This window comes from Takifugu rubripes, unplaced genomic scaffold (assembly GCF_901000725.2).
Source record: "Takifugu rubripes unplaced genomic scaffold, fTakRub1.2, whole genome shotgun sequence".
Lineage (NCBI taxonomy): Eukaryota > Metazoa > Chordata > Actinopteri > Tetraodontiformes > Tetraodontidae > Takifugu > Takifugu rubripes.
In genome coordinates, this window is record NW_021821667.1 from 1 (window position 1) to 72,089 (window position 72,089).

At 43.5% G+C, this 72,089-nt stretch overlaps 5 long non-coding RNA genes and 1 pseudogene across 5 annotated transcripts; 4 read left to right on the forward strand and 2 right to left on the reverse strand.

Annotated features, from left to right (window-relative positions):
• Nucleotides 1–4,628: 4,628 nt before the first annotated feature.
• On the forward strand, nt 4,629–8,141 carry LOC115248760 (uncharacterized). Its single transcript, XR_003887501.1, has 3 exons — nt 4,629–4,650; nt 7,310–7,477; nt 8,081–8,141. It is a non-coding gene; the product is annotated as an uncharacterized lncRNA (long non-coding RNA).
• Nucleotides 8,142–12,634: 4,493 nt separating this feature from the next.
• LOC115248762 (uncharacterized) lies at nt 12,635–13,284 on the forward strand. The gene is made up of 3 exons (XR_003887504.1): nt 12,635–12,691; nt 12,802–12,975; nt 13,243–13,284. It is a non-coding gene; the product is annotated as an uncharacterized lncRNA (long non-coding RNA).
• Nucleotides 13,285–19,027: 5,743 nt separating this feature from the next.
• Nucleotides 19,028–22,474, reverse strand: LOC115248759 (acetylcholine receptor subunit delta-like; annotated as a pseudogene).
• Nucleotides 22,475–24,597: 2,123 nt separating this feature from the next.
• On the forward strand, nt 24,598–27,090 carry LOC115248761 (uncharacterized). Its single transcript, XR_003887503.1, has 3 exons — nt 24,598–24,621; nt 26,003–26,104; nt 27,028–27,090. It is a non-coding gene; the product is annotated as an uncharacterized lncRNA (long non-coding RNA).
• A 25,110-nt stretch (nt 27,091–52,200) lies between these two features.
• Nucleotides 52,201–52,962, reverse strand: LOC115248758 (uncharacterized). Its single transcript, XR_003887500.1, has 3 exons — nt 52,569–52,962; nt 52,391–52,483; nt 52,201–52,306 (listed from the first exon to the last, which is right to left on the reverse strand). It is a non-coding gene; the product is annotated as an uncharacterized lncRNA (long non-coding RNA).
• Nucleotides 52,963–62,144: 9,182 nt separating this feature from the next.
• LOC115248755 (uncharacterized) lies at nt 62,145–63,460 on the forward strand. Its single transcript, XR_003887498.1, has 3 exons — nt 62,145–62,190; nt 63,118–63,294; nt 63,405–63,460. It is a non-coding gene; the product is annotated as an uncharacterized lncRNA (long non-coding RNA).
• Nucleotides 63,461–72,089: the final 8,629 nt, after the last annotated feature.

The window sequence follows — 72,089 nt, forward strand, 5'->3', positions numbered from 1 at the left end:
GTTTTGAAGACGATCCCAGCTGCTCGGGGCAAAAACCTCTCCACCATAGAGCTAATACTGCCTGCACACACTCTGACAATGAGAGCGCCACTGCCACCTACTGTAGTGGATGTGCAATTACACTTTATTCTAGTACGGCAAAAAAAACATGTTCCCCAGGGACACACGCCCCCCGGCATCGCACGCCGAATCCAGCGACCATAGTCAAGTGCATTCCGGGGGCCAGAGCGGCCGACGTAGAAGCCAATCTAAAGCTCCTGGCGAGAAGTAAACGTAAATTTGGTAAAGTTATTATTCACGTCGGAGCCAGCGACACCCGGCTTCGTCAGTCGGAGGTCACCAAAATTACCGTATTTTTTGGACTATAAGCCGCACCTGTATACAAGCTGCACCGGGTTATGAGCCGCAGATATTTATGTTGAAAAATTAGATATTTACTGCATGTACAGAACGATTTTGAACTGTAAATGTACATGTAAGTACCTGAACAGCTTCTTTCCTAACAGTGCCTTTTAACACGGCAGCAACTTTGTTGATTAAAACGGAACAGAACCAAGAGAAAATAACCGGTATTTCTCTTCATTTCTCCTGTGTTTGAAATCACAAGTCACTTTCATCCTCTTGGCTGAAACCCATGAAGTCGTCTTCTTCAGTGTCGGAGTTGAACAACCCCAGAAGCGCTTCGTCACATCTGTCTCCATCAGTCTCGCTCTCCGTATCATCCTCCGCTGAAGTTGGCTCTGAAGGTGCGCCGCACTCTTCGCGTAGCAGTCCAGCCTTTCGGAACCCGTTGGTGATCGTGGATTCTTTCACAGCACTCTACGCTGTTAGGATCCACTGACAGACATCAGAAAAGGACGCTTTTCGCATGCGGCCGGTTTTTGGGAATGATTTCTCACCACTTGTCATCCAAGTCTCCCACTCAACCCGGAGTGCAGCTTTAAATGCCCGATTCACACAGATGTCAAGTGGCTGCAAATACTTTGTTGTACCTCCAGGAATCACAGCTGGAATAGAGTTTGTTTTGGTGATCGCTGCTTCCACAGAATCTGTGATGTGGGCCCTCATGCTATCCAAAACAAGCAGTGCTTTTTTCCGGTGAAAAACTCCTCCTGCGCGCTTGCTGTAGCACTCCGTTAACCATTCCTTCATCAGGCCTTCCATCATCCCCCCTTTGGTGTTAACTTTGACCACTATGCCACTAAAAATCCCCAGTGGTGGAAGTTGTTGTCCGGATGCCGTGCATGCCCGAACGCAGGTGAAGTGCGTTCTCTCGTGGCCTGTTGTTTTCAACAACACGGATGATGCGCCTGTCTTGTTAACAGTCCTGGTCAGAGGCAGAGCAAACGTCAAAGGTGCTTCGTCCATATTTATTATGTCGTCTGGTCCGATGGAGTGTTCTTGGATCTCTGTTTCAACGAATTTGTGGAAGTTTTTAATTTTTTCCTGATAGTCAGGGGGGAGTTCCTGACAGAGAGTGGTCCGTGTCCTGATGGACAGGTTTTTACGTTTCATAAATCTGAAACACCATTATGGCCCCGCTTTGAAATCTTCAATATTCATTTCGCGGGCGATTGTTTTGGCTTTAAGTCAGATCTGTAGAGTGGATACACCTCGGCCACCTGCTCGCTGTGTGTTTTTTCGACTTTCGGCATTGCATTAGCTCCTCCCGCTGCTGCCTCCAACGTCTCACCATACATCCATTAACGCTAAGCTTGCGTGCAGCAGCGCGGTTTCCTTCCTGGCTAGCTAGATCAATGGCCTTCAACTTAAAACCTGCATCATACGAACTTCTTCGTGTGGGTTCCATGATGAAGGGGCGAGGATTTGAAAACAATTAACAGTTGGTAATTTGTCGTCCGTGTTTTATCTGCTAAAGAAAAAGTAGCGTTTTCTTCTTTGCATTGATTTTTCTTAGTTTTGATTCTAGTTCCGATTAGAGCGCCCCTAGCGGTGGAAGAAAAATCCATAAATAAGCCGCACCATAGAATAAGCCGCAGTGTTTAAAGTTTAGGAAAAAAGTAGCGGCTTATAGTCCGGAAAATACGGTAACTTGGAGTCGGTGTGCAACTACGCAAAAACGATGTGGGACTCCGGAGCATTCTCTGGTCCCCTCCCCAATCTGGCCAGCGATGAGATGTTTAGCCGCATGTCGTCGCTCCGTCGCTGGCTGTCACGGTGGTGCCCCGAAAACCAGGTGGCCTTTGTAGACAGTTGGAGCACTTTTTGGGGAAAACCTGGTCTGATTAGGAGAGACGGTGTCCATCCCACTATCATAGAGCGCCATAAAACAGCTATTCTGCAAGCTCCGAAACCAGACTACAAAGCAAATGATGTCCTTTTTAGGACTAATTATTGTTGCAACTGGGGGCCAAATTATGCTGAAATTACAGCACCGTTGCAAAGATTGATGTATGGAAACTTAAAAATGACTTCTCCACTAAATTGGACTGAAAATGCAGAAACGGCCTTCTGTGACATGAAGCAAGCCTTGGTGTGGAGCACAGCTTTAGCTTTGCCAGATTACAGCAAACTTTGGTTCAGATGGTTGATGGCACAGGACATTTGATGACCTCAGTCTGAGCTCCACAGTGGAGCTAAAATGAAGCCAATAGCATATTTCTCCTCTAAACTTGACTCTGTAGCACAGGGGTCACCAACCTTTCTGAGACAGAGAGCTACTTCCTGGGTACTGAATCATGTGAAGGGCTACCAGTTTGATACACACTTCTGAAATAGCCAATTTGCTCAATTTACCTTTAACTAAATGTCATTATTAATAGTTAATGATATTCATCTCTGCAAAGACACTGATCATGTTAATGATTTCTCACAATCAATATCAACAATGATTTAACACGATCGGGAACAGATCAATATCAATATGCAACACTTTATTTCTATATTTTGTTTTTCAAAAATGTTCAAACCATTTTAAAATGATCACTTCTCCAACAGTCCTGGGAAATCACAATGTCCCATTTTTTCCAGCCACTGACATTTTTAACAAATCATGAATTACTTTGCACCACGTTTGTACAAATAATAAATCACGTAAAATACAAAAATAAACTTTCAGATTTTAAAATAAATCTGATTACGTTTTGAACTTCACACTTCAGTCTGCAGATTTTTTCACATGAACATTTTAACATAAACAATTGTTCCATTTTACAAACACATGTAACAAATTCTGAAGGAGACACCAAATCTGGTGTCCGTTTCTTTGTCCGTTGGGGGGAAGCCTGGCGTTGCTGCGGTTACCAGTGTGTTGTCCTCTGGTGGGGAACTTGACAGTGCAGCTCTGAGTGAGTCTGGCAGATGTGCATCAGGGAGGCGTCTTCTGTGTTGGTTCTTGATGAAGTTCCTGTCAGAAAAGGCTGATTCACAAAGAGAGGTCGAACCAAAAAGGCTTGCAACCTTCACAGCTGCTGTACATACACCACTGTACTTTTCTGTGTCAACAAGGCACCAAAAGTTTGGTGCAGCCTGAGAGGCTTTGAGCTGCAGCTCATTTCACAATGTTCCAATTTCAATTAGCATCTGTGCAGCATCCAGGCTGAAGGTTGCACTGAACTGCTGAGCAATGCATGATATGTCCACGTTCATGAAAGGGTTAGAAATGAATGACACACATGGCTCAAGCTGATCCAGGTCCCAAAACCTGTTCTCAAACTCTTGCCCAAGTCTTTTTATGAGCTGAGAGCACTTTTCTGCGCTTTAGTCCAAAGCCTCACATGCAGGAGCGTTGTCTCTCAGCACCATCTGCACAGAGGGGAAGTGCAGCACCTTTTGTCTGTAAATGCACAGAGAAAATGTTCATCTTGGCTTTAGATGCATTTACAGCACTGATCCTATCAGCAAGTCTCACCTTTGCCTTGCAGCTCCCAGTTCAAACTGTTCCGTTTCCCAGTAATGTCCGTTAAAAATGCAAGGTCCAGTGTCCAGCCAGTGTCCTCCAGCAGGGCGGCGTCTTCCCCTCTGGACTGCATGAACTCTTTTATTTCACTCAAAAGGGACAAAAAAGGAAGCAAAATCCGTCCCCTGCTGAGCCATCGGATTTCTGTGTGTAGGAGCAGGTCACCATATTCAGTTGGCAGCTCCACTGGGGAACCATTTGAAAATATCCTGTTGAAATTATTCTAAATTATTCTGATTAAAAATCAAATTGGCACGCTGATTCCAAAATTACAGTCATTCCCCCCCAGCCCGTCAAGTTTTGAAAGCTTCTCCTCCAGATCAGCAAATTTCCCCTAATGAGCTGGAGTCAGACTGGCCAGCTGATGACAACTGGATCAGCTCCGTTGGTGCCGTCACCATTAAGAGGTGTGTGCAGCCCCCAAAAGGTCAGTACTGTCAATATCCTATAGGGGACACTTTGAACCAGAGGGGATCCTATAGATCAAAAAGTTGACCCAGTTTGATTCCGCACCCAAAAACGAACATCTGTCAGACGAACTCCAGTTGTTTCCCAGTATTTCAGTTAAATCGTGGACCAAATTGTTCTGAAGAGAGGCGCTTGTGCTGGATATGACGCGATCCAACCACAAACACGGGACGTGTAGAGGAAGAAGAAGCGAAAGTGAAAGTTCTCAACTTCGGGCTCCATCTGGACTGACCGAGCCCTGATGGAAAACCTCTAATATTCAGGTAGCATTTGGTTCTTTCACTGCTGTCGTCTCGAATCAATGTTCCGCTGCGAGATGCGGCTTAATAAACTGCGTGTTCGCAATGAGCGTGCGCGTGTTTCGGACGCACATTGCGGCTGGTCGACGGGAATGTTGTGACGGATGATCAAACTTTGTAGCGTGTTTCCTCTAACTGCGTTTTCCGCTAACCCTGAGCCAACATTTTAGAGGTTGAGGAAGCACATTTTAATACTCACAATAAGTCGACAATATTATTTGCAGTTAGTGGAAAAATCCACGGAAAGAGGGACACAAACGCGGAAGTTTTAGCCTCCTCTCTTTGTCCCTCCACCAGGGGACAATCAATCCTTTATTTAAAAAAGGAGAGTATGGAAAGAGGGAGAGATCAAGGCATTCCATTTTATTGTTTTAACAACTGGTTCTTTGTGGAACATGAATTTGTTATTATGGATTTATGAAATGTGTTCTGTTTTGAATGAAGCAGTCAAGAAAACGAAACAAAACCTAAACCCATGGTGTTTTGATATTTTTGGTCCTGTACATGTGGTCAGATAAGATTAGTCTGAGCAGAATTGGGTGTTTTTTGCCCTTTGCTGTGTGTCATCTATTCTATTCAGCATGTTGGGTTGCTTGACTTCTGTTGGGTCGTGGCAACTTGATCATCACTTCTGAGATATTGACTCACCTTTTTCCTGAGGCTGGCTCCAATGCTGCCAACACACCTGGCCATGGATATGGTGGGACTTCTGTGATGAGTGGGGTCAGAGGTGGTGGACAAGCTCTGCTCCAAAACAAGCTTGCTAGATATGTTTGGGATCTCCTCCGCCACAACCACCAGCTGCAACTAGTAGCTGTGCACGCCATGCAGAGTTTTGACCTCTAGGTCAGGCTACAAATGTTTTTTCCAGCACCATCATGTGTTGGTGAGAAACATGATGCGCCTGATCAAAAAAAGCTGCTTGTAATCTGACAGACGAGCCATGATGAGATGTCAAGGTGCGTTGTTGAAAATGAAGATCCTCTTCTTGGAATCCTGTCTGAGATGACAGAAGATGATGCTGCATTTGACCCACTTTGATGATGGGATGACGTATTTCTGTTTAGTTTTGAATGCATTCTCATCTTATTTGTTGAATTTAATGTTAAGAACTGACATCTTGAAAGAATTTAGGTTTTCTTGTAAACCATAACCAGATAAAAAATGATTTAATTTGTATTTGTGTGCGTCCGTCTAATGCCACCGCACCTTCTGAAACACCCAGGAGAAACATTTTTTCCACAACTATTTTATGTTTAACATGGTGTAAACTTTTAAGATGTCCCAAAACTTTTTTCCAATATATATGTGGCCTGTATGATGTACAGCAGGGGTGGGGAACCCTTTTCATATCGAGGGCCATTTCAATTTTTATAAAGTCCTCCGAGGGCCATACTATTATGAACACATACCTAGGGATGTAAAAAAAAAGACAAAAAAAAAAAGTCTATAACCACTGTGTACTAAGTCTCATGATTGCTGTATTTGAGTTTGAATTATTTATTTAGCACACATGCATATAAAATCACCAAATAAATAGAATAAAATGACAAGTAAAATATGTTTTCATGATCATACAAAACAATAAAAAGAGGTGCAGAGTTGAGGCAAGAGACCCGTAAGGGCCTGTTCGAGGCCTCTACTCACAAAAACTGCAATACAACAAGATAATCAAGAAAATAAATGAAAAGAAAGAAAGATAAAGACAATAATAATAACAACTAGAAAGCACTCGGAGAGCGCAGACCTCCGCCAAGCGCAACAATTCCTGGCATATTATGATTTCCACCATAAATATTAGTCCCACATATACTTTGACTACATATTTAGATTCCTTGACCATAAAAACATACCGTTAGCCACTGGAATCATAACAATATATGTCTTAGTTCAGTAGTTATTCACGAAAAAAATTCAATTGAAACAATTTTACTTTGTCCGGCGCGAGCGCCTCAGCGGCGGCTACGAGGCGCGTTAACGAACTCTCCTTCGTCGTGAGGTTTCAGCTTCATGGCTATTAATTCACTCGCCACAAAACTTGCACGCGTAATATTCTCTGTCGGTACATGGTCGTGTGAAAGCTGCTTGTTGAGCCTCCAAACTCCAGCGAAGAGCATTAATTTTATCCAAACTCATCTGTCCTTTCAACTCGTCGAGTTTAGCGTTTTTCGCTAAGCATTTTTCGTCCGTGTCAATCAGTCCAGCCCACTACGTACATCACATGCTGTGTTCACTGACCCTGACCTTGACTCGGACATAACATAACCGTCTGATTTATCTCAGAAAACGGGAAAATATTTCATCTTGTTACGAAAGAAATTTCAGGATACGAAAGGCAAAAATACGCTACCGCTGCTACTCGCAGCTCGCGGAGTTTAGCGAATGGTCCCACTGTATAAGTGCACACATAAAATATAAAAATCTTATTGCGTTGCGGGCCGGTAGAAATGGTCTCGGAGGCCGTATACGGCCCGGAGGCCGGAGGTTCCCCACCCCTGATGTACAGGGTTACATCATATAATAGATTTTGATGTGAATGAGCCGACAATACGTCATTGGACAGACCTCTGCTTGTCTTCATGCTGAGAATCATGTTCTTTAATCTTCTTTTCTGTGTCAGCAGACTGTTCCTGCTTAACCGTTTAGACTCACATTTAAAAATGAGCGAATGTGTGATGGAAGAGGAAGAGAGAGCAGAGTCCACAGTGTCCAGCTGTGTGTCCATGAAGAGCGACAGGTCCAAAAGGAAGCCTGAAAACTTCGGCATTGGACCTCGAGGCTCACCTTTAAAGTAAGGTTTTCTGAACCACATAACTCTGCCTTAGAACATTTCACAACCATACAAAACATCATTTTGTGGGTATTAGCCTCCACTATCGTGAAAAATGAAATTCATCAGGTCCTTAAAATGAAACAGTGCACAGTCCTTTCACCATGTTGGCCTGTGGAAAACCAGTGTTGTGGGCCCAATGGACCAGCGTCCCCGTCGTTGCCGGACCACCGTTGGCCACCAGTTGGGTTTTGGGATCAAAGTGGGGGCGTTTCCTGTATCCGGTTCTCCTCACGGATCCATGACTACAACATGTTGCTGCAAGTGCAGAGACGTTTGCTCTGGAAAGAACTTTAGAGCACATTCAGTGCTGCAGGATGAGGGGCTGGAAAAGGTGCCAGTTCTTTTCTCACTGCAGGGAACAGTTAAAAAAAGCAGCTTAAACTCTGAAAACATGAAAATTATACAGAGACATCACTGATTTATTGATTCAGTTGTTATTCAGAATGGATTAGAAATGTTCCTGTTTGATAAAAATGCAGTGAATTGGGATTATTGAACTCCAACCTCTACAGATTATTTACCTTCATCACAGTCTCATCACTATTTCTGATGTTTCCTCAGGATGGACGAGGACAGAGCAGAGTCCACAGTGCCCAGCTGTGTGTCCCTGAAGAGTGACCGGTCCAAAGCTGAAATAATAAACTTCAGAAGTTCAGATAAAATGTAAGAAAACTAAAGCGTGATGATGTGTTTGTGTGGCACCCTTTAAACTTTGGTATCAGACCTCAAGGCTCACCTTCAAAGTAAGGTTTTCTGAACCACATAACTCTGCCTTAGAACATTTCACAACCATACAAAACATCATTTTGTGGGTATTAGCCTCCACCATCGTGAAAAATGAAATTCATCAGGTCCTTAAAATGAAACGGTGCACCAACATGTCAGGTGTTCGCTCCCATTAACTCCCATGTTAATTTTAGTGTGGTAAATCTTTTAAAACTGAAAATTGCTTCTGTTTTTAACTGGTCATTTCTCCTACATGGGTTAACATCATCTCACAAAAAATCCGAGGCATATATTTTAAAGTTTCCCAACAATATCCATCATTGCAGAGTGCTCCAGCTCTCCATTTAGATACGGATGGGTAAGACATGGCAGGTCTGTGCAGCTTGTTCTGCCACACTGTTCCACCACATGTCATGGAAATTCATTAAAAAGTCTATTTATAAGGCGCCTGGTTCTAATAAACCCATAGACAACAATATCAGTCATTTCTAAATGGTTGAAATAAGCTTTTGAATACGCGTGACCTCTGTGCTATTTAATGATCACTTTCAGAGACCAGACTACTGTATTTGGAGCATAAATGGAGAACTTTTGTTCTATTCTATGAGTTTATATTCCTGATTTGGCACTTTTATTTTTAACATAAATTCACAATGAAGAAAAGCCACTAAACACTTAGATCAAATACACTTTTCTCCAACTAAACTAGCTTGTTAGAACGTAAATAACTTTATATTTTTTGCTCAGTGTTCATTCAATCTTCAACTGTCAGAGCAAACTGAAAGTAGAAGTGAACGCAGCCTTTCTTAGGCGTCGCTAACGCCCAGTAGACATGTATAACCACTATTCCCATTTTTGACAGCTATCAGAAACGGTCTGCTTCCATTGGAGATTCCTCCTGTCCCAAGGGTGAAAAGAAACGGAGAACTGAACTGCAGACCGCCGACCTGAACAACAGCGTCTCACGTAAGCTCGTACATTTGTATTAATAAGATACTTTTGGGTCGGAATAAAGGAACAACTTGTGTATTTACAATGTGCAAGAGAAGATCCAGAGAGCTCTTGTTTGGTTCCACTGGAACCAAACCCTCTTCAGACCTTCCTAAATGCTGAGACAGTATTTAGCAACATTTAGTCATTTAGTTCTGGAAAGTGTTAAAGAGTTGAAGGCAGGTGACCTTTACAGGACAATGGGTCTGCTGAGTATGATGTGTTTGGAGAAGGTTTGATGTGTTTTTCTAAATATCATCCAGCTTTTACCAGCTGTTTAGTCCAAGCAAACTCTTGGAAGACATGGAAATGGTTGTTATAGACTAAATTACATTGAAACCCAATGAAATAAAAGAATAGGTGTACATAAGAAGACATAACATTTCAAACTGACAGTGAGATGGGTCATGACCCGACTGTTGCTTCTATCATTCAAACATGACAGAATATTTTCCAGTTGAGGACATCTGTGTTACTGCTGTAGATGACAATTGTAAAAGGATTTAAAAGATTGTTTGTTTCAGAGGGTGGTGATCTGCAGGAGGTGATAGAAGGTCATAAGATGAGTCTGAAGAGAAGATGTGAACATGTGACTGAAGGAACTCATGAAGCAGGCAGTGGAACCCTGCTGAACAAGATCTACACTGAGCTCTACATCACTGAGGGACAAAGTAAGGAGGTGGACACACAACATGAGGTGAGACAGCTTGAGAGAACCTCCAAGAAGAACATCCAGGACACTCCAATCAAGTGCCAGGACATCTTCAAAGTCTTATCTGAGCAACAGAGACACATCAGAGTGGTTCTGACCAACGGTGTCGCCGGCGTTGGAAAAACCTTCTCAGTGCAGAAGTTCAGTCTGGACTGGGCAGAAGGTTTGGAGAACCAAGACATCAGTCTGGTGCTTCCGCTCTCATGCAGGGAGCTGAACTTGATCAGAGATGAGCAGCACAGTCTTCTCTCACTGCTTCATGTTTTCCATCCAACATTACAGAAGATCAGAGCAGAAGATCTGACTGTCTGGAAACTTCTGTTCATCTTTGATGGCCTGGATGAAAGCAGATTTTCACTGGATTTCAACAAGCATCAGGTCATCTCTGATGTCACACAAGTATCGTCAGTTGACGTGCTCCTGGTGAACCTCATCCAGGGGAACCTGCTTCCCTCAGCTCTCATCTGGATCACCTCCAGACCTGCAGCAGCCTATCAGATTCCTCCCTCGTGTGTTGACAGGATCACAGAAGTACGAGGCTTCACTGACTCCCAGAAGGAGGAGTACTTCAGGAGGAGGTTCAGTGATGAAGATCTGTCCAAGAGAATCATCTCACACATCAAGGCCTCCAGGAGCCTCCACATCATGTGTCTGATCCCAGTTTTCTGCTGGATCACTGCTATAGTTCTGGAGGACATGATGACCAGAGACCAGAGAGGAGAGCTGCCCAAAACCCTGACTGACCTCTACTCACACTTCCTGAGGGTTCAGATAAAGAGGAAGAAGCAGAAGTATGGAGGAAAGCAGAGACCAGGGAAACTGACTGAGGCTGATAAAGAACTCCTTCTGAAGTTGGGTCGGCTGGCGTTTGAACATCTGGAGAAAGGAAACATCATGTTCTACTCAGAAGACCTGGAGCGATGTGGACTGGACGTCTCCGAGGTGTTGGTGTACTCAGGAGTTTGTACAGAGATCTTCAAGAGAGAGAGTGTGATCTTCCAGAAATCAGTCTACTGCTTTGTTCATCTGAGCGTTCAGGAGTTTCTGGCTGCCGTCTACATGTTCCACTGTTACACCAGGAAAGACGCAGTGGTTATATATCAGTTCCTAGAATATTTTGAACCAATCCACTTTTCCCAGTTTTCATGGTCGTTCACAAATTACGATCCAGTCATATCTCTTGATGACTTCCTCAGGGATGCACTAATGAAATCTCTCAAAAGTAAAAATGGCCACCTGGACTTGTTTGTTCGCTTCCTTTATGGTCTCTCTCTGGAGTCCAATCAGAGGATCTTGGGTGGACTGTTGGATCAGAGGAACAGCCACCCAGAAACCATCCAGAAGGTCCTCAACAGCCTGAAGGAGGAGAACTGTGATGAATTCTCCCCAGACAGAAGCATCAACATCTTCCACTGTCTGATGGAGATGAAGGATCAGTCAGTCCATCAGGAGATCCAAGAGTTCCTGAAGTCAGGGAAGAAATCATTGAGGGAACTGTCAGAGATCCACTGTTCAGCTCTGGCCTACCTGCTGCAGATGTCAGAGGAGGTTCTGGATGAGCTGTACCCGCAGAAGTACAAGACCTCAATGGAGGGACAACGTCGCCTGATTCCAGCTGTGAGGAACTGCAGGAAGGTCGTGTAAGTAAAGACTTTTGGGGCCGGACATCGGCGTTTAAATCAAGCGAGTGGATCATGTCAGGCAGCAATACCCCCTCCAGTGGTCATTCCTTCAATTCTTTATCTCCATTGCAGCGTCCATAAATTAAAAACAACAACAATTCATCCAGAAATGTTCAACACTGGCTGGATATAAGTTCAAAGGTCAATCCAGACAAACCAACATAAGGCAGGAATAATAGGAGCCACAAGTTAACTGACTATCATGAAATTACTGTCATGTCATTAAATCACTTTTGTTTGTTTGTATACATCGTATTCTAACGACAGAAAAACACATTTTAACTAATGACACGTTACTATTTTGCTTCATTTGTTCAACGTAAAAACAGCCGGCCTCGTTGGTTTAAATGGGTGTTTTAGGTCTTTGTGGCGGTTCCGTTTGGAGCCTTTATGTGACCCACAAAGTTGTTGGACCCTTTCCACACCTGTTAGGTGGCAACTTCATCACTAGCAACAAAAGGTGCAGTGAAAATGATTTGAAGGGAAACAGGCAGATAGAACAGAAGCTGAGGGCAATCGATGCAACCAGAGACTCTGATGTCATCGATCGGATCGCTGAATTAAGACTTGACGCACGATCGTACAAATTGAAAGAAATGCAAAATATCCAAAGAGCCGATAGACAGATAAAAAGATGCACGTTTCTTTAAACCATTTGCTACAATCATTTTAAATATTGAGTAATTATGAGCTGTTCTAAAAAAAGACAAATGTTGAGAATAATTCAGTTGCATTTCAGATCTGATGGTCGTTCAAACTGTTGCTCTACGGTGTTGAATTTAGCTTTTCCAGGAAATGAGCTACATTTGTGTTGAGGTAGATTCTCAGATAAGTTGATGAGAAATCCCAAAGTTTGACTCACTATTTTTGTTTCATACACAACAGACTGTCTGGTGATTTTCTTTCAACGAGTGATTGGGAAGTTGTGGCCTCAGCAATGACGTCAAACCCTTCTCATCTACGGGAGCTGAGCTTAAGATGGAACCAAAGCCTGACAGATGCCGACGTAAAGTTCCTGTCTTCTGGAATGATGCATCCAAACTGCAGACTGGAGACGCTCAGGTCAGGAGGCCTCTGTTGGTCTTTTCTAAGTTTCTTTACATTTTCTGCTTTTCTCTTCATTTTCTGATTTAGAAATGTGTTTTTATTTGCCCCATTTATTCCTTTTCCAGGCTGTGGCGCTGCAGTTTATCAGAGATCAGCTGTGGCTCTCTGGCCTCGGCGCTGAGGTCCAATCCCTCCCATCTAAAGATTCTGGAGATGAGTTATAACCAGCTGAAGGATCCAGCAGTGAAGCTGCTCTGTGGTTTTCTCCAGGATCCTCTCTGTAAGCTGGAGACTCTCAGGTCAGCTTTCTTTTATCTAAACTCCATTGACTTTTGGAGAAGAGAAGTTTAGTATGAATTGAAATGAGCCATTGAAAGTCAATTTTATAGATACTTTTTAACTATGTTGTTGCTGTAATATCCCAGTTTATCAGTGTGGGCCAGAGCTCTCCTGACTCCAAGGGCCCTGATTAAATAATGAAATAAAATGAAATAATGATTTTGAGCAAGTGTAATATGACTTTTCCTCCAATAAGAGATCGTTTCTTGCCATGATTCCTTTTCCAGGCTGTGGTGCTGCAGTTTATCAGAGATCAGCTGTGACTCTCTGGCCTCGGCGCTGAGGTCCAATCCCTCCCATCTGAGGGTTCTGGAGCTGAGTCAGACCGAGCTGAAGGATCCAGGAGTGAAGCTGCTCTGTGGTGCTCTCCAGGATCCTCTCTGTAAGCTGGAGACTCTCAGGTCAGTCAGAGATGATCCAGTACTTTCCCAGGTGTAACTAGTTAGACAATAAATGTTTCCATGTTTGATCTTTGTTATAAACGTAGTGTTACAGTTCTCAGAAAAAATACCACACAGGACAGATTTGCAGTATTAAATTGGTTGTGGAAATCTGTCCCATGTGAGGATGGTCATCAGTGACTAGAAAGGAAGTATCAGTTGTAGATTTGTCTTGTTTTATTTTAGGCTGGCCACAAAACCGCCCAAACATTCAGACCAATCAAAAATGGTTCTTCCTGTCTTTTAAAGATCAGAAGGAAAACTAGAAAACCCAAAAAGAAAGCTGCTGCAGTGTGCCATGCCCCTTCTCTCCTGAGAAAAGCCATCCCAAAAAAGAGAAAAGCCCAAGTGTGAAGTGAGCACCCTGTTAAACCTTGGTACCGAAAGCCTGCAGTCATTCTCATCTTAGGTGGCTTCATTCCAGCCAGAAGCCCAAACCTGCCTCCCTCTTAAAGGGGCAGCAGGTCAGTCCAACCACAGAAACCTTCATGAAGATCTGAAGCTTTCAGCATCCACAATTGTTGCACCTCACTTCCATTGGAGTCCAAATCAGAAGTCAACAAGTTGATTCTACACCGATTCTACACAATGCAACCATTTTAAAAAGGTTTCCATCCATACGTTTTCACACATTTTTATATAAATCTGTTTGTTCATCGCCTCCTTCTGTTGTAATGGTCATTAAAGAAGATGACCTTATTGGAGTTTTTCTCCTCACAAATATGACTTTCTATGAATGTTGCAATAAATGCAGCTTGCAATCTAAGACAATATGGAAGTATGTGTATATAATAGTAGTGGAAGTAGCTCATAAAATAATACATTTGCTCTTCTCATCGAATCTTTCTATGTTATTAAAGAAAAACCTGCTCTTAGTCAACAACATCTAAGACATCAACCAAAAATCCTAATTTTGTACAATCTAATATAAAACAGTAGAGAAGACTCTTTCTGCAGAGACACTGGTGGCAGGAATGCAGAAGTATCACCTGCTCCACTTGGAAGGTGGAGCAGAAACCACCAGCTGAGAAGGTCCTCAGCGAGAGGAAGTGGTGGAGAACCATGAAACTTGCTAAGCTCCACCTCAGCTCCAGAGACGGGCTGAGCTGGAGCTGTGGCACCAGGTATCGCCCAGAAGAGCCTCCAACAAACAAGCTCTTCTCTTGGGAGGAGAGGGCTTTGAATCTCAGCTCAGTGTGCTTGTCTCTAGTAGGTGGCAGCTGCACCTTTTCCTGAGCTCCTTGTTGATGCCCTGAGGGGAATTGATGCTCCTGCAATGTTTTCTGGCAGCATTGAGCTTGCAGTGGGGCAATCAAACACACTGTGGGGGGGCTCTCTTTCCTTCTCTCATCTGGAGAACAAGTGACACCAGCTGCCAATCATTGTTGGAGAAATGTGCAGTCAGGGGAACGATGCGTCCAGACTATAGCCACCCTTCCAGCATCCAGCAGTGTCTAAAACCTTTGATTTGGTTTCACCAGAGAGTGTAGGGATTGCAGGGTCGCTGCAGCATCGCCCACAAGCAATCAGGAGTGGGTCGCTTTGTCCCAACTCCTGACAAGAGTTGAGTGCTATTGAGAAATGTGGTCTCACAAACTTGGAAGGTATTTTGACCCACACACACTTTACATACGCTGTAGATCTTGTCCAACCGCCCTGAAAGAACCCAAAATAGGAACATACGGCAGATAAGCCGGTGCAGGACCAGAGGTTTGTTGCTTGTAAGCTGTGTTTTGCTCTGGTACATGTTGATTTTTATTTGTCTTCTCTCAAAATAATTGTTATTTTAGACTAATTGACTGCAGTTTATCAGAGACCAGCTGTGATTCTGTGGCCTCAGCTCTGAAGTCCAACCTCTCCCATCTGAGGGTTCTGGACCTGAGCTCCAACACGTTGCAGGATTCAGGAGTGAAGCGGCTCTGTTCTGGACTGGAGAGTCCAAACTGTAAACTGGAGAGGCTCAGGTCAGTCTTCATGTTTCTACCTATATACCAGCTGCTAAGATGGTGAAGTGAGGCTGTTCTCAACACTGCTGTGATGCACCACATTAAAAAAATTCCTTGTAATATCATGAATTCAGGTCTGACCCAACTAAGAACTAACGTAGGTTTAGTACTGACGCAGATAACATGCAGACCTGCACCGTATAACCTCATCCTGCATTTTTCAGATTAAACTACTGCAGGTTATCAGAGATCAGCTGTGGCTCTCTGGCCTCGGCGCTGAGGTCCAATCCCTCCCATCTCAGAGAACTGGACCTGGGTCGGAACCAGCTGCAGGATTCAGGAGTGAAGCTGCTGTCTGATCTCGTAGAGCAGGGGTGGGGAACCTCCTGCCTCCGGGCCATATACGGCCTCCGAGACCATTTCTACCGGCCCGCAACGCAATAAGATTTTTATATTTTATATGTGCACTTATACAGTGGGACCGTTCGCTAAACTCCGCGAGCTGCGAGTAGCAGCGGTAGCGTATTTTTGCCTTTCGTATTCTGAAATTTCTTTCGTAACAAGAGGAAATATTTTCCCGTTTTCTGAGATAAAACAGACGGTTATGTTATGTCCGAGTCAAGGTCAGGGTCAGTGAACACAGCATGTGATGTACGTAGTGGGCTGGACTGATTGACACGGACGAAAAATGCATAGCGAAACACGCTAAACTCGGCGAGTTGAAAGGACAGATGAGTTTGGATAAAATTAATGCTCTTCGCCGGCGTTTGGAGGCTCAACAAGCAGCTTTCACACGACCATGTACCGACAGAGAGAATATTACGCGTGCAAGTTTTGTGGTGAGTGAATTAATAGCCACGAAGCTGAAACCTCACGCCGAAGAAGAGTTCGTGAACGCGCCTCGTAGCCGCCGCTGAGGCGCTCGCGCCGGACAAAGTAAAATTGTTTCAAAACGTGAATTTTTTTTCGTGAATAACTATTGAACTAAGACATATATTGTTATGATTCCAGTGGCTAACGGTATGTTTTTATGGTCAAGGAATCTAAATATGTAGTCAAAGTATATGTGGGACTAATATTTATGGTGGAAATCATAATATGCCAGGAATTGTTGCGCTTGGCGGAGGTCTGCGCTCTCCGAGTGCTTTCTAGTTGTTGTTGTTGTTATTATTGTCTTTATCTTTCTTTCTTTTCATTTATTTTCTTGATTATCTTGTTGTATTGCAGTTTTTGTGAGTAGAGGCCTCGAACAGGCCCTTACGGGTCTCTTGCCTCAACTCTGCACCTCTTTTTTTATTGTTTTGTATGATCATGAAAACATATTTTACTTGTTTGTCATTTTATTCTATTTTTTGGTGATTTTATATGCATGTGTGCTAAATAAATAATTCAAACTGAAATGCAGCAATCATGAGACTTAGTAACACAGTGGTTATAGAGTTTTTTTGTCTTTTTTTTGCATCCCTAGGTATGTGTTCATAATAGTATGGCCCTCGGAGGACTTTATAAAAATTGAAATGGCCCTCGATATGAAAAAGGTTCCCCACCCCTGTCGTAGAGAATCCACACTATGGGCTGAAGACATTGAGACAGTAGCTGGTTGAAGCCAGTCAACTCCCGCTCATCTGCTGCATCACTCACTGACCACTGGTGAAGAGCATCTGTGGAAACATCTGCCGTCTACTCCCTCCATAGATGAAGAATTCAGTTTTTAAAAAGCGCTGGTGGACTTTCAGGAGATCAGTCGATGGTCGACAAAGCAGAAGCAGCTTCGCCTTGAAGTTAAATTAGTTCCTAGTATCACACAATGCATCTTTATAAAGTTCTAAATGGCTCCTCGGCCACTCTTAGAAGCATGGAAACATTCTCTTAATTGTCTCTTCAAATGTCTGTATTATACGTTACTATTTTACATCATGCCTTCAGAATCTTTAGGGTTTAGTATTTACTGTCTCTGTGACATGGAGCATTGGAATATTTCAGCTGCAGCCAGCAAAAACCCATCAGAATGACGGCTATCGGTGGGAACCACAGGTCATTTGACTTTAGTCAGTCTGTTCAATGTTATAGGATTTATTGCAATCTAATAAAAACTATGAATAAATGTGGGAAATAGGAAATAAAAAGAAGCAAAATTACCAAATAAATCTCCCATGAATACTGTAAATTTAAAGATGTCAAGAATGGAATATCAGCTTAAATGGAATCAAACATAAAGTGAAAAGGCCTCCTTTAAGTTTACTGCAAAAATAAACACAAAATCAAGAGCGACACGCACCAAAAACGTCTCATTCTCTCTTCTGTCTCCACTCATTCTTTTATATTCTCTTAAGATAATGGGGACGGGGTCGTGTGATAACAAAACAACCTAATTGGGGACTATATTTTTGTTGCAAGAACTTTGGCTCTTCAGAAGTTTCTATGTTGGCTTCCACAGATTGTGCATCCACTAGAAACTCAGTGTTTTTGAGGAACTACCAGGAGTGGCTGGAGTGGAGGCCAATGACGCTATAGCTACATATAGCTACATATAGATCACCGTTATCCTCAACCCAAAAGACCACCAGTTGGCGCAGCAATACTAAAGATAGGAGGTTGTGGTCGTTGTGCAGACGCGGAGTGATATCACGCCCAAACGTGCCCTATGTTCTATATACCGTATGTTCGCGACCAAAGGGCGCACCGTATTAAAAGGTGCAGCCTCAGTTACGGGTGCTATTTCTGTATTTAACACATACATCAGGCGCTCCGGATTATAGGGCGCGGGCATGGTAAAACATACCGCTACGATAGCTTAAAACATGCATGCTAGCGCATATTTGGCAATTTTGCGAAAGCCGGCAAGTCGAACAACTGACAACAATGTTTCCAAAATTAAAATTTTCGTATTTTTCGTATTTTGTTATTAAGCCCCGGAGGACTGAAGCAGGACCGCTGTTAAAAATGTATCAGTCCGCGCTTCCAGTTCTGGTGCAACGTCCAGTTCTAAATGTATGAATCCGCGTATTGACGTTTCAACGTCCCATCAGTAAAGGGAGAGATTTGGATATAGTCCCCCTGAGGTGGTGTTTTTAGAGCAGTTCTTAACAACTTTCTCTTTGCCTGATAAGAGGTCCAAACATTATTTCACTTCCCTATAAAATACTCTAAAATTTGCCATTCAAGATCAGATACCACCAGGTATAATTCATCCTCTAAATTTTCACAATTTCTTATTCTGTCAGGCTGTTTTTAAACCTTTGGCAACATAAAATAAAGCACTCAACTGGTATTATGTCAGGCTGGTTTACATCCCATTAAAGAAGCCAGCAGAAATAAAGCACAACAGTTACACAGACTACGCACAATAATATAGAGGATATAAAAAACAGTGTTGAGATGGGTTTGTGTCACTTTAGTAAAATCAAAGCATTTTTCTTTATGTGCCAGCAATGAACACAATCTAAGAAGTCTTTGACACTAAACATATGGAGCTCCTATAGAACAAACTAAAGATTTGTTGTTATTAAGATAAAGAAATGCAACATTTCCCCCAGAGAAGCGATGGCGATGGAAAAAGCCCTGGCTGTGTGTGTGCATCACAGCAGGCGTGGGTTCTCCTCTCTGGAGTCATGCGGGGCTCCTTTGAAGGGCAGATGAGGAGGTTGGTTACAGATTCCCCTCAGAAAGATGATTACGGTGCCAAAGGTCATCACCGGGGTAACCAGGAAGAGGCAGAGTCGGTCTACTGTACGAGCGATGCCGCTCCAGTTATCCTTCTCCTGTCAGGACCAGACATTTACGCCACTTTTGATCTTTTTAAATCAGACTTTGGGTTGAGGACTCTGTTTGAACCCTCTGAGCTCATTGTAGTCGTTCTTGTTGCGCATGTGTTTAATGATGTAGTGGCTCCATTCACAGCCGGCTTGATCTCTGCGTACAGCTGATGGCTCCTCCCTCTTCTTGTGGTTTCACAGCTCCACACAGACACCAAAGCTCAGAACTCAAATGAAGCTACTGATGCTTCTATATCTCATGTGTTTAAATGTTTCTGGAAACGTCCTGGCAGCGTGTGTGACTCGGGTCACCAGTCCGTGTCTCCCAGACTGTTTCTCAAACATCAGCTCACTGCGGGACTTCACACTGTCGTACTCCTCAGCCGAGGCAATGGAGCCCACTGAGCTGGATCGCCGCGGTAACGCTCCATCCCAGTACGGCTCTGCCTCAGCAGGGCGGGACATGATGTGGGGTAATCGCTCGAAAAACCAGATGTTCATGTATCCTCCTTCATATGTTATTAAGTCACATGTTCATATATCCTCTTTCATGTTATTCAGTCACATGTTCATATATCCTCTTTCATATGTTATTAAGTCATAGGTTCATATATCCTCTTTCATGTTATTCAGTCATATGTTCATATATCCTGATGTTCATCTGTTCAACAAAGGGACAACAGGATGTGTGTGGAGATGATTGTGGACTTCAGGAAAGTTACAGCCCCTTTGCCCCCCCTTGCCCTTATGGACTCCCCCGTCACCATCACGGACTCCTTCCGCTTCCTGGGCACCACCATCACCCGGGACCTTAAGTGGGAGCCAACCATCAGCTCCCTCATCAAGAAGGCCCAGCAAAGGATGTTCTTCCTACGGAAGCTGAGGAAGCTCAATCTGCCTCCCAGGATGTTGGCGCAGTTTTATACGGCCATCATCGAGTCCATCCTCACCTCCTCCATCACCGTGTGGTTTGCTGGTGCCACCGTCAGGGACAGACTGAGGCTGCAGCGCGTCGTGCGCGCTGCCGAGAAGGTGATCGGCTGCAGGCTCCCATCCATCCAGGACCTGTATATCTCCAGGACCCGGAGGTGTGCAGGTCGGATCACGGCCAACCCTTCCCACCCTGGTCACGGACTGTTTTCCCCCCTCCCCTCAGGCAGGAGACTACGGTCCATTCGGACCAGAACCTCCCGCTACACTAACAGCTTCTTCCCCTCTGCCATCAGGCTGCTGAACACCAAGTGACTTATCACTTAAGCACCATGTAAAGCAGCCAGCCGGACTCATAAACAATACACTACTCCTCATGGACCTGCACTATTTCTCACCACTCACTATTTATGTAAATACTGTATATAAGTCTTATTTTATTTTATTTATCTTATTCTAGTGTGGTGTTGATGTCTAATGTTATGTTGAATGTCGCAGCGGCACACCACGACAAATTCCTAGTTTGTGTAATACTGTGTATTACATGAACAATGGCAATAAACCTTCTTCTGATTCTGACCTGTTTGGTCCACTCAGACATGACGTGCGTGCTCGGCGTCCTGAAGTGGAGGTTGAGGACGACCACACAGTTCAGCACCACCACCGTCACCACCACCATGATGAACATCAAATATCTTCAACACACAAACACACTCAGATGTTTTCCATTTTTTAAATCTCAGCCGGTTGTCACCTGGTTCTGCAGCCCTAATGTATATATAGTTTGGAGAAGCAGAATATATCTGATTCAGAGTTAAAGTGATGTGGAGTAAATGGTGCGTTTACCTACTTCACAATAAGAGGAACGGACGTGGATGTTTCTGGAGCCTTTGAGAGGTCAAGAGTAGGAAGACAGACTGAGCGAGCAGCACCGAGATGGACAGTGTCATCTACTCACCACCTACACGCACACAAACATTTTTATTATCCTTTTTAAAATATATTCAAAAATCTGGTGGGGAGCGAATTAATGTTTCTCGATTAATGGCGGCCCCTCAGCTCCGCCCACTACCGATGTTTGCTGCTTTATTAGCTGTGTTGTCCCGTGCTGACGTGATATTCAGCTATAATGTCTGATTCTTTGGGTGCTGTTGAAGGTTAACTCAGTTCATGTAGTTGTGATTCTGAAAAGGTCCCAGACTGTTCATCTGCCTGACGCTGGCTTCAGTACGTTCTGTGACTCTGCACTGACTGTCTGCGGGCAGGTAGTAGACCAGCGAGGCCAGGAAGGAGATGAGCACGCAGGGGATGATGATGTTGACCACGTAGAAGAGAGGTTTGCGTCTGATGACCAGGTAGAAGGTGATGTCCTGATGCTTGTTGCTCTCCATGGGAATGTGTTTGTAGGTGTTTCTCTTGGCGGGTCGGTGGATGATCTCCCACTCACCATTCTCTGTTGGTCAAAGCCAGAGTTCAGACACAAGTGATGAAGTTATGACTGTCAGTCTGGTTGGAGCTGCAGCCAGTCTGAAGGCTCAGGCTCTGGGGAAAACAACTTCTCTGCATGTATCAACAGCATCCAGTACACTGAAAGTCCCCCACAAGCTCCAGGACTGTATGCAGTAAAAAATAAAAATAAATGGAAATGAATCTTTACTTGGTTACCTGTAAAGCTTGCAGGATCAATCATGATCCATTCAACCGTACACTTGGTTTCAATGACTATGTCTTCCTTCAGGAGCAACCTGATCTCTTTGGCATTGTACGTTAGAGAGCTGCAAGGCAACATGGGAAATGCAGTTCAGAATTTAAAAAGCCTTTTTTCCTACTGGGAGAGTTTAGCTGCACCGTGCATTTTATTTTTGCACCTTTTTCTCCTCTCATATGTGTTTAGAGTCTATAAAATCTTGACTCAGCTCAGTTTAAAACATCATGTCAGCGTTTGTCTGCGTTTCAAACAACAATGAAAAATCCTGCCCGTGCATACGTGAATTTGAGCGTGCAGTCCTGCCAGTCAAAGGGGAAATATTTGACGCTGATGAAGCAGGACGATCTGAAGATGGCGGGTGGTAACCAGTAGCAGAGACCTGTTGAATCCACCAGAACGTTGCAGTAGTAGGCCACGTTGAATTGGGCATCGTTGCTGAGGAGGTGGTTGTACACACACGGAAATGTATTAAACATAACGAATTCAAGTATAAATAACAGGACAAGTGATACTTGTTCATTGTTATGACTATTTGATCATGTTAAAGGGGTTGAAACCATATTTTGAAAGATAAAGGCGGTGTGTGATTAGAAACTCTTTCTGAACTCTGGTGCTCTGAAACATCTCCGCTTCCATTTTCAGCTGTTTTTATTATCAATAACGTCAAATCATCCATCCATCCAAATCGTGGTCCTGTTGGACCACCAAAGGACAAACACTTTCCATTTAGCACGGACAAAAAAACCCAAATCCTGTTTAGCAATGAAGCTGTGTGGAGAGTTTGAGGAGCGTTTCTGAGGAACACGCTGCCATATTGGGTCCAAGCTGCTGGGGTTTCTGTTGTTTCCAGGTGAATCGGTGGGCAGCGGCGTTACCGCCTGTCTCTGCCCCCCCTCTCCCCGTGGTCGTGGTCGTGGTCACGCCGGGCATCTTTACTGGTCCCGTTTTAAACAGGTTCTGTTGGGAACAGGTGTTCTCCAGAACTGTATTCCAGGCTGCTGTGCTGAAGGGCTGTTTTCAGTAGCAATAGAGCCAGAGTGTGCCTGCTCCATATGAACCCCCCCAGGCCGTGCTTTCCTCCTGGCTGAGCCATAATCAGCTCTGGATGGACTGGTTCACGCTTGGACTGAGTCAAGATTTGATAGCTTGACTGATTCTTACAGTTTTGGATCAAACCCCCATCTGCTGATTCCAGGAGATCTTTAAAGGATCTCAGAGCTTCAGATTTATGAAGCCTGCTCAGCCCCCGGCAGCGCTGATGAAACCATTTCATTCCTTCAAAAAAGCAGAACATGAAGCTCCAGAAAAGGATTTTGGATCAAGTTTCCAACAGAACGAGGACAAGTGGGTAAAAGCGCCACTTTAAAGCCTCCAGGCCTCAGAAAACATCCACCTTTAGGATGCCTGACTTTAGAGGATCGTCGGTTCGCTCCGAGCACAAGAACAAACATGTTTAACCTCAGTCCAAGAACATCTGACCTGAAATGATCAAAAAGCTTCAGCGTAAAAAGATGGTGGAGAGAAAGCTGCTGGGAGGTTCTCAGAAGAGAAGTGGCATTAAAGCCAGCTGGAAGAGTCCAGCCTGCTTCCTGCTCCTCCAAACAGGCGTCTCCACACCAACACTGAGGAACACGGGCTTCTGTTCTTCCTTCTTCTCTTCTGACTATTGTGTGTTTGATGAATGCAGCATCCACTCACTGTCCCCCCCCCCCCCCCCCCCCCCCCCCCCTCATTTACACTGCTCCTGGTTTCACAATGCTCCTCAGACAGATGCACCCAGAGACACTGATGCCGTCAGACAATAAACCTGAGTGTTGTTGTGTCCGGTTATTAACATGTTCCATGCTTTTCCTCCTGCAACAGTTCATCACACCTGCTCAGGGAAACCTCGGTGTAAAGGAGGTGAAGCCGTGCCTCAGTGACTCTACTTTGGTGTTTTAGAAACTAACAGTTATTAGATGAATATACAGTGTGCACGTACGCGCACACGTGTGTATAAACACTTAATACACGCGTGTGCGTGGATGTAGACTTTTTAGTACTTTGGGTTCATAGACTTTTTAGTATTTTGTAGATACGTGTCTGTATATAAACCAGATCCTCCTTTAGTAAAGAACTAAAGGCTGACTGTTGTCACGTGACCTGTCTCCGTCTGTGTCCGATGATGGAACCTGCCTGGAACATCTGGTCCACAGAAAAAGCAAAACAGCTCACAGAACTGGCCCAGTTTAGACCCTAAAATGACAATAAATAATGAAAATGTGTGACGCAGTAGAACAATGGACGAACTTTCTATTGGTCATTGACAGTTTCAGTCGTCATCAGAATTCATCAAAAAAATTCAAATCAACAAACTACACACAGAACCACAGAGTTTAGGGCTTAAAGGGAGCGACAGGTGAAGATTTAAAGCTCAACGCAGCTGAAGAAGTTCCAAAAAGGAGAAATATCATGTGGTGCTTTACCGCCACCCGGTGGACACGCGTGGAACTGCAGACAATAGTTAAACGCGCTCCGACACATTCTGACCTCTGCTGCTCCTCCTGGACTCCAGGGCTGCAGAAATATGTTGCTTTTACAAGTCTTTCAAATCTGTCAAGCATCATAAATCTTATTTATTTAAATAAGTTAGTCAGTTTTAATTTAAATGCAAAAACATATTTATGGCATTAAAATAGCAAAACAACTTTTCATCTTGAACCCTCCCAGAATGCTTTTATAGTAGTGGAATATTAATCAACAGCCATAAAGTTGTTCATTAACAGAGGAAAAAGGAAAGGTAAAAGTATTCTGTTCAGACTGAGCAGGAAGACTGAAGACCGACAAGGTGAGTGGAAACGAAGAGCATTATTGAAAAGAATTGACAGTTGTGTTTGGAGATAAAATCAAGATTTGAAAACATTTTTGTGACTATTGAAGAGCTGCATAGAGCTGAAGAATTCTTGGCTTAAGAAAATTCAACTAGACTTCATATTTAGTTTTAGCACAAAACATCGTTATACATTATAAATGAAGAGGTCTTATTTAACTTTCTTATAGTCTGGCTTTAGTTATAGTTGAATAGTCTTTCTAAGTGAAGTTTAGTTTATTTTTCTGCTCTTTGCTACTGATCCTAAAAGAACTTTGAACTTTAAACCCTCCCAGAATGCTTTTATGGTAGTAATATATACGCCATAAAGCTGCTGATTAGGTTTTAAAAGTGAAAGTATTCTGTTCAGACGAAGCAGGAAGAGCGACAAGGTGAGTGTAAAGTCAGTATTATGCTGTTACCGTTGTTAGAGAGTCTTAACAGGTATTAACAACATTTTACAACTTTTTTGTGACAGGTGAAAAGCTCTTAGAGTCATTAGAGCTGTTCAACAGTCCAGGTCACAGCTGGATATTTTGGTATTACCTGTCAAACAACATCTAATCGTGTGCAAGTTAGCATCTCTCAGCCGTACCAATTTAAGACAATAAACTAAATAACTAAATCCACACAGGATCACAGGACACCAACAGGATTTTGGTTCATGTTGCACGTCTTCTCACAGTGGTTTATTGTTCTATGTTGTGGAACCACTGTGAAAGAAATGCAGGAGTGGGTGTCATTTCTTTCATCTATTTTAAATAGAGCAGTGATCTTTGAGGACTTGGATCATAGAAATAATTGAAGAGGGGAACAAATGAGGGAAGTTAAAAAGTCCTGACTAGTATGTTTATGTAGCACCAGATAATTTAGTGGCTGAGCTGAAGACAGTCCTTTCACCATGTTGGCCTGTGGAAAACCAGTGTTGTGGGCCCGATGGACCAGCGTCCCCGTCGTTGCCGGACCACCGTTGGCCACCAGTTGGGTTTTGGGATCAAAGTGGGGGCGTTTCCTGTATCCGGTTCTCCTCACGGATCCATGACTACAACATGTTGCTGCAAGTGCAGAGACGTTTGCTCTGGAAAGAACTTTAGAGCACATTCAGTGCTGCAGGATGAGGGGCTGGAAAAGGTGCCAGTTCTTTTCTCACTGCAGGGAACAGTTAAAAAAGCAGCTTAAACTCTGAAAACATGAAAATTATACAGAGACATCATTGATTTATTGATTCAGTTGTTATCCAGAATGGATTAGAAATGTTCCTGTTTGACAAAAATGCAGTGAATTGGGATTATTTAACTCCAACCTCTACAGATTATTTACCTTCATCACAGTCTCATCACTATTTCTGATGTTTCCTCAGGATGGACGAGGACAGAGCAGAGTCCACAGTGCCCAGCAGGGTGTCCCTGAAGACTGACCGGTCCTTAGATAGACCAATAGACTTCAGAAGTTCAGAGGAAATGTAAGAAAACTAAAGCGTGATGATGTGTTTGTGTGGCACCCTTTAAACTTCAGTATCAGACCTCAAGGCTCACCTTTAAAGTAAGGTTTTCTGAACCACATAACTCTGCCTTAGAACATTTCACGACCATACAAAACATCATTTTGTAGGTATTAGCCTCCACTATCGTGAAAAATGAAATTCATCAGGTCCTTAAAATGAAACGGTGCACCAACATGTCAGGTGTTCGCTCCCATTAACTACCATGTTAATTTTAGTGTGGTAAATCTTTTAAAACTGATAATTGCTTCTGTTTTTAACTGGTCATTTCTCCTACATGGGTTAACATCATCTCACTAAAATTCCTAGGCATATATTTTAAAGTTTCCCAACAATATCCATCATTGCAGAGTGCTCCAGCTCTCCATTTAGATACGGATGGGTAAGACATGGCAGGTCTGTGCAGCTTGTTCTGCCACACTGTTCCACCACGTCATGGAAATTCATTAAAAAGTCTATTTATAAGGCTCCTGGTTCTAATAAACCCATAGACAACAATATCAGTCATTTCTAAATGGTTGAAATAAGCTTTTGAATACGCGTGACCTCTGTGCTATTTAATGATCAGTTTCAGAGACCAGACGACTGTATTTGGAGCATAAATGGAGAACTTTTGTTCTATTCTATGAGTTTATATTCCTGATTTGGCACTTTTATTTTTAACATAAATTCACAATGAAGAAAAGCCACTAAACACTTAGATCAAATACACTTTTCTCCAACTAAACGAGCTTGTTAGAACGTAAATAACTTTATATCTTTTGCTCAGTGTTCATTCAATCTTCAACTGTCAGAGCAAACTGAAAGTAGAAGTGAACGCAGCCTTTCTTAGGCGTTGCTAACGCCCAGTAGACATGTATAACCACTATTCCCATTTTTGACAGGTATCATAAACGGTCTGCTTCCATTGGAGATTCCTCCTGTCCCAAGGGTGAAAAGAAACGGAGAACTGAACTGCAGACCACCGACCTGAACCACAGCGTCTCACGTAAGCTCGTACATTTGTATTTATAAGATACTTTTGGGTCGGAATAAAGGAACAACTTGTGTATTTACAATGTGCAAGAGAAGATCCAGAGAGCTCTTGTTTGGTTCCACTGGAACCCCTGGACCCTCTTCAGACCTTCCTAAATGCTTAGACAGTATTTAGCAACATTTAGTCATTTAGTTGTGGAAAGTGTTAAAGAGTTGAAGGCAGGTGACCTTTACAGGACAATGGGTCTGCTGAGTATGATGTGTTTGGAGAAGGTTTGATGTGTTTTTCTAAATATCATCCAGCTTTTACCAGCTGTTTAGTCCAAGCAAACTCTTGGAAGACATGGAAATGGTTGTTATAGACTAAATTACATTGAAACCCAATGAAATAAAAGAATAGGTGTACATAAGAAGACATAACATTTCAAACTGACAGTGAGATGGGTCATTACCCGACTGTTGCTTCTATCATTCAAACATGACAGAATATTTTCCAGTTGAGGACATCTGTGTTACTGCTGTAGATGACAATTGTAAAAGGATTTAAAAGATTGTTTGTTTTAGAGGGTGGTGAACTGCAGGAGGTGATAGAAGGTCATAAGATGAGTCTGAAGAGAAGATGTGAACATGTGACTGAAGGAACTCATGAAGCAGGAAGTGGAACCCTGCTGAACAAGATCTACACTGAGCTCTACATCACTGAGGGACAAAGTGAGGAGGTGGACACACAACATGAGGTGAGACAGCTTGAGAGAACCTCCAAGAAGAACATCCAGGACACTCCAATCAAGTGCCAGGACATCTTCAAAGTCTTATCTGAGCAACAGAGACACATCAGAGTGGTTCTGACCAACGGTGTCGCCGGCGTTGGAAAAACCTTCTCAGTGCAGAAGTTCAGTCTGGACTGGGCAGAAGGTTTGGAGAACCAAGACATCAGTCTGGTGCTTCCGCTCTCATGCAGGGAGCTGAACTTGATCAGAGATGAGCAGCACAGTCTTCTCTCACTGCTTCATGTTTTCCATCCAACATTACAGAAGATCAGAGCAGAAGATCTGACTGTCTGGAAACTTCTGTTCAAGAAAGATCTGTCCAAGAGAATCATCTCACACATCAAGGCCTCCAGGAGCCTCCACATCATGTGTCTGATCCCAGTTTTCTGCTGGATCACTGCTATAGTTCTGGAGGACATGATGACCAGAGACCAGAGAGGAGAGCTGCCCAAAACCCTGACTGACCTCTACTCACACTTCCTGAGGGTTCAGATGAAGAGGAAGAAGCAGAAGTATGGAGGAAAGCAGAGACCAGAGGAACTGACTGAGGCTGATAAAGAACTCCTTCTGAAGTTGGGTCGGCTGGCGTTTGAACATCTGGAGAAAGGAAACATCATGTTCTACTCTGAAGACCTGGAGCGATGTGGACTGGACGTCTCCGAGGTGTCGGTGTACTCAGGAGTTTGTACAGAGATCTTCAAGAGAGAGAGTGTGATCTTCCAGAAATCAGTCTACTGCTTTGTTCATCTGAGCATTCAGGAGTTTCTGGCTGCCGTCTACATGTTCCACTGTTACACCAGGAAAGACACAGCGGTTGTTCCTAAAATATTCTGAACCAATCCGCTTTTCCGGGTTTGCTGGGTTGTACACAAATAACGATCCAGTCACATCTCTTGATGACTTCCTCAGGAGAGCACTAATGAAATCTCTCAAAAGTGAAAATGGCCACCTGGACTTGTTTGTTCGCTTCCTTCATGGTCTCTCTCTGGAGTCCAATCAGAGGATCTTGGGTGGACTGTTGGATCAGATGGAGAACCATCCAGAAACCATCCAGAAGGTCCTCAACAACCTGAAGAAGGAGAACAGTGATGAATTCTCCCCAGACAGAAGCATCAACATCTTCCACTGTCTGATGGAGATGAAGGATCAGTCAGTCCATCAGGAGATCCAAGAGTTCCTGAAGTCAGAGAAGAAATCAGAGAGGAAACTGTCAGAGATCCACTGTTCAGCTCTGGCCTACCTGCTGCAGATGTCAGAGGAGGTTCTGGATGAGCTGGACCTGCAGCAGTACAACACCTCAGAGGACGGACGACGTCGCCTGATTCCAGCTGTGAGGAACTGCAGGAAGGCCGAGTAAGTACAGATTTCTGGGGCCGGACATCGGCGTTTAAATCAAGCGAGTGGATCATGTCAGGTAGCAATACCCCCTCCAGTGGTCATTCCTTCAATTCTTTATTTCCATTGCAGCGTCCATAAATTAAAAAAACAACAATTCATCCAGAAATGTTCAACACTGGCTGGATATAAGTTCAAAGGTCAATCCAGACAAACCAGCATAAGGCAGGAATAATAGGAGCCACAAGTTAACTTACTATCATGAAATTACTGTCATGTCATTAAATCACTTTTGTTTGTTTGTATACATCGTATTCAAACGATAGAAAAACACATTTTAACTAATGACACGTGACTATTTTGCTTCATTTGTTCAACGTAAAAACAGCCGGCCTCGTTGGTTTAAATGGGTGTTTTAGGTCTTTGTGGCGGTTCCGTTTGGAGCCTTTATGTGACCCACAAAGTTGTTTGAGCCTTTCCACACCCGTTAGGTGGCAACTTCATCACTAGCAACAAAAGGTGCAGTGAAAATGATTTGAAGGGAAACAGGCAGATAGAACAGAAGCTGAGGGCAATCGATGCAACCAGAGACTCTGATGTCATCGATCGGATCGCTGAATTAAGACTTGACGCACCATCGTACAAATTGGATGAAATGCAAAATATCCAAAGAGCCGATAGACAGATAAAAAGATGCACGTTTCTTTAAACCATTTGCTATAATCATTTTAAATATTGAGTAATTATGAGCTGTTCTAAAATAAGACAAATGTTAAGAATAATTCAGTTGCATTTCAGATCTGATGGTCGTTTAAACTGTTGCTCTACGGTGTTGAATTTAGCTTTTCCAGGAAATGAGCTACATTTGTGTTGAGGTAGATTCTCAAATAAGTTGATTAGAAATCCCAAAGTTTGACTCACTATTTTTGTTTCATACACAACAGACTGCCTGGTGATGTTCTTTCAACGAGTCATTGGGAAGTTGTGGCCTCAGCAATGACGTCAAACCCTTCTCATCTACGGGAGCTGAGCCTAAGCTGGAACCAAAACCTGGCAGATGCTGGAGTAAAGTTACTGTCTTCTGCAATGATGCATCCAAACTGCAGACTGGAGACGCTCAGGTCAGGAGGCCTCTGTTGGTCTTTTCTAAATTTCTTTACATTTTCTGCTTTTCTCTTCATTTTCATATTTAGAAATGTGTTTTTATTTGCCCCATTTATTCCTTTTCCAGGCTGAGGCGCTGCAGGTTATCAGAGATCAGCTGTGGCTCTCTGGCCTCGGCGCTGAGGTCCAATCCCTCCCATCTGAGGGTTCTGGACCTGGTTGAGACCGAGCTGAAGGATCCAGGAGTGAAGTTTCTCCGTGGTTTTCTGCAGGATCCTCTCTGTGAGCTGGAGACTCTCAGGTCAGCTTTCTTTTATCTTCGACATAACAACTAAACTTTTATTGTTGCGGGGGACTTCAACCACGCAAATTTGAAGACAGTCCTCCCCAGATTTTATCAACATGTCTCTTGCCACACTAGAGGAGACAGAACATTGGACCATGTTTATTCCAACATAGGTGGAGCTTACAAAGCTACACCCCTCCCCCACATTGGACCGTCAGACCACCTCTCTCTCATTCTCTCCCCAAAGTATTCACCACAACGGGTGGAACCCACAGTGAGGACAATAAAGGTGTGGCCGGAGGGGACAGACTCCGAGCTGCAGGACCGGTTCAAACACACAGACTGGAATACATTTGCCACTAAGGCAACCTGTGACTCTCACATTGACATCGAATGCTAGGCCTCATCTGTACTGGACTACATCTCCAACTCCATAGACAGTGTCACCACCCAGAAACAGATCACCATGTACCCTAATCAGAAGCCCTGGAAGAATAGGGATGTCCGTCTCCTGCTGAAGGCCCGTAACATCACATTCCGATCGGGGGATGCACAAACCTACAGCACAGCCAGAGCTAACCTGAAGCGGGGTATTAAGAAAGCCAAACACGACTACAAGCTGAAGGTAGAAGGGCACTTCTCCAACTCCAACCCCCGATCTATGTGGCAGGGCATTCAGGTCATCAGCAACTACAAGCCCATCAACCCCTCTCCCCCCTCAACTGACATCTCCTTCCTCAATGAGCTAAACAACTTCTATGCTCGGTTTGAGAAGGACAACCATGAACAAGCGAGCAAGGTAGAGCTGACTGCTGGCCACCAACCCTTAACTTTCTCTACCACTGATGTCAGAGCGGAACTGAGCAGGATCAATCCACGCAAAGCTGCGGGCCCCGATGGCATCCCTGGATGCGTGCTCAGAACTTGTGCTGCGGAGTTAGCAGGGGTCCTGACGGACTTATTCAATCTATCCCTGGCTCATGCAGTTGTGCCGACCTGCTTCGAATCCACCTCCATCGTGCCAGTACCAAAACATTCCACCCCAGCTTGTCTCAATGACTATCGTCCAGTAGCACTCACTCCTATCATAACAAAGTGCTTAGAGCAGCTGGTCTTGGCACAACTCAAATCCTGTCTCCCCCCAACCCTGGACCCCCATCAGTACGCCTATCGTAAGAACAGGAGCACAGAAGATGCAGTCTCCACAGCACTGCACTCTGTCCTCTCACACCTGGACAATAAAGACACATACGCCCGAATGCTGTTCATAGACTTCAGTTCAGCATTTAACACTGTCATCCCCTCCAAGCTGATAACCAAACTCAGGGACCTGGGCATCAGCATCTCCATCTGCAACTGGTTATTGGACTTTCTGACCAATAGACCACAACATGTGCGGCTAGATCATCACTGCTCCCCTACCCTCACTGTAAACACCGGAGTACCACAAGGCTGTGTGATGAGCCCATTCCTCTACTCCCTTTTCACCCACGACTGCAGAGCTCTACATGGTTCCAACACCATCATCAAGTTCGCAGATGACACCACGGTGATTGGCCTCATCAAGGATAACGATGAGTCAGCTTACAGGGAGGAGGTGGACCGCTTGGCTACGTGGTGCCACAACAACAACCTGCTGCTCAACACCAATAAAACTAAAGAACTCGTCCTGGACTCCAGGAGGAAGACGGACATCCACCCACCCATCCACATCAACGGAGCAGCGGGGGAGCGTGTGTCCAGCTTCAAATTCCTGGGGATCCACCTCTCACAGGACCTCACCTGGACGACTAACTGCTCCAGTTTGGTGAAGAAGGCTCACCAGCGTCTCTTCTTCCTGAGGACTCTGAAGAAACACCACCTCTCTTCAGACATCCTGGTGAACTTCTATCGCTGCACCATCGAGAGCATCTTTACCAGCTGCGTTACGGTCTGGTATGGGAACTGCTCTGCCTCAGACCGGAAGGCATTGCAGAAGGTGGTGAAGACCGCCCAGCGAATAGCTGGAGCTTCTCTTCCTTCCATCGAGGACATATACAGGAGGCGCTGTCACAGGAGGGCCAAGAAGGTCACGAAAGACTCCTGTCACCCAGCGCATGGACTGTTCACCCTCATGCCCTCTGGGAGGCGCTACAGGAGCCTCCGGACAAAAACCAGCAGGTTCAGAAACACCTTCTTCCTCACCGCTGTCTCCCTGCTGAACTCCTACCCCTCTCACTTTACCTCCCTTCAGGCACAATAACCCCATCTGGACTGACTGATTGTACATTCACGCTATTTGCACTATTTACATCTGTTATTTGCACTATTTACATCTGTTATTTGCACTATTTACATCTGTTATTTGCACTGCTTTCCATACTTTGCACATTTTTACAACACTTTATCATTATTGTATAGTTAAAACATACACATAGTTAAAAACTGCATAAATAACCTCTATTGATCCTGTAGGAAATTCAGCACCATAGTTACAGCCTGTATATATATTTATCTTGGTTGCAAAGACTTTTATATATCTTTTACATATCTGTGAACTCTGTAAATACAAACATATAGATTGATATCATAAACATATATCATTGTGTGTATATATTGTATATACCCATCACAGTTTTATTTGCTACTTAAGCACTTCTGGTTAGATGCTAACTGCATTTCGTTGCCTTGTACTTGTGACATGTGTAATGACAATAAAGTTGAATCTAATCTAATCTAAACAATGAAAGGCTTCAAGATAAACTCCATTGACTTTTGGAGAAGAGAAGTTTAGTATGAATTGAAATGAGCCATTGAAAGTCAATTTTATAGATACTTTTTAACTATGATGTTGCTGTAATATCCCAGTTTATCAGTGGCAGGCCAGAGCTCTCCTGACTCCAAGGGCCCTGATTAAATAATGAAATAAAATGAAATTATGATTTTGAGCAAGTGTAATATGACTTTTCCTACAATAACAGATAATTTCTGCCATGATTCCTTATCCAGACTGAGTGACTGCAGTTTATCAGAGATCAGCTGTGACTCTCTGGCCTCAGCGCTGAGGTCCAATCCCTCCCATCTGAGGGTTCTGGACCTGAGTTGGAACCAGCTGCAGGATCCAGGAGTGAAGCTGCTCTGTGGTGCTCTCCAGGATCCTCTCTGTGAGCTGGAGACTCTCAGGTCAGTCAGAGATGATCCAGTACTTTCCCAGGTGTAACTAGTTAGACAATAACTGTTTCCATGTTTGATCTTTGTTATAAACGTCGTGTTACAGTTCTCAAAAAAAAAGACCACACAGGACAGATTTGCAGTATTAAATTGGTTGTGGAAATCTGTCCCATGTGAGGATGGTCATCAATGACTAGAAAGGAAGTATCAGTTGGAGATTTGTCTTGTTTTATTTTAGGCTGGCCACAAAACCGCCCAAACATTCAGACCAATCAAAAATGGTTCTTCCTGTCTTTTAAAGATTAGAAGGAAAACTAGAAAACCCAAAAAGAAAGCTGCTGCAGTGTGCCATGCCCCTTCTCTACTGAGAAAACCATCCCAAAAAAGAGAAAAGCCCAAGTGTGAAGTGAGCACCCTGTTAAACCTTGGTAGCGAAAGCCTGCAGTCATTCTCATCTGAGGTGGCTTCATTCCAGCCAGAAGCCCAAACCTGCCTCCCTCTTAAAGGGGCAGCAGGTCAGTCCAACCACAGAAACCTTCATGAAGATCTGAAGCTTTCAGCATCCACAATTGTTGCACCTCACTTCCATTGGAGTCCAAATCAGAAGTCAACAAGTTGATTCTACACCGATTCTACACAATGCAACCATTTTAAAAAGGTTTCCATCCATAAGTTTTTACACATTTTTATATAAATCTGTTTGTTCATCGCCTCCTTCTTTTGTAATGGTCATTAAAGAAAATGACCTTATCTGAGTTTTTCTCCTCACAAATATGACTTTCTATGAACGATGCAATAAATGCAGCTTGCAATCTAAGACAATATGGAAGTATGTGTATATAATAGTAGTGGAAGTAGCTCATAAAATAATACATTTGCTCTTCTCATCGAATCTTTCTATGTTATTAAAGAAAAACCTGCTCTTAGTCAACAACATCTAAGAGATCAGCCAAAAATCGTAATTTTATACAATATAATATAAAACAGTAGAGAAGACTCTTTCTGCAGAGACACTGGTGGCAGGAATGCAGAAGTATCACTTGCTCAACTTGGAAGGTGGAGCAGAAACCACCAGCTGAGAAGGTCCTCAGCCAGAGGAAGTGGTGGAGAACCATGAAACTTGCTAAGCTCCACCTCAGCTCCAGAGATGGGCTGAGCTGGAGCTGTGGCACCAGGTATCGCCCAGAAGAGCCTCCAACAAACAAGCTCTTCTCTTGGGAGGAGAGGGCTTTGAATCTCAGCTCAGTGTGCTTGTCTCTAGTAGGTGGCAGCTGCACCTTTTCCTGAGGTCCTTGTTGATGCCCTGAGGGGAATTGATGCTCCTGCAATGTTTTCTGGCAGCATTGAGCTTGCAGTGGGGCAATCCAACACACTGTGGGGGGGCTCTCTTTCCTTCTCTCATCTGGAGAACAAGTGACACCAGCTGCCAATCATTGTTGGAGAAATGTGCAGTCAGGGGAACTATGCGTCCAGACTATAGCCACCCTTCCAGCATCCAGCAGTGTCTAAAACCTTTGATTTGGTTTCACCAGAGAGTGTAGGGATTGCAGGGTCGCTGCAGCATCGCCCACAAGCTATCAGGAGGGGGTCGCTTTGTCCCAACTCCTGACAAGAGTTGAGTGCTATTGAGAAATGTGGTCTCACAAACTTGGAAGGTATTTTGACCTACACACACTTTACATACGCTGTAGATCTTGTCCAAACGCCCTGAAAGAACCCAAAATAGGAACATACGGCAGATAAGCCGGTGCAGGACCAGAGGTTTGTTGCTTGTAAGCTGTGTTTTGCTCTGGTACATGTTGATTTTTATTTGTCTTCTCTCAAAATAATTGTTATTTTAGCCTACGTCGCTGCAGTTTATCAGAGACCAGCTGTGATTCTGTGGCCTCGGCTCTGAAGTCCAACCTCTCCCATCTGAGGGTTCTGGACCTGAGCTCCAACACGTTGAAGGATTCAGGAGTGAAGCGGCTCTGTTCTGGACTGGAGAGTCCAAACTGTAAACTGGAGAGGCTCAGGTCAGTCTTCATTTTTCTACCTATATACCAGCTGCTAAGATGGTGAAGTGAGGCTGTTCTCAACACTGCTGTGATGCACCACATTAAAAAAATTCCTTGTAATATCGTGAATTCAGGTCTGACCCAACTAAGAACTAACGTAGGTTTAGTACTGACGCAGATAACATGCAGACCTGCACCGTATAACCTCATCCTGCATTTTTCAGATTAGAGCACTGCAGGTTATCAGGGATCAGCTGTGACTCTCTGGCCTCGGCGCTGAGGTCCAATCCCTCCCATCTCAGAGAACTGAACCTCAGCCTCAACAATCTGCAGGGTTCAGGAGTGAAGCTGCTGTCTGATCTCGTAGAGAATCCACACTATGGGCTGGAGACATTGAGACATGGCTGGTTGTAGCCAGTCAACTCCCGCTCATCTGCTGCATCACTCACTGACCACTGGTGAAGAACATCTGTGGAAACATCTGTGGACTTTCAGGAGATCAGTCGATGGTCGACAAAGCAGAAGCAGCTTCGCCTTGAAGTTAAATTAGTTCCTGGTATCACACAATGCATCTTTATAAAGTTCTAAATGGCTCCTCGGCCACTCTTAGAAGCATGGAAACATTCTCTTAATTGTCTCTTCAAATGTCTGTATTATACGTTACTATTTTACATCATGCCTTCAGAATCTTTAGGGTTTAGTATTTACTGTCTCTGTGACATGGAGCATTGGAATATTTCAGCTGCAGCCAGCAAAAACCCATCAGAATGACGGCTATCGGTGGGAACCACAGGTCATTTGACTTTAGTCAGTCTGTTCAATGTTATAGGATTTATTGCAATCTAATAAAAACTATGAATAAATGTAGGAAATAGGAAATAAAAAGAAGCAAAATGACCAAATAAAATTTCCATGAATATTGTAAATTTAAAGATGTCAAGAATGGAATATCATCTTAAATTTAATCAAACATAAAGTGAAAAGGCCTCCTTTAAGTTTACTGCAAAAATAAACACTAAATCAAGAGCGACACGCGCCAGAAACGTCTCATTCTCTCTTCTGTCTCCACTCATTCTCTTATATTCTCTTAAGATAATGGGGACGGGGTCGTGTGATAACAAAACAACCTAATTCGGGACTATATTTTTGTTGCAAGAACTTTGGGCAGGTCGAACAACCGACAACAATGTTTCCAAAATTAAAATTTTGGTATTTTTCGTATTTTGTTATTAAGCCCCGGAGGGCTGAAGCAGGACCGCTGTTAAAAATGTATCAGTCCGCGCTTCCAGTTCTGGTGCAACGTCCAGTTCTAAATGTATGAATCCGCGTATTGACGTTTCAACGCCCCATCAGTAAACGGAGAGATTTGGATATAGTCCCCCTGAGGTGGTGTTTTTAGAGCAGTTCTTAACAACTTTCTCTTTGCCTGATAAGAGGTCCAAACATTATTCCACTTCCCTATAAAATACTCTAAAATTTTGTCATTCAAGATCAGATACCACCAGGTATAATTCATCCTCTACATTTTCACAATTTCTTATTCTGTCAGGCTGTTTTTAAACCTTTGGCAACATAAAATAAAGTACGCAACTGGTATTATGTCAGGCTGGTTTACATCCCATTAAAGAAGCCAGCAGAAATAAAGCACAACAGTTACACAGACTACGCACAATAATATAGAGGATATAAAAACAGTGCTGAGATGGGTTTGTGTCACTTTAGTAAAATCAAAGCATTTCTCTTTATGTGCCAGCAATGAACACAATCTAAGAAGTCTCTGACACTAAACATATGGAGCTCCTACAGAACAAACTAAAGATTTGTTGTTATTAAAATAAAGAAATGCAACATTTCCCCCAGAGAAACGATGGCGATGGAAAAAGCCCTGGCTGTGTGCAACCTTAAAAGAAGACATCTATGTATGACCAGCAGGAAAACCTATCCTACCAAAACATCTGTATAAATGGGCTGCTATATTGAGCCATGGTGTAACACATGTCTCAACAGGAGGGACGGTAGGACAGATACAGCAGCATTATACAACCTATGGATTTACCGTATTGGCCCAAATATAAGACGGTGTTTTTTGCATTGAAATAAGACTGAAAAAGTGGGGGTCGTCTGACATTCGGGGTCTAGACATTATACCCATTCACAACGCTAGATGGGGCCAGATATCTTTGCTGTTGTTTATGATCTTCACCACAGGAGTCATCACGTGCGAATGCTGAACTTAACTCCCCAGGCCAAAGCGAACCCCTGTCACGAAGAATAAAAATAAAAATAGCGGTAGCACGAAGAAGAAAAATAAAAAATAGCGGTAAGAAAGAAAAGAGAAGAAAATAAGAGAAGAGATAACAGAAAATAGAGAAACGTAGCGACAATCTGGAGAAGTGGGTCGAAGATCGGCCAGGTTAACCGGCAGCTGAGGAGAAGTTATGATGCAAACTTCAAGATTTTGGTGATAAATGAGGCGGAGTCTTCAAACAATTGCAAAGCGGCTGTGAAATATGGTGTCACGGAGTGTAATGTACGGAGATGGAGAGCTCAAAAAGATGGCCTAAAAAATGCTCACAGTCAGAGAAAAGCTTTCCGTGGTCCTCAGAGCGGCCGCTTCCAAGAGCTCGACGGGAGGGTGTGCGCGTACGTGGACGAGAAACGAAAGGACGGGATGCCCATCAGCAGAGCTGTCATTCAGCTCAAGGCCGTGGAAATAGCCAAAGAGCTGAACATACCCACGGCTGAGTTCAGAGCGAGCCTCGGCTGGTGGAAAAGAATGACGCGGCGTAACGGACTAATGCTGCGACGCAGAACAAGTCTAGCCCAGCGCCTGCCCTCTGACTCTGGAGAGCTGTTGTCTTTTCAGCGCTATGTGATCAACTTAAGGAAAAGCACTCTCACCCACTGGATCAGGTTGGCAATGCTGATCAGACACCTGTGTTTTTTGACATGCCATCACTCTGTCACTGTACACGAGAAAGGTGAGAAATCTGTTATTATAAAATCCACTGGAAATGAGAAGAGCCGCGTTACCGTCATGTTAGCCTGCCTCGGAACCAAGCTCCCTCCGTATGTGGTTTTAAAACGTAAGACAATACCTAAGGAGGCGATGCCAGCTGGCATTATTGTACGTGCCCAGGAAAAGGGCTGGATGGAGACCGAGCTTGTAGTGGACTGGCTCAAGGTTGTGTGGGGCAGACGGCGTGGGGGACTCAGAAAAAAGAGGAACATGCTGATTTTGGATGCATTTTGTGGACACTTGTCTGATCCAGTCAAAAAACAAGTGAAGGCGATGAACGGCGACTTGGTGATCATTCCGGGGGGGATGACAAGTCAGCTGCAGGTGTTGGATGTTGTGGTCAACAAACCATTCAAAGACAATCTGCCAAAGAAATCCACAGAGTGGCTCCTGTCTGGTGATCACGCACTCACACCGACAGGAGAGATTCAGAAGCCTCCGGTACGTTTGCTCTGTGAGTGGATCCTCCACGCGTGGGATGCACTTTCCCCAAAGAGCATCATCCACGGGTTTAAGAAATGTTGCCTATCAAATGCCCTGGGGCAGTGAGGATGACGTGCTGTGGGAGGAGCCAGAGGATGTTTGTGAGGAGTAATGTTCTGACATGACAGATCTCAGCTACTCTCAAGTTTAAACCAGTTTGCATTATTTCATTGCAATGTTTTTCCTTATTCAGATTTGTTTCAAGACTACAGCTACAGTTAGACTTCACTTTGATGGTTAATGCAGTTATTGCAATTTTGTTGTTTTATCACAGTAGATTGGTTTATTTACATTTCAAAAACCAGAAGCCATTAATTTACAAATGTGATTGCACTTTAGTTTACATATTTAAATGTTCAGATATTAAGATGTGATAGACAGTTTTTGCATGATTTGAATGAGGCAAAATAACATGCTTTTTCTCTCGAATATATTGTTATAATCATTTGTTTCAGGTGTACTGTAATTATTTTCTGGATAAAAATTAAATTTGGTGTTCAAAGTCTTTTTTCAAACTTGAGTCTTGAAAAAGAGGGGGTCGTCTTATATTTGGGCCAATACGGTAATTCTTATTAAAAAAAAATGTGTAGAACATGTCTGACATGTGCAAGACACAATTCACAAGGAAATCTGAGACCAAGGAGAGGAAAATTTCCTGCTTCCCAATATCCATTCCAAACTATACATATGGACTTCATAGAATTAAATAAAAGTGAAGGGAAAAAATACTGTCTAGTCATAATAGATGCATTTTCAAAATGGATAGAACTATTTCCAACAAAAAACCCAGATGCGCTAACAGTTGCTAAAGCACTCTGCAAAGATATCATACCCAGATATGGTATCCCAGAAAAAATGTACTGTGATAATGGTACTCATTTTGTAAATCAAGTTGTTAAAAAGATCAGTGTTATGTTTCATATTGACTTAAAACACCATTGCTCCTATCATCCTCAGAGCGCAGGCTTAGTTGAAAGAACTAGTGGCACTATTAAAAACAGACTGAAGAGATGCATGACACAATGTGTTGATTTGGCTAAGCTCTATATAAACATTACAAGCACCGCAGGCCTAACTCCTTATGAGGTCTTATTTGGAAGACCGTACAGGCTTCCTCAGTTCACAAACTACTGGGAGACAAATGATGAGTCTAATCTAGCTGATTACATGAGTAGAATGTTAGAAAAACAAAAGCAAGGTCATGAAACTGAGACGCCCTCTGTCTCCCAACAGAAAATCCAACCGGTGGAGCCAGGTGACTGGGTCCTAGTGAGCAGCGTAAAAAAGAAACACTGGTATTCACCTGAGTGGGAAGGACCTGACCAAGTTCTTTTGTCTACACCAACTGCTGCTAAAATAGCTGAAAGATCAACCTGGGTACACCTCACTCATTGCAAGAAGGTCATTTCTGTTGAAAACTCCGACCGGGGAGGTGATGCAAAGTCTGATAATAGGGTGGACTTAGACGAATAGAGTCTGGGTAGACCCGAAAGTCAGTGAAGGTTTCAGAGCCACCGACTCACTTAGGGGGGCTATTTCATCAGGTTATGATCTATTGCTGTTCAGGAACAGTGTACTGGTTTCACAAACTCTACGAGGACGGCAGCAGGTAAATATAGACAGAAGCCAATACAGAAAAATACAGAGGATTGGCCGGGGCTGTAGTATGCTAGCCTCGGTGCTAGCTGTAATCATAGTATTCCTGATAATCATAATAGTTATACAAGGTCTCCAACTCAGTTGAAACCCAATAAGTTTAAATGACTCCCAGGTGGCGACAGAGAGAGTTGGAGTGTCTATTCTCTTCATATGCGTGTTTTTATTTGTATGGTACCTCTGGGAACACCCAGGTCGAAGATTGAACGTTACCAAAATACGTCATGACAAGCGAAGCGTAAATAACAACCTGAAGGACCAATGTGACAACAGCAGCGCTCCTTCCATAGCACCACAGGTGTGTCTGCCATCAAATGCAAGCACAACCGTGACAATTCCTTTCACCAGCCTTAGCAGAGCTAGCATCTTTGGTAGAAACAATGCTGCAGCATGGAAAGATTATCCTTGGTATGTAACTACAGGCAGCACATCGCAGGAAAGTGGGCGAATCTAGTTGCAGATCCAAAAGGTCATGACTGGAGATCATGGACGACTAGCCCCACAGCTCAACACCAGAGGAAACTGCTTAAGGTCGGTTATGATGACAGTAAATTTGTGATAACAGTTAATCTCACCGGAAACAGCAAAAGCAATACCTGTTGGGTTTTGTTATTTTGTGAAAAGACTGAGCCCAAACTCAGTTGCTCACTTATGGCAGATATGTTGTTAGGGTTAGCATCTAACCCTAGCATCTAGTGTGGCATCCCACACTGCTTCTTCAAGTTTGTCATGTTTAGTGACCCCTGGGGTCACTGTGTCAACCTTCCTCATATAGACATCAAAGGTAGCAGCGGCACTAGTGTCTGTCAGTGTCCATTTCTTAGAAGTTCCTCACTCCATCCAACCCTTGCACCATCTGCCACATAATGTCATTCTTTACTATCCCAGATCTCTGATCTCCAATCTTCTCCCCTCGGCCTATCTCAATTACACTGCGGTACCTGTTTTTAGTGCTCAACACCCTATATCTTTGCTCCAAGTTCTCCAAGTGTAATGCTGTAGTCTGGTTCTTTCAGTTGGAACCTTCTTTTTGGCTCTGGCTCTTCTTGATGGTAGTGTCTGGTCTGCATGAGGTTTGGTCAGACCCTTGCGTATACAGGGGGGTGATGTGCCCCATCCTAATCATCAGCACGCGAGCATACTCATTCATTTCCTCCCAAGTCCTTCCATGTGCAAAGTTTACCAAGTAAAACTCGCTGCTACTGTTTCTGGCATAGGGCACCCGCACTCCCCTCAGCCCGTGCTTAGCCATGAATCCCTTCAGCTTCTCATCCCATGGGCACAGCTCTTTGTAGATGGTTAGTCCTCTGTGCTCTTCCAGTATCCGACCTGTTTTGGCCTTCTTCAGGCAAGCTGATCAATTTAAACATGTTGGCCCCTTGGCCGTCACCATATAAATGGTCCCTTTTTGCTTTTTCCCTTTTCCCGTATCCTAATCATTTAAAGTTTTGTTAGGGTTAGGGTTAACCCCTAACCCTAAATTCTTCAATTATTTGTGATTATAAGATTAACTTTTTTCCTAATTAGGTTTCTTTCTTTTTTAGCTTCTCCAATTCATTTCCCTTCTATTTTTCTAGATGTTGCTCCCTCCGTGCCTGTGGGCCTTCTGAGGTGTCCAATTTCTGTTTCCCCTTTTATACTCCTCTCGCTTTTTGCTTTTAATGTTTTTTCTTTTCAATTTAAGTGTCCCCTCCCTTCCTTTGTATCTCGCCTTTGTATTTGTTCTTCCCCCTCTGTTTCTTATCAAATTTGTGTTTCCCTTTTTATAACCTCTCCCCTGCTTTTTCCTTTTTAAGTTATTTTCATATATTGGGATTCTTATTTTTACTTTAAATTTCCTTTCCCCTCTTTTGAACTTAACCTCTTCTTTTCATCCTTCCCTTCTTCCTCTCTGTTTCTCCACTCCAACTTCTCCTTGATTCTTTTCTTTCCTTAACCAAATTTCTCCCTCTCTTTTGCCTCCCAATACTTTTACCTTCCCTTTAGCCTCGTTAGGCCATGCAGGGGGGCAACAGAATCAAGTGTGATTCTCAGTGAGGTTGCTGCATCTTCAGCAATAGAGTCAACCTCAGCAGGGCTAAGATTATAGTGATTGATCCCTGGGGAAACACACGGTGGTCCTGGGATCAGCACGGGGATCGCTTCCTTAAACTTAGCTACAGCATTATCTGAAAGACATCTGCTATAGTAAAACTTTGTTCTGAGGATAGAAGAATCCTTAATCATAAATGTGAAAGTGATCAAAGAATGGTCTGACAGGAGGGGGTTCTGAGGGAACACTGACACATGTCCTACCTCAACACCATAAGTCAGAACTAGATCTAGGGTGTGGTTGAAGTTATGAGTTGGTTGGCTTATCTGCTGGAGGAAACGAACTCACTACAAGAATCAACACAACTGGTCTGCTTGATGAGGAGAGGAGAGGAGAGGAAACCATGACCCAGTGGGGTGACAGAGGCCTGTCAGGTGATCATGTTTCTGGACCCCGGCAGCCTTGGCCTATAACAGCATAGCTAAGGTGTTAACCTAATGATTAGACGACCCCCTAAGTATGATAATATGTCCGTCTATAATAGTAACTGGAACTACAGAATTAGTAACAATAAGCTTTTTCAAAGAGGTAGGTTTTAAGCCTAATCTTAAAAGTAGAGATGGAGTCAGCCTCCCGTACCTGGACAGGGAGCTGGTTCCAATTCATATTACTGATGTCATATCATGAACGTGTATTGAATCCTAATTGAGGTGTGTCATGTCCTCCTTTTGAGGGAAGGATTATGACTGATTCCTCCTTCTGTCCCTTGAGGGGTGTTAGTCATAGAATTAGGTGGTGTGGGTGCAGGTGGTTCCTGCTCAGGTACGTTAGCCATTCTGTGTATTTGCCCGGAAACGCCCGTCTTCTCGTCTTCAGGTCTTAAATAAGCAGTTAAGGATGGGTACCGGTATATAGATTAAGGAGGACAAGAATAATGTGGTTGTCCTTCCTTCACTTTTTCTTTTAATTTCTTGCTTTTATTGTGACCTTCTCATCTTTTAACAGACTCCTCGTACCAGACTTTGGCACAATGGAGGCCATATTTATCCTCTTTTTGGGATCAGATTCTGCCTTTTCTTTTGTAGTATCTGAAGCCTGTATATTGATTCTCAGCAGGCCTTTACCTCTGTAAGATCTTAACTTGTTTTTCAGCCATCCTGGCACCATCTAAAACATGTTCCATATGTGTCCTGTCACCTGTGTTTTCATGTACTCGTGACTGAATGTCTTGTTATTCCCCTATGGGGAGTTGCTGTGAGGGAGTCCCGGGGCCTACAGGCTCCTGGGTGCTCTTCTAACAGACTGGAGGAGGCACTTGAAGATAGAGCAGATCCTCACTCTGAGATTGAACAAGCTGAAGAATTGGATAAATTTGTAAGCGTGGAGGAACCAATAGAAGAAGCTCCAGTTTCTCTTGAAAAATATCTAGACAGCTATGCACCCCCGTCGGTGGTTGGAGTGGAACCACAGGAAATTAAGGAAGTGGAGTCAATGAGAGCATTTGTCCAGTTTTTAATTGAAAAGATTCTTAATCACATTCACCAAAAAGCAAACATTGTACCTCAGTACAACGATGAAGTCCTCGGTGCTCTCCTTGCACAGGTCTGGCCCCAAGTCTGGGATAATAATGCAAATCTAAGTCTGACAGAGGAATCATTTAACAAGATGGACAAAACAATCCACAAAGCCTGTAAAAAGCTGGGCAATCCGAATGAGATCCTGTTCCTACTGAAGTACTCAGAGGAGTCAATCATTGAAGAACAAATGGTCCGTATTGCCAAAAAACTCTTGGGACCATCCAGAAAACCAAAAATCTTCCAGAGATTCTGCTGTTTCCTGGGCTGAGTTCTGTGGCGCTCCTCATGTTGGAACAGAGGGCTGAAGGACTGCGACAACAGGAAGAGTTCTCCAATATTTAGCACATTTGTATTTCCTGGTTTCCTGAAAACAAGTGCCAAGATTTCTTAATAAAATGAGTCATTTGGGCCAGTAGACTCTGGGTCAGTTCATAAAGGGGAGTTTTTCCTTGCCACTGTTGCTTGTCTGGGGTCAGGCCCTGGGATTCTGGAAAGCGCCTTGAAACTATTTTGATTGTATAAGACGCTATATAAATAAAGATTGATTGATTGATTGATAAAAAAAAACAACTAGTTTGGACCTGAATCCATGCATAAATTCTCATTCTTAAATGCTTTGACTTGTTGAAGTGTTAAAGTAGTCCCTGAAAAATGACTCGCTCAAGTTTTTTTAAATTTCAAAAATATCGCGAGGCACAAACTTTAGCTTCTGACAAAGGCGCCTGGGCCTCGGTAACAGTACCAGCCGCTTCTCTGTGGGCCATAACGACAGGAGAAGCCATCGCAACCTTAATTTGCAAAGATTTAGCCTGTACTCGGTAGTGAAATACAAAGGCTTTTAAATCAAAATGAAGACGCATCTATTCAAATTTAACTTTACATTTAAATTGAACTGAACATCAATGCTGCCTTTTATTCTGACCATCTGTTTATCTATATATGCTGTAAAATTCCTTTTAATCCTTTTTACTTATTTCACTTGTAGTGAGCTGCAGCATTTAGCACATTTCTGTAGTGATTTAATTGGGTGTGCCTCCTAGGCGCACCTGTAACTATCCTACAAGCTCCTGCACAAAAAGTGGAATCATTTGGGAACCGCAGGTCGCACGCTCATGAACCAAACACCGAAATGTGCACGGCGGATTTTACTCTATGGAATCAAGACCGTAACTACAACGACGCCCGAGCAATCCCCAAAAAACCTCAACTTCCTCCATTCTTACACCTAACAGGAAGTGGCTTTTTAATTGGGTGTGCTTCCCTAGAGGAGGCCACCCTTTGTTATCCTCTTTTTTTCCAATCAAAAAGTTTGGCATATATCTTTTCTTGTAATTAGTCCTGGGGAGGGGGGGCAACAGGCAATATAAAAGTGGGGGCAGGGACCAGCCAGAGGGTGAGGCACACCCTCACAACTTCTGTGGAATTGTCTAGTTACTGACGCTAAGACAGGCAATACCAGCAGTGTGTATAGCTGCAAGAGCCCTGTTGTCACTTATGACCAAAATTTCTTCAAACCCCAAAAGGTTAAACAAATAGAGAGCACTCGTTTTGTTTTCTTACTAATGTGTTGGATGTCGTTTAATGTCGTTTGTTAATTTCTGATAATTATGTAATTTGTCTTTGGAGTTTGATCTCATTAATGGACATAAAAACAGGTGGTTGAAGTGTGTTAATATCAAAGATTTGAAGATCACCACTGACTATTGTTGAAATGTTTTTTCATGTAGTAAAATCTTTTTTTATATATTCTAACTCCCGTCTGGCCCGGGTGCATTTGGACCCATCTTCATTGAGCTCTAGTTTAAGGTTAAGCTTTTGTCCGCCTATAACAGTGCTGAGATCTCTCTCCAACCAGGTAAACACCTCTTCACACACCTGTAAACACTCCACTCTCACCTGGGCCACGTGACCACAATGACTCTCCTGATAGGCACCACTATCAACTCGTTTCTATGGGCCTTTGTTTCACCAATGAGCCTGAATGGAAGGGAACTCATGAAACCTAACCCACCATGATGGGCGTTTGGCCCTTTGATCCTACAAAAGCTGAAATAGTTTTTTCTTCCACCAAACCTGTCAGAAGTGAAGAAGCTCTTCAGATGAGAAGCCAAAATCTTCCAGTTACTTTCAACAGTTCAGTTGACCTACAGAGAGCTTTATGGATAAATATGGCCTGGATGTATGAGAAGCTCAAAACCTTGAGTCCTGCAGCCTGTTTGGGGAGAAGCTCCATGGACATTTGGACCACGTCATTTGGTCAGGCACCTTCAATAGACCAACCACGGGTGCTGTAGTAGTCTTAAGAGAAGAGCCATCTTTACATAAACTGAGCTGAGGTCCCGCTTTGGTTTAGCACTTCAAAGACAAACATTAAAGTTTTAAATATTTTATCCTCTACTTGAAAAGTTGATGTAACGGAAAATACTTTAGACTGTGCTGTTGAAATAGCTGCTGACATTAGCAATTTAAACACTAAGATAATACATATACAAGAAATGGAATCACAAATATTCCTTGAATATCTACTTTCTGAACATCAGAATCTTCTTTTCAGATACAACCATAAGAAAAGTGTCTTGTTTTACTATCTGAAAAGACTAATGGAGCGGATGGACAAAGAGGAGTTAAATCATTTCTACAAAAATATTTCCATGAAGTATGATGAGTGTCCTCCACAAATAAACACTGACCAAACTAAAATTCCCTCTCAGGCCATTCAGGATCTGCAGGAGGCCAATAGTAAGATTCATGCATTGAATAGCCACATACAGGAAGACATTGTGACCCTGGAGGAACATTTCAAGGATCTGAATAAAACAGTACCTTCAAACCTTCAAAATATATTTGATTGTCAGAATGAGAAGAACCTCCTCCCCAATATTGCACTGGATACTGAAACCCAGAAACTTCTGGAGAGCCACAATAAAATAAAAGAGCAGCTACAGTTTACACAAAACCATCAACGCATCAATGAGAACCTCATTGAAGAACTTGCAGAGGACGTGGATAAGCTACGTGAAAGAGTCAAAATCCTTGAGGAAAGGGAAGTGTGCAGTACTCCATTAGAGCAAGTTGAAAAGGAGAACAAACTTGTTTTGGAAACTGAAGTTTGGGAAGAAAACATCAATGGTATTAACCAGCAGTTGTCTGAAGACATCAACAGGGGCGATGACTTAAATGGACAGCTGAAAAAGACCCAACGCCTGTTCTTTATTTACAAGAACATCATTAAGAATTACTGTAAAGAAACGTTTGCCCTCCATAGTAAGGATGGGCAGATCGATCCTGTGGTATCGATATATCGATACTCACAAGCTACTCATTTGGTATCGATGTTCTTTTATAAATATCGATACTAACTAAAAAAAAAAAATTGGGGGTGTATGCATCACTTTCCGCCGTTTTAGATTAGTTACTTAAATTAATATGTGCCAAGACACCCCTATACCTGGCGGCGTATTGAGCTGGCCCATGTCACGTGACAAGAGACAGCGAATGAGCATCAACGTGCAACATCGCCCACCGAGCCCACAGTCAGCAAAAGGCAGAGCCGGGGGAAATAATCAGCCAGAGACGCAATCGTGTTAAAGCAGAAAATGTGAATATGATACTTTTTCTGAACAGCAATCTGAGACTTCAGTAAAGTGTGATGACATATCTCAAGTGCACTAAAGGTGTGATGGTGTCAGACATTGTTCTAATTATTTTTTTATGGAACAACTGTCTTATGCAGGTTTAAAGGATAAGGAAATCCTAGTAATCAATTGACCATAATAAATTGTATATAAATGGTCTGTATTTGTCTTAAATGTAATAATATTTTGACTGACAAAAATTGCCAGTAAGAAATTAACGGTATCGGTATTGGGATCGATATCGATGAAAATACAAGAAAAAGTATCGGTATCGTATCGAATCCCAAAAGTGTGGTATCGCCCATCCTTACTCCATAGCACTGTGAAAAAGCTTGCGGAAAAATTAGAGGGTAATCAGACCTCACTATACAAAAGTAATTTCAAGTTCTTCAGTCCAAAGTGGAAGAAGCATCAAGCAGAGATCAGTCTTCTAATTAGCCAGAGGCGTTTGGCACGGGACAGCATTGAAGACCTCAAAGAGCAGCTGGACAGGGCAAAATACATCTATAGTATCTTTAGGATCATGTTTGAGAAGATTCAGATGGAGGTTGATGAACTTGAGGAAATAATAAAGTGGCTTGATGACAGGCTGCTGAAAATTAGTCCTTCGTTGAGCCAAAGAATGTGTAGATGGTTGGGGCTAGCACCAGCAAAAGAAGAAATGGAGATGGGCATCCTCAGAATACAGAAACGTGAGGCTAAGTGCAGACTGAAGGATCTTCGAAAGCAGCTTTTGGATGTCAAACGCTTTTATTCTCGATATGAACACATCACAGGGAAGATTAAATAGGACAAGAATATCCTTCAGAAACAACTGAGAACATTTGAGGAGAAGCTGAAGAGTACGATTCAGGAAGAAAGAATCAGAACAAAGACATTCGAACATTGGAATTAAATCCACCTTGGATACAATGACCTGGATGATTGAGAATCTCCACAGACATTGGAATTGAATATTTACCACTGTCCAAATGTCAGAATTGAACAACTTATGATAGTACAACTGTTGCATGAACATGGAGTCGTTGTGTTTTAAGGAAATATATGACATTCTGTATAAAACTTGTCAAGTTAACATACATTAATGCGACTATGATAAAGAAGCTCTTCATGCCTCTTCATATAAAAAAATCTTTTGACATAATCTGCAATCTCTGTCAAGATTAATATTAAACTAGAAAACAATCACTTTGAGAGCTCAGTCCTCCACCAAGGAGGTAATTTCCTGACATATACTCTGTGTCTGAAACCACTCCCTATACCCTAATAGTGCACTCAATAGTGTGGACGCCATTTTGAAATAGTGTCTGAATGTTTAGTGAGCATCGCTGTACCCTATGTAGTGTACTCAATGTATCCCACAGTGCACCGCGAAAAGTAGTGTACAACTGATGCACCCTAACTCTGAAGGTCTGCAAATAGCTCCATCCAGAACTGACTCCTATGGAAATTGGTAAAATAAATGATAATTTTAAGCATATACATATGTATAAGTGGTCCACGAAGTTCCAGTCGGATGGCCCTAATGATGGCGTTTGTAGAGGAGTAATCCTTTCTGCGATATAATCCGGCTCCATTCAGTTTGCTTTTAAGCGACCTCAAGCTAATGTGCACACCATGTAAACTTGACATCATGTCCACGATTACATCGTAAGAGTGACCCTCATGAAAGTACTTTATGCACTGCTGAAGCAGATCTGGTCCGTCCCCTGACGTCCCCGGTACGGCTGGTTCTTCAGTCTGGGCTGCGGCATTTAAAAACACCAAAGACCGACCACAGAAACCACAAACCCGCGTCAATCTGCTCAAATGTTTGCCACAAAACGGGCAAAAGGCCACTTGCATGTCGTCCATCCTGCGTCACGATGAAGTCCTTACCCGCTTTCGATTCAAATGATGGTAATACCCTTTCCGCCAGAAAAGTAACTTGTAAATTTGTTTTGTGCCGGCTGCTTTTTCTGCCGGAAAGGGTATTACCAACTGTACCGACGGAACGCATCCATTGGCCCAACCGTACCAAGGGTCGGTAATTCCCTTTCCGGTAGAAAATGTTACTTGTAAATTTGTTTCAGCCTCTTGTAAAAGTGTTTCGTCATTTGTAAATTTGTTTCAGCCGCTTGTAAAAGTGTTTTGCACCTCTCGGCCACTGTAAAATTGGCCTGAATGGAATGCTGACTCCAGCACGAGCAGCAAAAACATGGGAGAACCTTAAAAAAACCTACAAGGTTTGTAATAATTGTTTTAAATTTGGTCTAAATGTGACGGACTAATAGTTACAGCAAATGTAGCATTACTGTTTGAATTATTTGCTTATTCCCTGTTTGTAGGAGCTTCGGAGACCACCAACAGGATCTGGCACTGAATCTGGGGAGGTCACTGCTGACAAGTGGAAATAGTTCCCTCTCATGGATCAGGCAATAGGTGGCAGGCCCTCCATTCGGCCCCCATGCCTCATTGCCTCAGCCTGGGGGAAGAGCCATTCATTTTCTGAGTCAGGCTCCCCATATTCAGTCCCAGATAGACCTGATGGAGAGTCAGGGACAGAGGAGGCGGAACCAGGGCCAGCACCACGCCAGCGCCAGGATAGGGTCCTGGAGCTGCTGGAGAGGGCCGAGGAAAGGGTGACACGAGAGGAAGCCAGGGAGGAGAGACTTTTAAATCTCTTAGAGAAACTGGTAGACAAAATGTAAAAAAGAATGTATTAATTTGCTTTCTTGCCATCATATGGTTGATAACAAATGCTTTATTCAAAGTTTAAATTTAATTGGTACAATTTTTGATTTTGAAACCAAAACTATTTACAAAAACACACACTTGCATATATATAAACAAGTTGCATTTATCCTATTATGATTTTGAAATACCTATTTACAAAAATGGAACCCAAAAAAATATTCAAATTAAATGGAACCTGCCAGAAAAAAAACTTTATGATGGCAGCCAGGTTGAACAGACGTCAAACTCCAAAATTCTGGATTATAAAGACCAGTCCTAAATGCAATCATGTTCATAGAGAGCTGGTGGGAGGTGGGTTGGTGCTGACAGGGCAGCAGTCAGTCTGCTCCGAATTTGCTCTCCACATTGTAGGTCTGGCTACATTTGACCAATGTCATCTGACCCAAGTGCCTCTTCTGAGGGTTCCATGCTGTTACCATTCCACAAGCACACATTGTGCAGAATGGTGCAGCATGCAATGACCTTGGTGGCAAATGCAGGCTCCACCTCTCGAGCTTTAAGGAATATTGCCCACTGTAGTATCTGAAGCCTGTGTATCTATTCTGTGCATGCCTTTACTTCTGTAAGGCCGCAATGCAGCCAGCCTGGTGCCACATTAGGAGATGCTCCACATGTGTCCTGTGATTTCTGCCTTGAGAAATTGAAAAGATGGCGGAGGGAAGATAAATAAAGGGAAGATAGGCCTGTTGTTGCTTGCTGTAGTTGAGGAATAACATTTGTCGTGCAAGCAAAAACAGTGATGATGCTGTCATTGGTCCCTTGCCGGTTCCTACATTGTGGTGGCCCAGAGGACTTTGCCAGGTGTCTTGGAAATGGAGGCGTCCTATGTTTGGAAATGAATAAAGCACTGACTGATTAAAGAGAGGTGGCCCCACCCAGGTGACACTGAAGAGCAAGAACACTTAATTTCCCAATGAGTGCTACAAAATAAAAATGAAAAAGCTGTGGCCATGACCTGTCGACAGCCTTATTTTATTAGTTTTTTAACGGCCTCAAGGTCCTGCATGTCACCGTGCGTGAAAGAATACAAATGAGACATGTGCATTGTATTCAAAGAAGCCTTTATTGTCAAGTGCAGTCAATAAACCACTCCAATTTTCTTTGCTTACACCTGGAAATGAGGTCCCAAAAGAATGTCCACAGCCCTTTGAAAGTCTGCAAAAGTGTCAAAAGTCTGGCCTTCAGGTCCTGGAGATGATGACTTTTTGCTGTTTGGACAGTATGCCTGAAACCACATCCTGTCATCCTTCAGGACCTTCCTCCACTTCATCTTTCCATGTTTGTCCTGAAAGGATGCAGCCTTCTGGAAGAGTTCATTGGTTTCATCCTCTTTCAGCCATGCAACATCAGCCTGTGGGAGCCCATTGGGAGCAGACTCCCACATTTTGTGCCATCCCTCGTATGTCACCTAATAAGAAAACACACGATTATATCCGGCAGCCGATATATAGTCACTGAATACTCAAACTTGAGCTTGTTTTTAATGGATTACCTTCCGTTGTGCTTCTGATGTTGCTGTGGGCCACCAGGGCTGAGGTGCTGCATCCATCACGGCGGTCGTCCTCTCGGGAGCCGCTACCGGAACCTTGAATATAACCAGCGTTTTAGTGTAAGTTTTCGTATTGGCACACTTTAGTGTGGCGTCCCCAGGACATGGAGCAAAGAGTCACCTCGATGTGTGGATCAGACGGCGATCTTGCCGTTGACGATGGAGCGGTGCGTCTGACGGACTTGTGTGCAGACGCTGGCCGGCTCTGTTTTCCAGGTCTTTTGGCCTTTTCTGCTGCAGCTTTAGTGAAATGTGGGAGAAAAAGGCCAACGTAAACATAACTCATCTAAAATGTAGCTTCAGTCCTCACTGCGTTCTGAAAAGCTTGTGCATAATATTAATTATATAGTCCGTATTTTCCGGACTATAAGCCGCACCTGTATATAAGCCGCATCCGCTCAATTCTTTAAAAATAAATAAATAAAAAAAAGATATACAAGCCGCACCGGGTTATGAGCCGCAGATATTTATGTTGAAAAATTAGATATTTACTGCATGTACAGAACAATTTTGAACTGTAAATGTACATGTAAGTAGCTGAACAGATTCTTTCCTAACAGTGCCTTTTAACACGGCAGCAACTTTGTTGATTAAAACGGAACAGAACCAAGAGAAAATAACCAGTATTTATCTTCATTTCTCCTGTGTTTGAAATCACAAGTCACTTTCATCATCTTGGCTGAAACCCATGAAGTCGTCTTCTTCAGTGTCGGAGTTGAACGACCCCAGAAGCGCTTCGTCACATCTGTCTCCATCAGTCTCGCTCCCCGTATCATCCTCCGGTGAAGTTGGCTCTGAAGGTGCGCCGCTCTCTTCGCGTAGCAGTCCAGCCTTTCGGAACCCGTTGGTGATCGTGGATTCTTTCACAGCACTCTACGCTGTTAGGATCCACTGACAGACATCAGAAAAGGATGCTTTTCGCATGCGGCCGGTTTTTGGGAATGATTTCTCACCACTTGTCATCCAAGTCTCCCACTCAACCCGGAGTGCAGCTTTAAATGCCCGATTCACACAGATGTCAAGTGGCTGCAAATACTTTGTTGTACCTCCAGGAATCACAGCTGGAATAGAGTTTGTTTTGGTGATCGCTGCTTCCACAGAATCTGTGATGTGGGCCCTCATGCTATCCAAAACAAGCAGTGCTTTTTTCCGGTGAAAGAATCCTCCTGCGCGCTTGCTGTAGCACTCCGTTAACCATTCCTTCATCAGGCCTTCCATCATCCACCCTTTGGTGTTAACTTTGACCACTATGCCACTAAAAATCCCCAGTGGTGGAAGTTGTTGGATGCCGTGCATGCCCGAACGCAGGTGAAGTGCGTTCTCTCGTGGCCTGTTGTTTTCAACAACACGGATGATGCGCCTGTCTTGTTAACAGTCCTGGTCAGAGGCAGAGCAAACGTCAAAGGTGCTTCGTCCATATTTATTATGTCGTCTGGTCCGATGGAGTGTTCTTGGATCTTTGTTTCAACGAATTTGTGGAAGTTTTTAATTTTTTCCTGGTAGTCAGGGGGGAGTTCCTGACAGAGAGTGTTCCGTGTCCTGATGGACAGGTTTTTACGTTTCATAAATCTGAAACACCATGACGGCCCCGCTTTGAAATCTTCAATATTCATTTCGCGGGCGATTGTTTTGGCTTTAAGTCAGATCTGTAGAGTGGATACACCTCGGCCACCTGCTCGCTGTGTGTTCACCCAGTCCTCCAGGACATTTTCAAGTTCAGCCCACCTGCTTTTATGCCCCCTGAAAGCTTTTTTCGACTTTCGGCATTGCATTAGCTCCTCCCGCTGCCGCCTCCAACGTCTCACCATACATTCATTAACGCTAAGCTTGCGTGCAGCAGCGCGGTTTCCTTCCTGGCTAGCTAGATCAATGGCCTTCAACTTAAAACCTGCATCATACGAACTTCTTCGTGTGGGTTCCATGATGAAGGGGCGAGGATTTGAAAACAATTAACAGTTGGTAATTTGTCGTCCGTGTTCTATCTGCTAAAGAAAAAGTAGCGTTTTCTTCTTTGCATTGATTTTTCTTAGTTTTGATTCTAGTTCCGATTAGAGCGCCCCTAGTGGTGGAAGAAAAATCCATAAATAAGCCGCACCATAGAATAAGCCGCAGTGTTTAAAGTTTAGGAAAAAAGTAGCGGCTTATAGTCCGGAAAATACGGTAACTTGGAGTCAGTGTGCAACTACGCAAAAACGATGTGGGACTCCGTAGCATTCTCTGGTCCCCTCCCCAATCTGGCCAGCGATGAGATGTTTAGCCGCATGTCGTCGCTCCGTCGCTGGCTGTCACGGTGGTGCCCCAAAAACCAGTTGGCCTTTGTAGACAGTTGGAGCACTTTTTGGGGAAAACCTGGTCTGATTAGGAGAGACGGTGTCCATCCCACTATCATAGAGGGCCATAAAACAGCTATTCTGCAAGCTCCGAAACCAGACTACAAAGCAAATGATGTCCTTTTTAGGACTAATTATTGTTGCAACTGGGTGCCAAATTATGCTGAAATTACAGCACCGTTGCAAAGACTGATGTATGATAACTTAAAAATGACTTCTCCACTAAATTGGACTGAAAATGCAGAAACGGCCTTCTGTGACATGAAGCAAGCCTTGGTGTGGAGCACAGCTTTAGCTTTGCCAGATTACAGCAAACTTTTGGTTCAGATGGTTGATGGCACAGGACATTTGATGACCTCAGTCTGAGCTCAACAGTGGAGCTAAAATGAAGCCAATAGCATATTTCTCCTCTAAACTTGACTCTGTAGCACAGGGGTCACCAACCTTTCTGAGACGGAGAGCTACTTCCTGGGTACTGAATCATGTGAAGGGCCACCAGTCTGATACACACTTCTGAAATAGCAAATTTGCTCAATTTACCTTTAACTAAATGTCATTATTAATAGTTAATGATATTCATCTCTGCAAAGACACTGATCATGTTAATGATTTCTCACAATCAATATCAACAATGATTTAACAAGATCGGGAACAGATGAATATCAATATGCAACACTTTATTTCTATATTTTGTCTTAGTGCAAGTGTTTTTCAAATTGAAATAAATGTTCAAACCATTTTAAAATGATCACTTCTCCAACAGTCCTAGGAAATCACAATGTCCCATTTTTACCAGCCACTGACATTTTTTAACAAATCATGAATTACTTTGCACCACGTTTGTACAAATAATAAATCATGTAAAATACAAAAATAAACTTTCAGATTTTAAAATAAATCTGATTACGTTTTGAACTTCACACTTCAGTCTGCAGATTTTCACATGAACATTTTAACATAAACAATTGTTCCATTTTACAAACACATGTAACAAATTCTGAAGGAGACACCAAATCTGGTGTCCGTTTCTTTGTCCGTTGGGGGGAAGCCTGGCGTTGCTGCGGTTACCAGTGTGTTGTCCTCTGGTGGGGAACTTGACAGTGCAGCTCTGAGTGAGTCTGGCAGATGTGCATCAGGGAGGCGTCTTCTGTGTTGGTTCTTGATGAAGTTCATGTCAGAAAAGGCTGATTCACAAAGAGAGGTTGAACCAAAAAGGCTTGCAACCTTCACAGCTGCTGTACATACACCACTGTACTTTTCTGTGTCAACAAGGCACCAAAAGTTTGGTGCAGCCTGAGAGGCTTTGAGCTGCAGCTCATTTCACAATGTTACAATTTCAATTTGCATCTGTGCAGCATCCAGGCTGAAGGTTGCACTGAACTGCTGAGCAATGCATGATATGTCCACGTTCATGAAAGGGGTAGAAATGAATGACACACATGGCTCAAGCTGATCCAGGTCACAAAACCTGTTCTCAAACTCTTGCCCAAGTCTTTTTATGAGCTGAGAGCACTTTTCTGCGCTTTAGTCCAAAGCCTCACATGTAGAAGCGTTGTCTCTCAGCACCATCTACACAGAGGGGAAGTGCAGCACCTTTTGTCTGTAAATGCATAGAGAAAATGTTCATCTTGGCTTTAGATGCATTTACAGCACTGATCCTATCAGCAACAGTCTCACCTTTGCCTTGCAGCTCCCAGTTCAAACTGTTCCGTTTCCCAGTAATGTCCGTTAAAAATGCAAGGTCCAGTGTCCAGCCAGTGTCCTCCAGCAGCGCGGCGTCTTCCCCTCTGGACTGCATGAACTCTTTTATTTCACTCAAAAGGGACAAAAAAGGAAGCAAAATCCGTCCCCTGCTGAGCCATCGGATTTCTGTGTGTAGGAGCAGGTCACCATATTCAGTTGGCAGCTCCACTGGGGAACAATTTGAAAATATCCTGTTGAAATTATTCTAAATTATTCTGATTAAAAATCAAATTGGCACGCTGATTCCAAAATTACAGTCATTCCCCCCCCAGCCCGTCAAGTTTTGAAAGCTTCTCCTCCAGATCAGCAAATTTCCCCTAATGAGCTGGAGTCAGACTGGCCAGCTGATGACAACTGGATCAGCTCCGTTGGTGCCGTCATCATTAAGAGGTGTGTGCAGCCCCCAAAAGGTCAGTACTGTCAATATCCTATAGGGACACTTTGAACCAGAGGGGATCCTATAGATCAAAAAGTTGACCCAGTTTGATTCCGCACCCAAAAACGAACATCTGTCAGAAGAACTCCAGTTGTTTCCCAGTATTTCAGTTCAAACGTGGACCAAATTGTTCTGAAGAGAGGCGCTTGTGCTGGATATGACGCGATCAAAACACAAACACGTGACGTGTAGAGGAAGAAGAAGCGAAAGTGAAAGTTCTCAACTTCGGGCTCCATCTTGAGTGACCGAGCCCTGATGGAAAACCTCTAATATTCAGGTAGCATTTGGTTCTTTCACTGCTGTCGTCTCGAATCAATGTTCCGCTGCGAGATGCGGCTTAATAAGCTGCGTGTGCGCAATGAGCGTGCGCGTGTTTCGGACGCACATTGCGGCTGGTCGACGGGAATGTTGTGACGGATGATCAAACTTTGTAGCGTGTTTCCTCTAACTGCGTTTTCCGCTAACCCTGAGCCAACATTTTAGAGGTTGAGGAAGCACATTTTAATACTCACAATAAGTCGACAATATTATTTGCAGTTAGTGGAAAAATCCACGGAAAGAGGGACACAAACGCGACAGTTTTAGCCTCCTCTCTTTGTCCCTCCACCAGGGGGACAATCAATCCTTTATTTAAAAAAGGAGAGTATGGAAAGAGGGAGAGATCAAGGCATTCCATTTTATTGTTTTAACAACTGGGTCTTTGTGGAATATGAATTTGTTATCATGGATTTATGAAATGTGTTCTGTTTTGAATGAAGCAGTCAAGAAAACGAAACCTAAACCCATGGTGTTTTGATATTTTTGGTCCTGTACATGTGGTCAGATAAGATTAGTCTGAGCAGAATTGGGTGTTTTTTTGCCCTTTGCTGTGTGTCATCTATTCTATTCAGCATGTTGGGTTGCTTGACTTCTGTTGGGTTGTGGCAACTTGATGCATCACTTCTGAGATATTGACACACCTTTTTCCTGAGGCTGGCTCCAATGCTGCCAACACACCTGGCCATGGATATGGTGGGACTTCTGTGATGAGTGGGGTCAGAGGTGGTGGACAAGCTCTGCTCCAAAACAAGCTTGCTAGATATGTTTGGGATCTCCTCCGCCACAACCAGCAGCTGCAACTAGTAGCTGTGCACGCCATGCAGAGTTTTGACCTCTAGGTCAGGCTACAAATGTTTTTTCCAGCACCATCATGTGTTGGTGAGAAACATGATGCGCCTGATCAAAAAAAGCTGCTTGTAATCTGACAGACGAGCCATGATGAGATGTCAAGGTGCGTTGTTGAAAATGAAGATCCTCTTCTTGGAATCCTGTCTGAGATGACAGAAGATGATGCTGCATTTGACCCACTTTGATGATGTGATTACGTATTTCTGTTTAGTTTTGAATGCATTCTCATCTTATTTGTTGAATTTAATGTTGAGAACTGACATCTTGAAAGAATTTAGGTTTTCTTGTAAATTATAACCAGATAAAAAATGATTTAATTTGTATTTGTGTGCGTCCGTCTAATGCCACCGCACCTTTTGAAACACCCAGGAGAAACATTTTTTCCACAACTATTTTATATTTAACATGGTGTAAACTTTTAAGATGTCCCAAAACTTTTTTCCAATATATATGTGGCCTGTATGATGTACAGGGTGACATCATATAATAGATTTGGATGTGAATGAGCCGACAATACGTCATTGGACAGACCTCTGCTTGTCTTCATGCTGAGAATCATGTTCTTTAATCTTCTTTTCTGTGTCAGCAGACTGTTCCTGCTTAACCGTTTAGACTCACATTTAAAAATGAGCGAATGTGTGATGGAAGAGGAAGAGAGAGCAGAGTCCACAGTGTCCAACTGTGTGTCCCTGAAGAGCGACTGGTCCAAAGGCGACCCTCCAAACTTCGGTATTGGACCTCAAGGCTCACCTTTAAAGTAAGGTTTTCTGAAACACATAACTCTGCCTTAGAACATTTCGTAATCATACAAAACATCATTTTGTAGGTATTAGCCTCCACTATCGTGAAAAATGAACTTACTGAAACAGTGCACCAACATGTCAGGTGTTCGCTCCCATTAACTCCCATTTTAATTTTAGTGTGGTAAATCTTTTAAAACTAAAAATTGCTTGTGTTTCTAACTGGTCATTTCTCCTACATGGGTTAACATCATCTCACAAAAATTCCTAGGCATATATTTTAAAGTTTCCCAACAATATCCATCATTGCAGAGTGCTACAGCTCTCCATTTAGATACGGATGGGTAAGACATGGCAGGTCTGTGCAGCTTGTTCTGCCACACTGTTCCACCACATGTCATGAAAATTCATTAAAAAGTCTATTTATAAGGCTCCTGGTTCTAATAAACCCATAGACAACAATATCAGTCATTTCTAAATGGTTGAAATAAGCTTTTGAATACGCGTGACCTCTGTGCTATTTAATGATCAGTTTCAGAGACCAGACTACTGTATTTGGAGCACAAATGGAGAACTTTTGTTCTATTCTATGAGTTTATATTCCTGGTTTGGCACTTTTATTTTTAACATAAATTCACAATGAAGAAAAGCCACTAAACACTTAGATCAAATACACTTTTCTCCAACTAAACGAGCTTGTTAGAACGTAAGTAACTTTATATTTTTTGCTCAGTGTTCATTCAATCTTCAACTGTCAGAGCAAACTGAAAGTAGAAGTGAACGCAGCCTTTCTTAGGCGTTGCTAACGCCCAGTAGACATGTATAACCACTATTCCCATTTTTGACAGCTATCAGAAACGGTCTGCTTCCATTGGAGATTCCTCCTGTCCCGAGGGTGAAAAGAAACGGAGAACTGAACTGCAGACCGCCGACCTGAACAACAGCGTCTCACGTAAGCTCCTACATTTGTATTAATAAGATACTTTTGGGTCGGAATAAAGGAACAACTTGTGTATTTACAATGTGCAAGAGAAGATCCAGAGAGCACTTGTTTGGTTCCACTGGAACCAAACCCTCTGAAGACCTTCCTAAATGCTTAGACAGTATTTAGCAACATTTAGTCATTTAGTTCTGGAAAGTGTTAAAGAGCTGGAGGCAGGTGACCTTTACAGGACAATGGGTCTGCTGAGTATGATGTGTTTGGAAAAGGTTTGATGTGTTTTTCTAAATATCATCCAGCTTTTACCAGCTGTTTAGTCCAAGCAAACTCTTGGAAGACATGGAAATGGTTGTTATAGACTAAATTAGATTGAAACCCAATGAAATAAAAGAATAGGTGTACATAAGAAGACATAACATTTAAACTGACAGTAAGATGGGTCATTACCCGACTGTTGCTTCTATCATTCAAACATGACAGAATATTTTCCAGTTGAGGACATCTGTGTTACTGCTGTAGATGACAATTGTAAAATAATTTCAAAGATTGTTTGTTTTAGAGGGTGGTGAACTGCAGGAGGTGATAGAAGGTCATAAGATCAGTCTGAAGAGAAGATGTGAACATGTGACTGAAGGAACTCATGAAGCAGGAAGTGGAACCCTGCTGAACAAGATCTACACTGAGCTCTACATCACTGAGGGACAAAGTGAGGAGGTGGACACACAACATGAGGTGAGACAGCTTGAGAGAACCTCCAAGAAGAACATCCAGGACACTCCAATCAAGTGCCAGGACATCTTCAAAGTCTTATCTGAGCAGCAGAGACACATCAGAGTGGTTCTGACCAACGGTGTCGCCGGCGTTGGAAAAACCTTCTCAGTGCAGAAGTTCAGTCTGGACTGGGCAGAAGGTTTGGAGAACCAAGACATCAGTCTGGTGCTTCTGCTCTCATGCAGGGAGCTGAACTTGATCAGAGATGAGCAGCACAGTCTTCTCTCACTGCTTCATGTTTTCCATCCAACATTACAGAAGATCAGAGCAGAAGATCTGACTGTCTGGAAACTTCTGTTCATCTTTGATGGCCTGGATGAAAGCAGATTTTCACTGGGTTTCAACAAGCATCAGGTCATCTCTGATGTCACACAAGTATCGTCCGTTGACGTGCTCCTGGTGAGCCTCATCCAGGGGAACCTGCTTCCCTCAGCTCTCATCTGGATCACCTCCAGACCTGCAGCAGCCCATCAGATTCCTCCCTCGTGTGTTGACAGGATCACAGAAGTACGAGGCTTCACTGACTCCCAGAAGGAGGAGTACTTCAGGAGGAGGTTCAGTGATGAAGATCTGTCCAAGAGAATCATCTCACACATCAAGGCCTCCAGGAGCCTCCACATCATGTGTCTGATCCCAGTTTTCTGCTGGATCACTGCTATAGTTCTGGAGGACATGATGACCAGAGACCAAAGAGGAGAGCTGCCCCAAACCCTGACTGACCTCTACTCACACTTCCTGAGGGTTCAGATAAAGAGGAAGAAGCAGAAGTATGGAGGAAAGCAGAGACCAGGGAAACTGACTGAGGCTGATAAAGAACTCATTCTGAAGTTGGGTCGGCTGGCGTTTGAACATCTGGAGAAAGGAAACATCATGTTCTACTCAGAAGACCTGGAGCGATGTGGACTGGACGTCTCCGAGGTGTCGGTGTACTCAGGAGTTTGTACAGAGATCTTCAAGAGAGAGAGAGTGATCTTCCAGAAATCAGTCTACTGCTTTGTTCATCTGAGCGTTCAGGAGTTTCTGGCTGCCGTCTACATGTTCCACCGTTACACCAGGAAAGACACAGTGGTTATAAGTCAGTTCCTAAAATATTCTCAACCAATCCGCTTTTCCGGGTTTGCTGGGTTGTTTACAAATTACGATCCAGCCACATCTCTTGATGACTTCCTCGGGAGAGCACTCATGAAATCTCTCAAAAGTGAAAATGGCCACCTGGACTTGTTTGTTCGCTTCCTTCATGGTCTCTCTCTGGAGTCCAATCAGAGGATCTTGGGTGGACTGCTGGATCAGAGGAACAGCCACCCAGAAACCATCCAGAAGGTCCTCAACAACCTGAAGGAGCTGAACAGTGATGAATTCTCTCCAGACAGAAGCATCAACATCTTCCACTGTCTGATGGAGATGAAGGATCAGTCAGTCCATCAGGAGATCCAAGAGTTTCTGAAGTCAGGGGAGATATCAGAGAGGGAACTGTCAGAGATCCACTGTTCAGCTCTGGCCTACCTGCTGCAGATGTCAGAGGAGGTTCTGGATGAGCTGAACCTGCAGCAGTACAACACTTCAGAGGAGGGACGACGTCGCCTGATTCCAGCTGTGAGGAACTGCAGGAAGGTCGTGTAAGTAAAGACTTTTAGGGCCGGACATCGGCGTTTAAATCAAGCGAGTGGATCATGTCAGGTAGCAATACCCCCTCCAGTGGTCATTCCTTCAATTCTTTATCTGCATTGCAGCGTCCATAAATTAAAAACAACAACAATTCATCCAGAAATGTTCAACACTGGCTGGATATAAGTTCAAAGGTCAATCCAGACAAACCAACATAAGGCAGGAATAATAGGAGCCACAAGTTAACTGACTATCATGAAATTACTGTCATGTCATTAAATAACTTTTGTTTGTTTGTATACATCGTATTCTAACGACAGAAAAACACATTTTAACTAATGACACGTGACTATTTTGCTTCATTTGTTCAACGTAAAAACAGCCGGCCTCGTTGGTTTAAATGGGTGTTTTAGGTCTTTGTGGCGGTTCCGTTTGGAGCCTTTATGTGACCCACAAAGTTGTTTGAGCCTTTCCACACCCGTTAGGTGGCAACTTCATCACTAGCAACAAAAGGTGCAGTGAAAATGATTTGAAGGAAAACAGGCAGATATAACAGAAGCTGAGGGCAATCGATGCAACCAGAGACTCTGATGTCATCGATCGGATCGCTGAATTAAGACTTGACGCACCATCGTACAAATTGGATGAAATGCAAAATATCCAAAGAGCCGATAGACAGATAAAAAGATGCACGTTTCTTTAAACCATTTGCTACAATCATTTTAAATATTGAGTAATTATGAGCTGTTCTAAAATAAGACAAATGTTGAGAATAATTCAGTTGCATTTCATATCTGATGGTCGTTCAAACTGTTGCTCTACGGTGTTGAATTTAGCTTTTCCAGGAAATGAGCTACATTTGTGTTGAGGTAGATTCTCAGATAAGTTGATGAGAAATCCCAAAGTTTGACTCACTATTTTTGTTTCATGCACAACAGACTGCCTGGTAGTTTTCTTTCAAAGAGTCATTGGGAAGTTGTGGCCTCAGCAATGACGTCAAACCCTTCACATCTACGGGAGCTGAGATTAAGCTGGAACCAAAACCTGGCAGATGCCGGAGTAAAGTTACTGTCTTCTGCAATGATGCATCCAAACTGCAGACTGGAGACGCTCAGGTCAGGAGGCCTCTGTTGGTCTTTTCTAAGTTTCTTTACATTTTCTGCTTTTCTCTTCATTTTCATATTTAGAAATGTGTTTTTATTTGCCCCATTTATTCCTTTTCCAGGCTGTGGCGCTGCAGTTTATCAGAGATCAGTTGTGACTCTCTGGCCTCGGTGCTGAGGTCCAGTCCCTCCCATCTGAGGGTTCTGGACCTGGTTGAGACCGAGCTGAAGGATCCAGGAGTGAAGCTGCTCTGTGGTGCTCTCCAGGATCCTCTCTGTGAGCTGGAGACTCTCAGGTCAGTCAGAGATGATCCAGTACTTTCCCAGGTGTAACTAGTTAGACAATAACTGTTTCCATGTTTGATCTTTGTTATAAACGTAGTGTTACAGTTCTCAGAAAAAAGACCACACAGGACAGATTTGCAGTATTAAATTGGTTGTGGAAATCTGTCCCATGTGAGGATGGTCATCAATGACTAGAAAGGAAGTATCAGTTGTAGATTTGTCTTGTTTTATTTTAGGCTGGACACAAAACCGCCCAAACATTCAGACCAATCAAAAATGGTTCTTCCTGTCTTTTAAAGATCAGAAGGAAAACTAGAAACCCCAAAAAGAAAGCTGCTGCAGTGTGCCATGCCCCTTCTCTACTGAGAAAAGCCATCCCAAAAAAGAGAAAAGCCCAAGTGTGAAGTGAGCACCCTGTTAAACCTTGGTACCGAAAGCCTGCAGTCATTCTCATCTTAGGTGGCTTCATTCCAGCCAGAAGCCCAAACCTGCCTCCCTCTTAAAGGGGCAGCAGGTCAGTCCAACCACAGAAACCTTCATGAAGATCTGAAGCTTTCAGCATCCACAATTGTTGCACCTCACTTCCATTGGAGTCCAAATCAGAGTCAACAAGTTGATTCTACACCAATTCTACACAATGCAACCATTTTAAAAAGGTTTCCATCCATAAGTTTTCACACATTTTTATATAAATCTGTTTGTTCATCGCCTCCTTCTTTTGTAATGATCATTAAAGAAAATGACCTTATTGGAGTTTTTCTCCTCACAAATATGACTTTCTATGAACGATGCAATAAATGCAGCTTGCAATCTAAGACAATATGGAAGTATGTGTATATAATAGTAGTGGAAGTAGCTCATAAAATAATACATTTGCTCTTCTCATCGAATCTCTCTATGTTATTAAAGAAAAACCTGCTCTTAGTCAACAACATCTAAGAGATCAGCCAAAAATCCTAATTTTATACAATCTAATATAAAACAGTAGAGAAGACTCTTTCTGCAGAGACCCTGGTGGCAGGAATGCAGAAGTATCACCTGCTCAACTTGGAAGGTGGAGCAGAAACCACCAGCTGAGAAGGTCCTCAGCGAGAGGAAGTGGTGGAGAACCATGAAACTTGCTAAGCTCCACCTCAGCTCCAGAGACGGGCTGAGCTGGAGCTGTGGCACCAGGTATCGCCCAGAAGAGCCTCCAACAAACAAGCTCTTCTCTTGGGAGGAGAGGGCTTTGAATCTCAGCTCAGTGTGCTTGTCTCTAGTAGGTGGCAGCTGCACCTTTTCCTGAGCTCCTTGTTGATGCCCTGAGGGGAATTGATGCTCCTGCAATGTTTTCTGGCAGCATTGAGCTTGCAGTGGGGCAATCAAACACACTGTGGGGGGGCTCTCTTTCCTTCTCTCATCTGGAGAACAAGTGACACCAGCTGCCAATCATTGTTGGAGAAATGTGCAGTCAGGGGAACGATGCGTCCAGACTATAGCCACCCTTCCAGCATCCAGCAGTGTCTAAAACCTTTGATTTGGTTTCACCAGAGAGTGTAGGGATTGCAGGGTCGCTGCAGCATCGCCCACAAGCTGTCAGGAGTGGGTCGCTTTGTCCCAACTCCTGACAAGAGTTGAGTGCTATTGAGAAATGTGGTCTCACAAACTTGGAAGGTATTTTGACCTACACACACTTTACATACGCTGTAGATCTTGTCCAACCGCCCTGAAAGAACCCAAAATAGGAACATACGGCAGATAAGCCGGTGCAGGACCAGAGGTTTGTTGCTTGTAAGCTGTGTTTTGCTCTGGTACATGTTGATTTTTATTTGACTTCTCTCAAAATAATTGTTATTTTAGACTAAAGGACTGCAGTTTATCAGAGACCAGCTGTGATTCTGTGGCCTCAGCTCTGAAGTCCAACCTCTCCCATCTGAGGGTTCTGGACCTGAGCCACAACGCGTTGCAGGATTCAGGAGTGAAGCGCCTCTGTTCTGGACTGGAGAGTCCAAACTGTAAACTGGAGAGGCTCAGGTCAGTCTTCATTTTTCTACCTATATACCAGCTGCTAAGATGGTGAAGTGAGGCTGTTCTCAACACTGCTGTGATGCACCACATTAAAAAAATTCCTTGTAATATCGTGAATTCAGGTCTGACCCAACTAAGAACTAACGTAGGTTTAGTACTGATGCAGATCACATGCAGACCTGCACCGTATAACCTCATCCTGCATTTTTCAGATTGATTAACTGCAGTTTATCAGAGATCAGCTGTGACTCTCTGGCCTCGGCGCTGAGGTCCAATCCCTCCCATCTCAGAGAACTGGACCTGAGTTGGAACCGGCTGAAGGATTCAGGAGTGAAGCTGCTCTGTGGTTTTCTCCACTTTCCAAACTGCCGACTGGAAACTCTGAGGTAAACACCATTCTCAAAAATGTCCATTATTCCATCCGAGGGTCCTCACACTTTCTGAGTGTGTGTGTTGTGCCCAGTTCCTTCAGGAGGGAGGGCCACACGGGGACCACTTATTCATGATAAATTGATTTAAGGACAATGAAAAAGCCGACAGATGGTAACCAAAATTAGACAAAACTAGGTGAGGGTGCCTGGTAGACACCAGCCAACGAGGAGGGAGATGGTGACGGAGACAGGAAGTCATCTAAGACAGGTTGTACCTTTAAAGATGAGCCACAGGTGAGATGGATCTCCATGATGAGATGGGAGGGAAAGAGGTGGGAGAACCTGGGAAGAGTGAGGGCCAGAACAATATATATTCTCCTCTGGAACAGTGCAAACCTGAGAGGTTGGAATTGTGGTAATTACATATTACTATCATTTTTTAACCTGTAACTAAATTAAATATTTACAGATCATGCCTTTGATTAACCTTTCAGATGAATACTGGTTTCACTTATGACCTTATAAAAGTTTCCCTTCTTTATTTAGATTAATGCGCTGCAGCTTATCAGAGATCAGCTGTGGCTCTCTGGCCTCGGCGCTGAGGTCCAATCCCTCCCATCTCAGAAAACTGGACCTCAGTGGGAACCAGCTGCAGGATTCAGGAGTGAAGCTGCTGTCTGCTCTCGTAGAGAATCCAGACTATGGGCTGGAGACATTGGGTCAGTAGCTGGTTGAAGCCAGTCAACTCCCGCTCATCTGCTGCATCACTCACTGACCACTGGTGAAGAGCATCTGTGGAAACATCTGCCGTCTACTCCGTCCATAGATGAAAAATTCAGTTTTTAAAAAGCGCTGGTGGACTTTCAGGAGATCAGTCGATGGTCGACAAAGCAGAAGCAGCTTCGCCTTGAAGTTAAATTAGTTCCTGGTATCACACAATGCATCTTTATAAAGTTCTAAATGGCTCCTCGGCCACTCTTAGAAGCATGGAAACATTCTCTTAATTGTCTCTTCAAATGTCTGTATTATACGTTACTATTTTACAGAATGCCTTCAGAATCTTTAGGGTTTAGTATTTACTGTCTCTGTGACATGGAGCATTGGAATATTTCAGCTGCAGCCAGCAAAAACCCATCAGAATGACGGCTATCGGTGGGAACCGCAGGTCATTTGACTTTAGTCAATCTGTTAAATGTTATAGGATACTTGTTCATTGTTATGACTATTTGATCATGTTAAAGGGGTTGAAACCATATTTTGAAAGATAAAGGCGGTGTGTGATTAGAAACTCTTTCTGAACTCTGGTGCTCTGAAACATCTCCGCTTCCATTTTCAGCTGTTTTTATTCTCAATAATGTCAAATCATCCATCCATCCAAATCGTTGTCCTGTTGGACCACCAAAGGACAAACACTTTCCATTTAGCACGGACAAAAAAAACCCAAATCCTGTTTAGCAATAAAGCTTGGCTCCATTCTCAGGTTTGTAGGTGCAGCATGAAGTCAGGCCCACTGCTGCTTTCTGCAGCTTTAGGAAAACAAGAATAGATTTTATCAGCAGACTGTGAGAATAAACAAGTGCTGGATTAAATTAGACACACAAAAGACAGTAGATGGGGCCAAAGAGTAAAGATGCTTTTTGTAAAAAAAATTAAAATAAATAATAATAATAAACGATACAGCTGAGGCTGAAAGTGTCTGAAATAGTCTAATCGTTTAATTAAACAAGACTTTAAAATTGCTCTTCTGTGATTAAGAAGCTCACCCATTTCCGCATGTCAAGCTTTGCCTCCGTTCAGAGGTTCTGGCTTCAACCATAAACTATTCTAAAAACGGAATAATTAAAATAAGAAAAAGAATAATCTTAGAATAAGAAAGGGATTGCGAAGTACACAGTCACAGATTCTCAATTTAATTTTTATGCTTATTTTTGTGAATATATTTTAGATTTGATATTTTTTTTAAATTTGAAACTTTACTGTGTTTCCTTATGTGTTTATCTGCTTTGTGTTATGTGACTGAGGATCAAAACATTTTTACATGTACATTTTGGCATAAGTTAAATTACATTTGTGTAATGCTAATAGTTTAATATACAGTGTAAATATTTGCATGAGGAAGTTTATGTAATAACAGAAACTACATTTTGGGTATAAATAAAGTTGATGAGTCTTTATATTTTCTGTTAAGTTTAAATGTATTTTTTATTTGACTCTTTATTTGCATATTTGAATGAAACTTGAACGCAAAGTTGTCTGCTCCTTTGTTTACTTCCGGTTGCTGTCGCTAGTTTCCGGTCTGGTGAGCGCACTCTCGCTAGCTTGTCACTGACGGTGGTTGTCAGCGCAGCATCAGCGAGTCTCCAGCCCGGACGCGGCTCCTTCGTGCGTCCACAGAGGCTCCGTCTGTCTCCTACTGACTTGTATCTCGACATTTTGTCGTCGCTGCTGGTTGTCAAACGTTTGCTGGAACTTGTGGCGCTCGGCTGAACTGGTCTAGGTCAACTATATCTGTTTTAAAGAAGCGGAGGAGACCGCGGAGGAGGTTCCGAGGATGAACCCTCAGTGCGCCCGCTGTGGGAAGATCGTCTACCCGACAGAGGAAGTGAGCTGCCTGGACACCGTGAGCTGGATGACCCGGAGAAGCGTCCTTTTAGTCCGTTTTTGCGAGGATGACAGAAACGGGAACCTTTGGGCAGGTCCTGTGAAGTTGGACACGTCGGTGATTGAGAAGTGGAAGGAAAACGACCCTTAAATAGCTTTTTAGGACTTAAATGGCAGATATCACAGAAAAAGAGCTCATCAATAACTGTAAATGAGCCAGACTTGCTGGTCAAACCAGGCTTTTGGAGGAAATCTGGCCTCGTCTTGTTTTTTAAATGCATTTCTTTAAACTCTTAGAACACAGAGGAACTCTTTTATTGGGGGCAGAAAAGGTACATTTTTACCTGGTAAAATTCAGTCAAAAGAGCACTAAAAGCATGAATAAACTCAATCATGTAGATTCTAATGACATAAGCTGGAGCTCCTACAGTTACAGCCCATAATGAGACTGCAACTGTTTCTGTGAAAGTGAACTTTTATCCAGTTTACATTCTGCAGATTTCTGTCCAATTTCAATGCAAACATTCAGGTTAATCGATATAATAGAAATCTGTTACACATCATGGATCAGTCAGTAATCTTGGACAACAGCAACGTTTAATCCTGGATCACTGCTCCATATATTTAAATGAACCAAGACGGCTGATACTGATTTAAGACAGAATTTGTGCATTTTGCGCTTTAGTCCAAAGCCTCACATGCAGAAGCGTTTTCTCTCAGCACCATCTGCACAGAGGGGAAGTGCAGCACCTTTTGTCTGTAAATGCACAGAGAAAATGTTCATCTTGGCTTTAAATGCATTTACAGCACTGATCCTATCAGCAACAGTCTCACCTTTGCCTTGCAGCTCCCAGTTCAAACTGTTCCGTTTCCCAGTAATGTCCGTTAAAAATGCAAGGTCCAGTGTCCAGTCAGTGTCCTTCCCCCAACCCCACCTCCCCTCCTCCCTCCTCCACCTCCCCTCCCTCTACTGACCTCCCTCCTCCCCACCCTTCCACCCTCCACCACCCCCGTTCCCCTGCTCTCACCATCTCCACATCCTCCCTGCTTCATGGCTGACCAGGTGAGGGGAGAACTGAGGAAGCTCCGGCCCCGAAAAGCAGCTGGACCAGATAGAGTCTGTCCCCGGCTCCTCAAGACCTGCGCTGCTGAACTCGGGGAGCCGCTACAACGGGTCTTCAACCTCAGCCTGGAGCTGGGGAAAGTGCCCACCTTATGGAAGACGTCCTGCATCATTCCAGTCCCCAAGAAGAACAGACCGAGTGAGCTGAACGACTTCCGGCCGGTGGCACTCACCTCACATCTGATGAAGACTCTGGAGCGGCACTTCCTCAACCTCCTCAGGCCCCAGGTGCAGCACGCTGAGGACTCCTTACAGTTCGCCTACCGGGACAAGGTCGGTGTAGAGGACGCCATCATCTACCTGCTGCACCGAGTCCACTCGCATCTGGACAAGGGGAGTGGCACAGTGAGAATCCTCTTTTTGGATTTCTCGAGTGCCTTCAACACGATCCAGCCCCTTGTCCTACAGGACAAGCTTCTACAGATGCGAGTGGACCCCTGCCTGGTTGCTTGGATCTCCAGCTACCTCACCGACAGGCCGCAGTTCATCAGGATGAAGGACATCACGTCTGACACTGTGGTCAGCAGCATCGGGGCTCCACAGGGGACTGTGCTGTCCCCCATCCTCTTCACTCTGTACACCTCGGACTTCTGTTACAACTCTGAAATGTGTCATATCCAGAAGTTCGCAGATGACACAGCCATCGTTGGCTGTATCAGAGACGATGAAGAGGAGGAGTACCGGTGCCTGGTGAGGGACTTTGTTGCCTGGTGCCACAACAACAGCCTGCAGCTCAACACCTCCAAAACTAAAGAACTGGTCATTGACTTTGGGAGGGACCGACCGAGACCTAGACCAGTTCAGATAGGAACGGAGGAGGTGGAGGGCGTGCAGACCTACAAATATCTTGGGCTGTGGCTGGACAACAGGCTGGACTGGACAAGCAACACGAGGCAGCTGTATAGGAAGACCCAGAGCAGGATGTACTTCCTGAGGAGACTCAGATCCTTCAACATCTGCAGGAAACTCCTCTGGATGTTCTACCAGTCTGTGGTCGCCAGCATCCTGTCCTACGCTGTGGTGTGCTGGGGGGGGAGTGTGACAAAAGCGGACCTCTCCAGGCTGGAGAAGCTGATCAGGCGGGCCAGCTCGGTGGTGGGGATGAAGCTGAAACCTCTGGCGACAGTGGCAGAGAGGAGAACTATCGACAAGCTGCGGAGCATCATGGACAATGTCCGCCACCCTCTGCACACTGTCGTCCACAGCCAGAGAAGCCTGATCAGCCAGAGGCTGCGCCTCCCCAAGTTCAGGACCAACAGACTGGGGAACTCATTCATCCCCCGAGCCATCAGACTGTTCAACTCCTCACTGGGGGGGAGGAGGGCCAACAGGAGAACTGGAACATTTTTATAGTTTTATATTTATATTCTATTTTTAATTTATTCTATTTTATTTCTTATTTTATTCTATTTTTATTATCTTTAATAGGTTTAATGGTGTGTAATGGTGGTGGGTAATTTTGTACAGTGCTGTACGTTTTTTTGGAGATGCTATTTTCCCTGATGGACAATAAAGTACTCAATCAATCAATCAATCAATCAATCAATCAATCCAGCAGCACGGCGTCTTCCCCTCTGGACTGCATGAACTCTTTTATTTCACTCAAAAAGGACAAAAAAGGAAGCAAAATCCGTCCCCTGCTGAGCCACCGGATTTCTGTGTGTAGGAGCAGGTCACCATATTCAGTTGGCAGCTCCTCCAACAGAACCTTGAATGTTCTGAGCTGTTTGGCTCTGGAGCGGATGCTGTTGATGATCTTCACCACAGGAGTCATCACGTGCTCAAAGCCCATCACTCTGGCACATGAGGCCTACAGACAGCAGGAGCCCCGTCTGTAGCGGGCCGCTCACAGCGGGAGCAACGTCTGTAGTGGGAGCAATGTGTTGGTGACCCCTGGTCTAGTGAACCAAATTGAACCAACTGAAAACCTAACAAATATTTTACAATATGATCAGATAAATAAAGCAATAGTTTCTTATGGCTCTGTCAGTCATTTTTAATTTTCAAGAGGCACAAAAGACAAATTTGCTTTCCATAAAAATCCCCGTAACATGAACATTAAATGAATGAAGCGGTATTATTCAAGGCACCATCAGTACATTTTCTCATTTATCAAAAGTGGGCTAAATTTACCTTTAACTTTTAAACTTGAGCTGAGTAATAATTGTAAATGTGTTATTGCACCTTAATGTTCACTTGTTTGAGGCTGATACTTGGTGGTGTCTCATCTTTTGGACGAGTTCATCAATGTTGGGGGTCCGGCTCTGAGCTGAGGAACTCCTCACAACTGAGTGAAGGTGTTCAGCAGGAAGTCGACTTCTGTGTGATGTTTTGTTCAGCTTCATCAAAGAAAGCAGTTGTTCCCGCAGGTCTGTGCTGCCAAACACAGGCAACGTTGGAGCAGCCTGGATGTGTGTCGG